Consider the following 72,089-nt stretch of genomic DNA (forward strand, 5'->3'; position numbering starts at 1 on the left):
GTGGAGAAATGCGGAACCGCGCATGCGCGGGTTCCGTCAATGGCGTGATGACATCACCCGCGCATGCGCGGGTTGGAGCCGGCCGCGCGTCATCTTGGCTCGCAGCCTTAACGACGGTCGTTAAGGCCGCAACGCCGTGATTCCCGGGGTCCTGCTCCTAGCCCCGATGAGGGGGGGAGAATCGGGTCCCGGGAACGGGCGTGAAGGCTGCCGTGAAACACGGCCAGTTTCACGGCAGCCTTTACGACTCTCCGCATTTGCGGAGAATCTCGCCCGCACCTTTGGGGAGGCCCGACCCCGGAGTGGTTGGCGCCACTCCGCTACGCGGGACCCCCCGTCCCGCCGGGTAGGGGAGAATCCTGCCCCTGTTTCGAAATGCTGAAGGGCACAGAATTAAGGGGATTAGCAAAAGGAACAGAGGTGACACGAAGAAAAACTTTTTACAAGTGGTCAAGATTTGGAATGCATTAGCTGATCAGATGGTGGATACAAACTCAAAAGAAGCCTTCAAAAGAGCATTAGATAAACACAGGAAGGAGGAAAAAAAATAAAAGGGTGAAATGGAAGGAGGAGAGTGAGGAGCGAGACCAACTGGATTGCTCTTTAAAAGAGCTGACACCCACACGGGGCAGAATGGCCACCTTCTGTGTGGTGCAGTTGGACGATCCTAGAATGTTACCTGTCATATGGAACAGGTTGATCTGACAAGCAATCATCTACATTTTCCTTTGCTACAGCAGGGCCTAGGCAACTGACATCAAGAATTATTTCAAATTCCAATCCTTGCTTTAAGAAAAAGACGGGCCGCAGAATAACCGAATCGGACGAATATGTTCAGAAAATAGATCCACTTCAGCTGAGCCACCTTGAATAAAAGCAGCATTGAAAAGAAAAGTCTGTGAATGCCAGAGAATAAAACACAACCTCAGCAGAAATAGCTGAATCTGTGAAAACTGTAACACATGGCAGTTCAAAGGGTTTCCCAATGTAAAGATAGAGAGACAAAGACATGTTTTTATATATACATATATATATGTATATAGACACACAGGAACAACTTGGTTTTGTACAGCATCTGTCATCCTTCACAGGCAATGAAGCATTTACTCCACTGTTGTTGCTGTTGTCATATAGCAAAGAGCCACTTTGTGTATTGTAAGCTCCCACAAACAGCAATGAAATAAGTGACCAGATCATCTATTTTAGGCGTTACTTGAAGAATAGATGTTGATCTAGAATTGGGTTGCCTCTCGGAATTCTCTGGAGTCTCCTGGAATGGGGCACGAGGTGATCTTGGAGCTTGGCATTTGAATCATGTCAGTGCCCTCCGGAAGCCTGCTCCACAGAGTCACCAGCTGCCATTGCAGAGAAAACTCAGCTGGGGGATGCACAACTTCGGGACCCCACTGTACCCTCAACCCCACCCCGCACAGGGAGCTGGGAAGAATAGAAAAGTCAGGTGAGGAATGTGGGTTGGGAATGTTGCTGGGGAATCGCGGATTGGTGGAAGCTGTCTGAGATTGCAGAATAGGAAATGGAGGTCAAGGAGAGAGGGAGGCCAGGGAATGGGGTGAACTTAACAACCTGCAGTTTGTACAGAGCCTGTAGCAAGAACAATGAGAAGAGTGGGAAATGCAGTGATTGAGGGTGACTGAGAAATAGGGGATCAGGGAGAGGCGACTAGGGTATGAAGGAGGAAGACAGGAAAAGGCATTCTGGGCTTAGTCAGACAGAGGGAGACTGGTGAATGGGGGTGGGAGGGAGGGAGACTGGGTTTCAGAGTCGGAGAGAGGGAGACTAGGTACTGAGGGACAGAGAGGAGAGGAGGAGATTGAGAAATGAGGGTCGTGGAGGAGGGAGATTGGGACTAATGTGGGTGCAAGGACCAACATTTTATGCAAAGCTTGGAGCAGCTGCAATCATGGTGACAGTGGTGCTGAGGGAGGAGCGGCCAGTAAAGGGTGAGTGAAGCAATGGGTGGGGGGGGGGGGGGGGGGGGGAGAGATTACTGTGGGTGAATAGTGAATAACTGTCTTCACTGGGAAGCAAATGGAAAACAAGGGGACAGAGTTTGAAAATTCTCACGGAAAGGATCAATGAGGAAGGGAAAAGGGAAGTTATTTAATAGAGGTTACTAGGCAATATGATGCTTCACCATAAATAGCTGTTGTACACCTTTTTTTCCAGGAAACAGGATAAATGTTAAATAATTGTCCACTACCATTCACGACTGGGTGTGACAGAACTGCAGAGCTGTGAACTAATCCGTTGGCTGGGGGATGGCCTAGCTCTATCACATGTTGTTTCCGCTGTTTGGCACACAAGTAGTCCTGTGTCATAGCTTCACCAGGTTGACACCTAATTTTTCGGTATGCCTGGTGTTGCTCCCAGCATGTTCTCCTGCACTCTTCATTGAACCAGGGTTGATCCCCTGACTTGGTGCTAATGATAGAGTGGGGGATATACGGGCAGACTGTGGTTGAGTACAATTCTGCTGCTGCTAATGGCCCTCAGAGCCTCATGAATGCCCAGTTTTGAGTTGTTGTTCAAAGTCTATCCCACTTAACATGGTGGTAGTGCCACACAACATGATGGGAGGATATGGACGGGACTTTGGCTCCACAAGGACTGTGCAGTGGTCACTCCTACTGGTACTATCATGGACAGATCCATCTGTGGCAGATGGATTGGTGAGGACAAGATTTTTCTCCTCTGTTGGTTCTTTCAACACCTTCCACAGACCCAGTCTAGCAGCTATACTCTTCAGAACTCAGCCAGCTCGGTTAGTAATTACACTCCCAAGCCAGTCTTGATGATGAACCCTGAAATCACCCACCCAGAGTGCATTCTGTGCCCTTGCCACTATCAGTGTCTCATTGGTGTTCAACATGGAGCAGTATTGATTCATCAGCTGAAGGTGAGGAAGGGGCGGTATGTAATAATCAGCAGCAGATTTCATTGACTTGGTGCCATGAGACTTCATGGGTCCAGAGTCAATGTTAAGGACTCACAGGGCAACTCCCTCCTGACTTTATACCACTTTGCCACCTCTGCCGGGTCTGGCCTGTCGATGAGACAAGACGTACCCAGGGATAATACTGGTGGTATCTGGTACATTGTAAGTTATGATTTGTTGTGAATGATTATGTCCAGCTGTTGCCTGACTAACCTGTGAGACAGCTCTCCCAATTTTGGCAGAAGCCTCCAGATGTTGGTCACGAGAACCTTGCCGCACTGAAAAGGCTGGGTTTGCTGTTGTCAGTTCTGGTGTCTAGGGCGATGCCGGACAGTCCATTCAGTTCATTCCTTTCTGAGTTTTCTGTATTGGTTTGGTACAACTGAGGGGCTTACTAAACATTTTCGGGGGCAGTGAAGATTAAACCACATTGCTGTTGCTCTGGGGTCACTTGTAAGTCTGACTGGGTAAGGGTGGCAGATTTCCTTCCTTAAAAGGGGCATTAGTGAACCAGATGGGTTTTTATGACAATCAATACAGGTTTCATGGTCGCCATTACTATGACTAGCTTTTAATTCCAGACGTATTAATTGATTGAACTTAAATTCCACCATCTGCCAAGGTGAGATTTGAACCTGTGTCCCCAGAGAGCAAAGGCTGGATTACTCAGTGAGTGACATCTTTATGCAACCACCTCCCTTTAAATCTTCGACTGTGCCAACTTAGAATATTTGTTTTTACAGTACTTCCGGATTGGGGTTTGAACCTGCAACCTTCTGACTGGATGAGGCATTAAACTGAGGCCTCAGTCCGAGGCAGTACAGGCCCCATGCTTCAGTTGTACTTGTCAGAGATGTTGCTGATCCAGAGGGCTGAATACAGTGAACAAGGTAATCTGGTACCATTTGCTCAGTCAGAAGTCAAGACATCAAACAAAGTTAGCAGCAGGACCTCAAAGGATCCAGACAATCTCCGGTTGACTCCTTCATATATATATATAGTGGATAATTCACCTCGGACTATTGTGAGGTGATGTGCTGTCATTGCTCCCAATTTCACAGGATATGGTGGAGTAGACCCATGGCTTGTTGGCAGTCTGCAAACAGGGTGCCGATTAATGTACATTATTTAGTCGTGCAATGAACAGTCTCTGGATATCAACGTACCTTCAAATAAAGAACCAACATTATTGTTTCACCAGCAGGGGTCAATCTTTCAATTGGGATAAAAAAGAAAGACTTTAATTGATATAGCACCTTTCATGACTTCAGGACATTCCAAAGCCAATGAAGAACGTTTTGACACCTACTCACTGTTGTAATGTAGGAAACGCAGCAGCTAATTAGTGCACAGCAAAATCCCATAAATAGCAATATCACAATGATCAGTTAGCCTGATTTTTTTTAGTTATGTAGATACAGGGATAAATATTGAGCTGAGCATCAGGGGCCGCTTTTGGATCTTTTATGGCTCCTATGTCTTATGGTCTTATCTTGATTTCTCGAGGAATTAAGGGCTATGGGGAGAGAGCGGGTAAATGGAGTTGAAATCAACCATGATTGAATGGTGGAGTGGACTCGATGGGCCGAATGGCCTTACTTCCACTCATATGGTCTTATGGTCTTATGGCCACCTGAGAGAGCAAGTAGTGTCTTGGCTTAACATCGCATCTGAAAGGTGGTACCACCAACATTGCAACACTTCCTCAGTACAGCATTGGAAATTCAGCCTTGGTTTTTGCACTCAAACACTGGATTGGGTCTTGATGAATGGTGTGGTACTATTTGCAGTAAGCCAGTCACTAAACTGTTATATAAGTACATGAACATTGAGGTAGAAATCAGATTTGGGCAGCACTGTGACATGGGAGATCTGATGGAGCAGTGGGTAATGTCCCTGCCTCGGAGCCAGAGGCTCTGTGTTTGAGTCCTAGCCCAGGACTTGATGACCAAGGAAGGTTCATAACATGGCTAACAGTTGATAAAAATGTATCCCAGGACGTTGTGGGAGGCTAGGGAAGAAATTGCAGGTCCCCTAGCTGAAATATTTAAATCATCAACAGGCACAGGAGAGGTGCCTAGAGATTGGAGGGTAGCCCTTGTTTAAGAAGGGCTGTAGGGATAAGCCCAGGAACTACCGACCGGTGAGTCTTACTTCTGTAGTGGGTAAGTTGTTGGAAGATATTCTGAAGGACAGGATGTACAGACACTTAGACAGGCAAGGGCTAATTAGAGAAAGTCAGCATGGCTTTGTAAGGGGAAAGTCATGTTTCACGAATTTGATTGAGTTTTTTGAAGGGGTAACCAAGAAGGTAGATGAGGGCAGTGTGGTCTTCGTTGTCTGCATGCCCTTTAGCAAGGCCTTTGACAAGGTATTGCATGGTAGGTTGTTGCAAAAGGTTACATCTCACAGAATCCAGGGTGAGGTAGGCAATTGGATACAAAATTGGCTTGGCGACTGAAGCTGAAGGGTGGTTGTGGAGGGTTGTTTTTCAAACTGGAGGCCTGTGACTAGCAGTGTGCCTCAGGAATCGGTGCTGGGTCCACTGTTATTTGTGACATATATAAATGATTTGAATGAGAATGTAGGAGGCATGGTTAGTAAGTTTGCAGATGACACCAAGATTGGTGGCATACTAAATAGTGAAGAAGGTTATATAAGATTGCAACAGGGTCTTGACCAATTGGGCCAGTGGGCCGATGAATGGCAGATAGAGTTTAATTTGCATAAATGTGAGGTGATGCATTTTGGTAGATCAAATCAGGGCAGGACCTATTCAGTTAATGGTAGGGAGTTGGGGACATTGGGGAGTTACAGAACAAAGAGATCTAGGAATACAGGTTCATAATTCCTTGAAGTGGTGTCACAGGTGGACAGGGTGATGAAGCAGGCATTCAGCATGCTAGGTTTTATTGGTCAGAATATTGAATACACGAGCTAGGACATCTTGTTGAAGTTCTACAAGACTTTGGTAAGACCACACATGGAATACTGTGTACAGTTCTGGTCACCCTATTATAGAAAGGATATTGTTAAACTAGAAAGAGCGCAGAAGAGATTTACGAGGTTCTATCGAGACTTGAATGCCTGAGTTATTAAGGAAAGGCTGGATAGGCTGGGACCTTTTTCTCTGGAGCATAGGAGGCTTATGGGTGATCTTATCGAGGGCTATAAAATAATGAGGAGCATTGATAAGGTAGATAGTCAACATCTTTTCCCAAAGGTAGAGGAGTCCAGAACTAGAGGGCAGAGGTTTAAAGGTGAGAGGAGAGAGATACAAAAGAGACCAGAGGGGAAATTTCTTCACACAGAGGGTGCTGAGCATCTGGAATGGGCTGCCAAGGGCAGTGGTAAAGGCGGTACAATTTTGCCCTTTAAAATGCAGTTGGACAGTTACATGGGCAGGATGGGATATGGGACAAATGCAGGCTAGTGGGAGTAGCTTAGTGATAGAAACTGGGCGGCATGAACCAGCTGGGCCAAAGGGCCTGTTTCCATGCTGTAAACATCTGTGACTCTCTATAACAGGATGAGCATCAACCTGAAAAATGCTTCCAACATATGTCAAGGGCAGGTGGTAAGAGTGAGGGAGGCCCCTGGTTAGCCATGCTTCAGGCTATAAGCCTCTAGTGACAGATGAGTGACCTATTCCAGGAAAAAAAACTAGTTTATGACATCAGATCAAAGTCCGCCTTGTGCACCACTAAGTATGGGAAGAGAAACAATAACTGTGACATGGATGGTATGTTGAGTCAACAGCCAGTTTAAAATTTGGTCCATTTTATTAAATCCTTGAACGAACAATATATTCACCTGATATTTAAATGTTTATGGGTTGCTTTAAGACATAATCGTTTACATTCTTGAAGTCAATAGTCAAGGTCATTTACAGATAAGACTAACTTTTCTTTTATTAAATATTGAAGAGCACAACATCTAAGTGTTATGTAACCAGGCTAAGATTATTCAAAATTGGGAGAGTATTGTTGGATTGCACTCCCCTTTTCACTGAGATCCAAATAAAATAAGAATACAAACATTTTGTAAACAAAGCGGTGTCTATCTTTAAAACAACACAAATAATTATGTTTGAATATCAGGAAAGCTGGAATTCTGTTGGGGCAGCGACAATGATTACAGACCTTTATTCTGATGGACTTCACATTATCTTTACTTTCAGACAAGGCTCAACAATTGTTAACCCAGTCAGCAATATGGGTGGCACAGTAGCACAGTGGTTGGCACCGTTGCTTCACAGCATCAGGGTCCCAGGTTTGATTCCCGGCTTGGGTGACTGTGCGAAGTCTGTACGTTCTCCTCGTGTCTGCGTGGGTTTCCTCCGGGTTCTTCGGTTTCCTCCCACAGACCAAAGATGTGCTGGTTAGGTGGATTGGCCGTGCTAAATTTCCCTCAGTGTCCAAAAGAAAAAGTGTTCGGTGGGGTTACTGGGCGGTGTGGGCTTATGTTGTGTGCTCTTTCCAAGGACCGGTGTACTTGATGGGCCGGATGGCATCCTTCTGCCCTGTAAATTCTATGATTCAATATTTTCCATCTTGTGTAGCCAACTCAGTGAGTTCAGAGAACCCACTTGCTCCCCCTGTCCTGATGAAGAGCAGGATATTGTACTGATAAAAATCTTCACATTATGTTCTCTCCTTCGTATGGTATCTTCCTGTTCAGCCACCGAGGGAATTATTGCCAAACGGTATCTCAGCTGGAACTGGCTCTCCAGAACAATGAGAAAAACAACCTCTAGGCTTCATGCTCCAACTCTGTGCTTGTAAACTGGTATCTCTCCCAGAACATTTTTTTCAGTTTTGCAAGAATTGATTGCAACTTGCTTAGGCCTATGGCATTTACTGGATGTTTGACATGAAGTTAAAATGAATCCTCTTTACTGATGAGATTTCTACTTTAATGCAATGGGTTTCACTGTGTAAAATCAACCAATTATTAGTTAACCCCAATTCAGGTGGGGTTTGTTTTCAGTGAAATTTCACATCAATGTTTTCTTAGGCTTTGGTTGGTTTTCGTGGATGTACTTTAACAAAGCCTGAGCTCTTTTATTAACTTTGTCCACCAGTTTCAATATTGAACTCAGTCCCTTGCTTTGCCAGTATTCTTGGTCTTCATACAACGAATGTAAGAGCATTTCGGGCAAACACTGTGAAGCAATGGTCTCCATTGTGTTGGGAGGTAACCTAAAGCCAACCAAAGTATATTGCATGCCTTTTAAAATATGTATGTTGATGTACAAAAGCCATTATGATCACAACAACTTGCATTTATAGAGCACCTCAAATGGCCCACAGTATCTCACTATCAGACAAAAAAAAGTCAAAGAAGGACACTCCAGGACAGGTGATCAAAAGCTTCTTCAAAGAGGTAGGATTTAAGTCGAGTGTTAAAGAAGGAGAGGGATTTCCAGAGGGTATGACCCAGTCGCCAGAAGGCACAGTCATCATTGGTGGAGCGAGGGAAGGGGAGGATTCACAAGAGGCCAGAGTTTAGATTTCTCAGAGGGGTGTAGAACTGGGAGGGATCAGCAAAGATAGGAAAGAGTGAGACAATGGAGGGCTTTGAACATGAGGATGAGAATTTTAATATCAACGGGTAAAAATTAGAACAATTGATGGAAATGAATGCAGCTAACTTCTGACAATCAAATTCAACCACCCATAAGGGGAGAAATTCATTCATGTGAAGATTTATCTCAATTCCTCAGGGACAGGCAGCACCCTGGATTCTACCTCCACAGCCCAGCCTGACTCTTCAAATTCTCTTGATGAAGAAGGTCACATGGGGGCCACAGCTCGTGGATTTAAGGTAGACACTGCCTATCTCTGGGGAATCCACAAGCCTCGGCCCCATAGTTCGAAACTTCTTTCCATAAAGTATTAACCTATACAGTATAAACTTATACATATAACACTTTGAGCATGATGAAATACGACTATAAAAATATTATAACCTGAAATCTCCTCAAATGTTATAAACCATTCTGCCAGATATGGAGACCCCGCTTCTCTCACTTCGTTGGGTTCCAAAACTATTGGAGAATGTCTCATTATTGGATGTCAAAGTAACCGGGGTTTATATGAAAGAGGCAAGAGAAACATCTCAGCTCTGCTTAACCATTCTGCTTTCTGTGTCACACATTAACGTCAAAATGCTGTGGTTTCCAATCTAACCCTGCTGAGATAGCTGGGAACACAGGGTAAGATTTCCAATTCTCGTGAGATCAGAGTGGTGAAAAGTTCCTTTTGCAACTCCAATTTTGAGTGCCTTTGATGGCGTAACTCTCATGTGGTATCCTCCATATGAAGGACACACTTCAAAGCAGCATTGTCATCAAACAGACATCATTTTAGTCAAGCTCCTCTCAGGCCCTCATACAAGTGACACTTTTAACCTGGTGTTTGAAAGAGAGAATGCTGGAGGCAGTCAGCAGGTTAGACTGCATCTGTCAGGAGAGGGAGGTAGTTTTGCTGCTTCAGGTCATTCCAGAAACAGAGTTCGAATGATAGATTATCAAGCTGAGACATTCCTTTCTGATCCCCACAGATGATTCCTGACCTGCTGAATAATTCTGGCATTTTCTGATTTCCTTTCCGATTTCCAAAACCTGCAGCATTTCACTTATTACTGCCGGGATTTTCCGCTCTTGTTGGCATCGGGTAGGTTTGGTGACGGGAGCCAAAAATATCGTGAGAAGTCCAAAGTTGGGTTTCAAGTTAACTGAAAGCTTGCCGCGATTGTCTCCTCCCCCGGTCAGTTGGCAGGCCGTATTTCCCGCCATTGAACATCGGAATCTCAGTTGAATACAATAGTATCTCATTATCAGATCCATACAGCGGAATTATAAGCCCCCAGTCGAAAAGTCCATCCACGGCGGCAAGATGTCAGAACGGCCTGAATCACAACCAGCTTAAAAAGGCATGCACCTGGTAAGCAGCCCTCTGAGGGGAGCTCGGAGAGCACCTGGTAAGCAGACCTCTGAGGGGAGCTCGGAGAGCACCTGGTAAGCAGCCCTCTGAGGTGGGCTCGGAGGAGAGCACCTGGTAAGCAGACCTCTGAGGGGGGCTCGGAGGAGAGCACCTGGTAAGCAGACCTCTGAGGGGAGCTCGGAGAGCACCTGGTAAGCAGACCTCTGAGGGGAGCTCGGAGAGCACCTGGTAAGCAGCCCTCTGAGGGGAGCTCGGAGAGCACCTGGTAAGCAGACCTCTGAGGGGAGCTCGGAGGAGAGCACCTGGTAAGCAGCCCTCTGAGGGGAGCTCAGAGAGCACCTGGTAAGCAGACCTCTGAGGGGAGCTCGGAGAGCACCTGGTAAGCAGCCCTCTGAGGGGAGCTCAGAGAGCACCTGGTAAGCAGCCCTCTGAGGGGAGCTCGGAGAGCACCTGGTAAGCAGACCTCTGAGGGGAGCTCGGAGGAGAGCACCTGGTAAGCAGCCCTCTGAGGGGAGCTCGGAGAGCACCTGGTAAGCAGACCTCTGAGGGGAGCTCGGAGAGCACCTGGTAAGCAGACCTCTGAGGGGAGCTCGGAGAGCACCTGGTAAGCAGCCCTCTGAGGGGAGCTCAGAGAGCACCTGGTAAGCAGCCCTCTGAGGGGAGCTCGGAGAGCACCTGGTAAGCAGACCTCTGAGGGGAGCTCGGAGGAGAGCACCTGGTAAGCAGCCCTCTGAGGGGAGCTCGGAGAGCACCTGGTAAGCAGCCCTCTGAGGGGAGCTCGGAGAGCACCTGGTAAGCAGACCTCTGAGGGGAGCTCGGAGAGCACCTGGTAAGCAGACCTCTGAGGGGAGCTCGGAGAGCACCTGGTAAGCAGCCCTCTGAGGGGAGCTCAGAGAGCACCTGGTAAGCAGCCCTCTGAGGGGAGCTCGGAGAGCACCTGGTAAGCAGACCTCTGAGGGGAGCTCGGAGGAGAGCACCTGGTAAGCAGCCCTCTGAGGGGAGCTCGGAGAGCACCTGGTAAGCAGACCTCTGAGGGGAGCTCGGAGAGCACCTGGTAAGCAGACCTCTGAGGGGAGCTCAGAGAGCACCTGGTAAGCAGCCCTCTGAGGGGAGCTCGGAGAGCACCTGGTAAGCAGACCTCTGAGGGGAGCTCGGAGAGCACCTGGTAAGCAGACCTCTGAGGGCTCAGAGAGCACGTGGTAAGCAGCCCTCTGCGGGGAGCTCGGAGGAGAGCACCTGGTAAGCAGCCCTCTGAGGGGAGCTCAGAGAGCACCTGGTAAGCAGCCCTCTGAGGGGAGCTCGGAGAGCACCTGGTAAGCAGCCCTCTGAGGGGAGCTCGGAGAGCACCTGGTAAGCAGACCTCTGAGGGGAGCTCGGAGAGCACCTGGTAAGCAGCCCTCTGAGGGGAGCTCAGAGAGCACCTGGTAAGCAGCCCTCTGAGGGGAGCTCGGAGAGCACCTGGTAAGCAGCCCTCTGAGGGGAGCTCGGAGAGCACCTGGTAAGCAGACCTCTGAGGGGAGCTCGGAGAGCACCTGGTAAGCAGACCTCTGAGGGGAGCTCAGAGAGCACCTGGTAAGCAGCCCTCTGAGGGGAGCTCGGAGAGCACCTGGTAAGCAGACCTCTGAGGGGAGCTCGGAGAGCACCTGGTAAGCAGACCTCTGAGGGCTCAGAGAGCACGTGGTAAGCAGACCTCTGAGGGGAGCTCGGAGGAGAGCACCTGGTAAGCAGCCCTCTGAGGGGAGCTCGGAGAGCACCTGGTAAGCAGCCCTCTGAGGGGAGCTCGGAGAGCACCTGGTAAGCAGACCTCTGAGGGGAGCTCGGAGAGCACCTGGTAAGCAGACCTCTGAGGGGAGCTCAGAGAGCACCTGGTAAGCAGCCCTCTGAGGGGAGCTCGGAGAGCACCTGGTAAGCAGACCTCTGAGGGCTCAGAGAGCACGTGGTAAGCAGACCTCTGAGGGGAGCTCGGAGGAGAGCACCTGGTGAGCAGACCTCTAATTAAAAATGAAAATCGCTTATTATCACGAGTAGGCTTCAATGAAGTTACTGTGAAAAGCCTCTTGTCGCCACATTCCGGTGCCTGTTTGGGGAGGCTGGTACGGGAATTGAACCGTGCTGCTGGCCTGCCTTGGTCTGCTTTAAAAGCCAGCGATTTAGCCCAATGTGCTAAACCAGCCCTCTAGGGGAGCTCGGAGGAGAGCACCTGGTCAGCAGACCTCCGAGGGGAGCTCGGAGGAGAGCACCTGGTCAGCAGACCTCCAGGTCACATCCTGCAGGTATGTGTTTGATTCCCAAGGAGTGTGCACAACTCCTCCATCCCAAGCTACTCTAAAATCCATGATATGTTTCAGGGTCCACAGAGGCTGCAGGCTTAGCGGTTGACTGAGGACGTGGCTGATGTTGCCTGTGCGGAGACCAGAGAATGAAACTGAGAATAGGGCCGGAATTTAACTGAAACATTTCTAAATTCATTTGTGGGGGATTTTGCTGGAAGTTTCCCGCCTGCTCTGCTGGCGAGTACCCCACTGCTATCAAACAACACTTAGAGGGCGGGATTTACTCATTGACGGAAATCCCGTTGACAATGACAGGATTGGTAGATCCCACTCCAGGCCCCCTCCCCTACCAAAAACACGCAGTGGGGTGGTGGGAAAATCCCACCCGTAGTCACTTTTTTGGGCCCTAGGGGAGTTTCTCTCTGGTTTAGTCCACACTTAGAGAACAGGTTTTACCGGCTGATCAAGCCAGCAGGAAATTCCGGTCCCACATCGGTGCATGGGTTCCCGACGACGAGGAGTGCTGTCGTGGTGGCCAGTAAACCCTGCCCAGAATTTTGTTCAGCACTGGGGCGCTGAACACAGAGATCAGGCCGCTATTTTGAAAGGGTGCCCCGATCTCTAAATGAGATTCCCCCCACACACGGGCAATGTCACCCCCCACACACATGGGCATTAGCCTGCCCCCTCTGCAAGTGAGGATACCCTGCTATGGACTCACTGGCGGACCATCCCTATTCAGACCCCCCATGCCACCTTACAGGCCCCCATTTCAGGACCCTCATCCATCACCCCCCTAACATCCCAGAGGCACCTACTTACCTGCCCTGCAACACCCCACCCTTCAAACCCTCCTCCACCCTCCTTTCATGGGCATGACCCCCCTCAGGCCCTGACCCATGGCAGTGCCAGCTGGCACCTGGGTACTCTTACACTGTAACCCTGACACCCTGGCATTGCTCCCGCCAGCTTGGCATTGCCACTGGGGCACCTTCATAGTGCCAGGTGGCAGTGCCAAGGTGCCCACATTCCAGCGGGAGGACCAGGAGGCCACCCTGCACTATCCCTGGCCACCAAAGGGCCTTCAATGGCCTGGGAGACCCTTGGGTTTCCGTTCCGACTGGTTCCATGTTTGTGTGGACTAGTACTGAACGATGTCCAGCTGCGGCCTCACTGGGGAGGCTAGTAGATCCCTGGAGGCTGGTAGATTCCAGGTTAGCTCGCCTAAGTAGGTTTAAAGCCTACTTAGGCATGTGCCGTTTGGTCATGTCCCCTTTGAGCAGGGTTCTGATTCAGATGTCTCGTGGGACTTGGGTATATCCCGCGAGGCGTAAAGGCTGCTGGGAAGCCCGAGGGAGGCCTCGCCCAAGATCTACCAGTCATGTTGCGCTGTCGCCCGAGCGCTAAGCGGCTGGTAGATCTCATCCAAAATACAATGGGGGTCATGCTACAACTTGCCCATCGGCGGAACAGATAATTGGAATGCTGAAGATGAGGTTCTAGTGTAGGACCAGTCTGGTGGTACCCTGCAATGCAATCCACACAGGGTAGCATGTGTTGTGGTCATCTGCTGCACCCTGCACAGCATGGCTCTGCAACAGGGGGAGGAACTGAGGAGAAGATGGAGCATGTTTCCTCCAATGAGGAGAACTTTAAAGGAGGTGAAACTGAGGAGGTCCTTGAGGGTGAAGATGTGGACCATGAGGCAATAGCGATGTCCAGACGAGGCAGATGAGTTTGGGATGTGCTCACTGATGCTTGATTCATGGAGAGTGATGAGGACATCCAGTTAAGACATCCCGTAATCTCCGCATGACCTCTGTGAGCACTGCTGTCCCGTCTGACTGATGTCAGTGCACACTCTCCATGATAAAGCTCCTGTCATTGAATGCAAGTGGTTGTCCATAGATCTTACATTCCAGGGGGATGAAGACAGCTTGTAGCGGGGACAGTGCATCTGTGAATGTCTGACTCCTGTCTGGCTGATGGTAGTTCACTTGCTCTCAAGGACTAGGGTCATCACATGGCGATGCAGCGAGGAAGATTTTACGTCTCCTGATCCTGTGGCATCCTTCGTGAGCTGCACTCTTGAGGTTTACATTCACCGGAGGCTGAGGAATATGAGATGGGAGGCCAGACACACCTTAAAGGTGCAGAGAGCACATATTGACAATGACTGGAATGAGTGATGCCAAACTTGTGCATTGTGGGAAACATCCTCATTCCACTATGAAGAGACACCATCAATGTGCTGGCAAACTTGCACAAAGCACAGGGAGAGAGCCCTGGACTGAGCACCGTGCCGTTATCTTGTGCTGGTTTGCAGGTTGGAATTACAGGAACACAACTCATCAGAACGAGGAGCCATGGAAAGGGTGCAATTAGTGGGAGTTTATTTACAGAGTTGAACAATGTGTACAAATGCTTAACATCTGGGGTGGTTTAGCTCACAGGGCTAAATCGCTGGCTTTGAAAGCAGACCAAGGCAGGCCAGCAGCATGGTTCGATTCCCGTACCAGCCTCCCCGGACAGGCGCCGGAATGTGGCGACTAGGGGCTTTTCATAGTAACTTCATGGAAGCCTACTCGGGACAATAAGCGATTTTCATTTCATTTCATTTCATGCCCAGGCTGTGCAGCTTGAGCTTCTTAATCTTTGTAACCCTGAAAATACATCGTGATGCATCCCCAGGATCCATATTGGAAGTGGAGGTTTGCTGCCGTCCATCATATCCTGTTATCTATAATGACGTTGGTGGGTGTCCTCTGGGGGGCTGAGCCCAGAGGGGACCCAACCTGCTTTCGGGGGCCTGCTATGTGGCAATGCCACCTTCTTCAGCCTGTGGAGCTGGAGCTGAAACAATCATAAGAAGAGGGGATTCAGATGGGCGGGACACTCCCAGAGTCACCTGGGTGGATGGCTCTGGGATGTGTACAAGCTGATCAATCTCCTTATGGGTGCCTGAGGATCCCACCTTCCGCCTTAGGATAGTGGGGCATCTGGAGTAAGCTTGAGAAGTCCTGCCTCCTTCTGGTATTTGCACTGATGGATACCAGCATGTCCTGCAGCAGTGCACAACAAAATTCTTGCACCAAGGTTCTCCACCACCCTAGCTGTGTTGACCTCGTTACGCTACAGTGTCGGCACAATCACCTCAGACAGACGGTGGACAGACTGCTCTATGCAGCCTTTCAATCCAAGCAGTGTATCGAACATTCCTTCCTGGTTTTCCCAAGTTTGCCTTTGGAGTTCCAGTAACTGAGGCATGACCACATCGTCATCTGACTAGGCCTCAGCAGATTCCTGGACTCCAGCAATCCTCCGAGTGCCGGCACGCTTGGATATCCCTGCCTCTGCCTACTATGGATCTGAAAGTGAAATGTGCTCTCCAGATTGTGACCTCAAGGCTAATCTAAAACTAGGTCCCACTGAAGTGTGCGCCTCTGCACTGGTATGTTTCTTCTACACTGTGCTTGGGGCTAGAGGCAGAGGACCAGGCTGGTGGACTCCCGAGGCTGCTTCCCAGATGGACCTGCAACAGAAAACAGAGATCATTTAGTGCATGGCAGAGGTCTTTAGAAACAGGAGACATGACTCACGGCGTTGTTGTCTGATGGATGATGCAGTGCTGGACCCTTATTTGGTTTATGCCAACGACTTCACCATCAGCACAGGAACAGTCAACATCCTCCCTCGCCAGCTAGATGGCTCTCTCCTCAAAGTCCATGAGGACCTTCAGCTCGGGTATCCGTCCACCCGTCTCTCCCTCTTGTTGTGAGCTAGCTTTTCCTGCATGAAAACAAATAGAGAGTGTCAGCAGGATGCGTGCCGGGGCACGTGACAAGGATGCCTGGCATGTGTGAATGGTGAGTGAGACCAGTGAGGTGACGAGATCAAGACCCTCATGGGGGATGAAGATGTGTGAGGGAGAGCAAGTGGCAGTGTCCCTTGAGCTGGCAGTGAGTGAGATACCTGTGGATGTGTGATTGGTGTGTAAGTGTGTGAGGTGAGAGTGACGGGAAGAGTGACTTATCCTGGCAGAATGAAGGAGATTGTTCATCCTCTTGCAGCACTGGTTCGCTGTTCTCTTCTGCAAGACGTTAGTGCTGACCACCACACTGCTGCCCATGCTGGGTTGGTGATCTTGCTGGCAGTTCTTCGCCCAGGGCACGGGTGCAGCACATCGCGGTGTGCCTCCACTGTGTACAGTAAGTGTTCCGGGGAGGCGTCACTGAATTTCAGAGCAGAATACGTCTTCGCCGTAACCTCCCAGTGGCAAGTGTGCTCGCTGGGTGCAGGGCGGCCTTTTAATGTGATGCCCTGATAATTGAAGCGCTGAAATGATGGCAGGGTGGGCGAACAGAGGCCATCCACTAGCGATATGGCATGGAACCCCTGACAGCAATTGTTTTCTTTTATGTGCCGCAGACTACGGCAAAAAAAGCCACCATTGCTGTTGGCGTACTCGACTCCACGTTTCCCACCCAACATCGGCCTTTGCCAAGATCAGAGAAAGTCTCACCCCCTTGTCTTTATGGACAGATTTTAAATTCCACCAGCTGCCGTGGTGGGAGTTGAACCCTTGACTCCAGAGCATTAACCTGGGTCTCTGGAGTATTAGCAGTATAAAATGGGGGTTAAAGAATCAGCAACCCATTTTACAACTCTCTTCATTGACTTTAACGGAAATAGAGATTGGGACTGCGAATTTACTGTCACCCATTTTACACTGCCGGATAAAGTCAAGGTCTACTCCTTGTAGTGGTGTGGGAGCAGCTCTGGGTTCCTTTGAACCAATCTCTTCAACACCAACCCTCAAGGAACCTCCCACGCAGGAAGTGACAGGCACAAACTCTGCCACCTTTCTGCAACAACAATGGACCCATGCCACCGAGTATGAACTGGTTGGGCTGAATGGCCTGTTTCTCTGCTGTATCTTCTATGTATTATTTGACATTTGACATTTGCACAGGCGTTCTGTACACTTACCAATCTAAATCATTGAAATTTATTGTACGTCGATTCCTGTCCCTGCCAAAGCTGGCCAAATTTATCTGCACGTCCCCCTGGAAAAAGACAAAAGTTTCAAAAATAACTGAATTAATATAAATCAATACTAAAAGCACCAGGGCTCTGACCGAACAGATATGAATCCAAAGCACAAAATACATGACCACACTGTGGTATAGTATTAAAAACAGAGGCAGTCAGCAGAACAGGCGACAACTGTGGAGAAAAAGAGAAAGCATTTCAGCTTGATAAGCATACACGTGGCCTGAGCTACAGGTGTTGTTTAATCTTCCTCTGTGTCAAATGCTTTTCTATGTAGAGTCAGAGATGCTGCATCCAAATATAGAAGTGGGACCATTATCTCTTCTAGGTCGATTCAATCTTCCTCGGATTGCAGTCACAATGGGTCGTACAGGACCATTTCACTGTTGAATACAGACGTGAAAGTACTGGCTAAGGTGTTGGAGGGGAGGATGGAGGGGTGTGTGCCAGGGGTGGTTTCTGAGGATCAAACAGGTTTTGTAAAGGACAGACAGCTCTCGTAATATCAGGAGGCTGTTAAATGTGGTCATGACTCCGTCGGGGGGGGAAGATATTGTTTCTATGGATGTGGAGAAGGCCTTTGATCGGGTAGAGTGGATGTACTTAATTGAAAGGCACTGTGGTCATCATCCGTGATCCAGCTGCTGTTCAACACACGTGGAAGCAATGTTTCAGAATTGCTATTTTAGAAAACAGATGGAGTTTTACAGCTGTGTTCTTTGTTAAATTGGTCTATGGGATTCATTGCAAGTGATTTGGCTCAAGACCACTTTGCTGAGAACAGACCAGTTTCTGTAATGTAGCTGTGATGAGATATAGTCCTCATAAGCATTCAAACTGACTTTTATGCCACAACAGCTAAGATAATGACCCAACAGGGAGTAGAAACCAGTTTAATGCCAACCATTGGGATTAAGGCCAACACTTTTGTTATTGATGTTTTCAAAAGATGATGTGAAGACTTTATATTTTGTTACATCTTTTTTTTAAAAAAAATGTCACTGTTGCGAGCACTGTTCACAAGAACGGAAGCTCATACAGTGAAGCTTGAAACGCTATAATGTATAAAATATCCTGTGTGGTTTCTTTGCGTGTAAACTCTGACATTATCAAGTGCTAAAATGTGCTTATCTCAATAAATATCCTCCGGTCTCAGTTTCATCCCTCACAACCTCAGCATTGCCTACCAGCAGCGGCGGGCTGAGGGCTGTGGGCCTTCTTCAAGGGCAACATCAGTGCTGCATCCTATCAGCTGACAGGATCAGTCTCGTACTGACTGACAATCCAAGATTTCATTGTGAGAACGTGATTAATGTCTGCATGCACCAGTCTGAACAACACAGAGGTCACCCATTCAACGTATTGAACTAAAATTGGAGATTTCCTTCCCCTCCATCAATCAAACAATGTTTTAAGTAAACATCTTTAACTGTTTCATTGCTTAAGATGAATAAAGATGGCTTGAGAGAAGCACGGGTTTCCCTCTGACTATCTGCGTTGATTTTCTGCAATGCGGGATTTTGAGATTCAAGTGGACTTTTCCTTCATTCCTTCACTGCCAGGGTATCAGGTCCGTAGGTCAGCCCTTGGCCCTTTCCAACAGAGTCAGTCTGCATTGCAGGATGATTGCACAACTTGTTCAAACTAAATGGTGCGCTCGTGTGATTGGAGCAAAGTCTACAGATGACCTATATTTTAGCCTCAAGGCAGAGATGTTTTCCTCTACTATAAATTCTTCTTCTTGGGATAATTTACTCAGAAAATCTCCTGGGGGGATGATGATCTAGTGGGGCTATCACTGGGCTAATAATCCGGAGACCCAGGTTAATGTTCGAAGACACACTTCTACAAAAGATTTGGCCCCGCACCTGAGGGAGATGTTTGCGACTCGCAAATGAGATGCACCATGACTCCAACGCTAACACAGATGATCATATTGCTGATACTGAAAAAGGACAAAGAGCCAACGGAATGCGGATCATACAGACCTATTTCGCTGCTCAATGTGGACGCGAAAAGTCCTGCCTAAGGGGCTGGAGAACTGTGTACCAGAGGTGGTCATAGAAGAACATACAGGTTTTGTTAAGGGTAGACAATGAACTGGAAACATCAGACGACTGCTGAATGTGACCAGAGGTATTGTTTCCCTGGATGCAGAAAAGGCCTTCACCAGAGTTGAGTGGAAATACCTCTTTGAGGTACTAGAGGGGTTTGGGCTGGGAACAGGATTCACATCATGGGTGAAACTCCTGTACAATGCTCCCGGAGTTTGTAAGAGGGTGATCACCCCCCCCCCCCCCCCCCCCCCTCCCCTTTCGCTTTTTGTTGTGTCTTTCTTTTGGGCAGGAGGTGATTTGTGATTTTGAATGCTTTTCTTTATGGGTAAGGGGTGTGAATGGTGGGACCCGTTAGGTGGGGTTGTCGGCTGGGTGGGTATTCAAGTGGGCAAGAGGCCGATTGCACAGGCTAAGGAGGGACCAATGGGGGGAGGGTTGGGCCTTCGAGCGGGAGTGAGGCATTGGAGAGGGGGGAGTTGCCACAGACGCTGACACAGGCGTTGATTACACTGATCCTGAAGAAGGGGCAGGATCTGCTGGAGTGTGGGTCGTACAGGCCTATTTCACTGTTGAATACAGACGTGAAAGTACTGGCTAAGCTGTTGGAGGGGAGGATGGAGGGGTGTGTGCCAGGGGTGGTTTCTGAGGATCAAACGGGTTTTGTAAAGGACAGAGAGCTCTCGTAATATCAGGAGGCTATTAAATGTGGTCATGACTCCATCGGGGGGGTTATTGTTTCCATGGATGTGGAGAAGGCCTTTGATCGGGTAGAGTGGAGGTACTTAGTTGAAATTATGGGAAGGTTTGGGTTTGGGCCGAAGTTTATGGCACGGGTGCGTCTGTTGTATGTATCCCAGATTGCAAGTGAACGTACAAATGAGATGAGTTTACCAAGTTTTGGACTGCACAGGGGACCGAGACGGGGTGTCCATTATCGCCGCTGCTGTTTGCGATCATTGAGCCCTTGGCCTTCGGGAGTCTGTGGAGTGGCAGGGGATTGTGAAGGGGAGCAGGGAGCACCAAGTATCAGATGATCTGTTGTTGTTTGTGTCAGACCCGCTGGAGCACATGGGCAGGATCAGGAGAGGTTTGGGGCCTTCTCCAGGTAAAAGCTAAATGTCTGGAATAGTGAGGTGCTTCCAGTGAATGCGGAGGGGCGGCGGCCTTTTTGGAGGTGTTGCCGTTCAAGGTAGCTAGGGAGAGGTTCAGGTAGTTGGGCATTCAGGTGATGTGAGAATTGGCTACAATGCACAGGTGGAATTTGACAACATTCGTGGAGGAGAGTAGGGGGAATTTTGAGAGGTCGAATACATTACACGTTACACTGGCAGGGAGAGTGCAGGTGATAAAGATGTATGTGCTGCCAAGGTTCTGTTTTTTCTCCCGGTGCTCCCGATCTTTCTCCCGAGGGCCTTCTTCCGGAGGTTGGAGACAGTGATCTCAGAGTTCGTATGGGCAGGGAAGGGCCGAGGATAAAGAGGGTTCTGTTGCAGAAACAGAGACAAACATGCTGCACTATTATAGGGCAGCGAATGTGGAGAGGTAAGGCGATGGTGGGGGAGATGACCAGGGTGTGAAATCAGCTGAGAAGACATTTCAAGTCGAAGAGGATGTCGATGCTGACTCCACTGTGTGGGAACCACAGGTTCAAGCCGGGGGAGATGGATGCGATGTATGGGAAGCGGAAGGAGGTGGGGCTGGAGAGGGTTAGGAACTTGTTCCTAGATGGGAGGTTTGCGGATCTGGACAAGTTACTGGAGATGTTTGAGTTATCGAGAGGCAGTGAATTTAGATATATGCAGGTGTGGGACTTTGCGCAGAAAGAGTAGAGGGAGTTTCCCAAGCTGCCGGAGTACCCACACTGTTAGAGCAACTGCTGCTCCCGTATGAGTTGGGGGAGCGTTGCATTGGAGACATATACGGGTGGTGGGGGAGCAGGATGGGGGTAAAGTGGTGAAGATCAAGAACAAAGGGGGGGAGGAGTTGGAGGGGAAATAGGTTAGGGGCAGTGCTGTGAGGCGATGTGGTGGGTGAACTCAACCTCCTCCTGCGTGAGGATGAGCTTGATTCAGTTCAAGGTGGTGCATAGGGTATACGTGACTCGGGTGAGGATGAGTGGATTCTTCCAAGAGGTGGCCGATGAGTATGGGCAGTGTGGACGAATCATGGACACATGTTCTGGGATTGCGAGAAGCTGGAGAGGTACTGGGAGGCCGTGTTTGGGACGTTATTTATGATTGCAGAGGTGGAGGTCAAGCCGGACCCAATGGTGGTGATCTTTGGGGTATCGGAGATGCCGGAGCTTCTGGAGGAGAAGGGGGCCAATGTCGTGGCCTTCACCTCTCTAATTGCCCAATGAAGGATCCTGTTGAATTGGAGGACGGATACACCGCCGGGGGTGGAAGCCTGGCTGGGGGATTTGTACAACATTCTCTGGTTGGAGAAGATTGAGTTTGAGTTGAGGGGGTCAGCGGAGGGCTTCGAGATGTGGTGAGGATTGTTCATGATGCTGTTTGAGGAATTTTTCGTCATTGGGGGAGGGGGGTGTGGAGGGAGAGGGGATAAAAGTGGAAAATTGTACAAACTGGACTGATTTTGTGGAGTGTGTATTTTATTTGTTTATGTTTTGCATATGTTTTTAATAAAGTACTTTAAACAAAAAGAAAATCCTCCTGTGAATACATGGCCCCCTACTGTATTAGGACCTGGACGGATAATTGTCTTGCGTCAGAGACTATTGGAGATGAGCCATTTCACATTGTTTAAAAGCCTGATTACTTTTCTCTTCCATAAACATTTTGTTTTGATGAACATTTGCAAATCAGCACCAGGACCTTTGCATTTAAAGTCACAGCAATCTGTACCTGTGCTCCCCATATGTAAATCTGACATCAATGTTTTCGACAGACTGTCTAATATTTCCCAACATTTCCTGATCTTTGCCAAGCAAAATGCAAAAGCTGCTGCTTTTCCCATCATGCAATTCAGCAGGCCTACCCTTAATCTTGCATAACTGAGCAAACAGTCAAAAGCAGGGAGGATCCCAATAGCATTATTTAAAAGGGAGCATCTGATAGATTTTTGCTGCGAATCAGGAAGTTGCTGGCAATGCGTGGTGTTATAGTTGGTGACGTCTCAAAGGCAGTAGTATGGCACATGGTGAAGGCCATGGTTTGCACTGCAAGGAACTTGCTCCTGACACCTGCTGGCAGTCATGGGTACTGTAGTTACCTTTCCCCTTGGCCTGCAACCTGAGAATGACCAGAGCCAGCACAGAGCAGGACATGCTGCTCAAAGAAGGGGGAGGAAGAAGAGGGGGAGAAAGGCTCTTAATCCAAGGACCTAATTCACCATACCTCAATCTAAGCCAGGAATGGCACGTGATGCCGCCAGTTCACTGATGAGGTGTCCCAGAAATTGGACACCTCTTGCAGGCAGACCTGCTACCTCAGAGCAGGGGGAAGGATGGCACTGCCAGTTGTGGAGAATGACCATTGCTTTGAACTTCCTCACACTGGGCTTCTTCCAGGCTGGAGCAAGCAACATTTTCAACATCTTGCAGTTCACCACCGACTGTTGTATAAGGAAGGTGACTGGCAGACTGTATGCAAATAAAGGGGAACACACCTCACTTACTTGTAAAAAGGGAAGTAGGCAGGGTGAATATGCAACTTAACCAGGATAACTGATTTCCCCGTGGTGTAGAGTGGCATTGACTGCACACATGTGGCTTTGTACATCTAAATTCTGAGATGTACCACAACTGTTAAATAATTCCACTCCCTCAACACCGAGCTGGTGTGAAAATATCCTTAATACATTATGGAGGCCAATGCCCAGTATCCAGGCTGCTGCCTTGATGCTGGCATTCTGTCAGTCCAGTGTACCATCAGCATTTCCACCAACATGACAGACTAGAGGGTGACATCTGGGCAACGGGGTGGGGGGGGGGGGGGTGACGGGGGGACAGGCCAAGGGCGCCGGGGTGACCCTCCACGGGACTGGGGCGGTGACCAGTCACAGACCATCATTGCCGCGGCCTGCAAGGCAATTGCCTTGCTGCGCACACCACTGACCACCCACCTTGGCCCCTGGTTCTGCAGAGTGACATCGGCTGCATGGGTGCCCCCACCCCCAGACCCCACTCTCCCACCCCACCAGACCCGTACTCCAGCCCCTACCCTTCACCCCACCATCCCCGCACCCCACCCTCCGCCATACCACTGCCCCGCACCCCCAACCAGCCGTCACCCACCGGTGGGGCATAACGGAGCCCATCCAAGGGCAACGGCCACATTAGCCCTGACATGGGAGCGCTGGACGGGGCCGCGGAGCATACCGCTGGCAATGGTAGAGTCAACCAATGGTACTCCTGGCAGCAGGGATGGGCGCCAGGGCCAGAGGAACATGTGATGGTTGAGTCTACAGTGCCACCAGGCACCATGTAGCCCGATGGACCTGATTGAGCACATCAGTACACACCATGCTAACATGTCTGCCTGTCACCCCCTGCAGATTGGAATATAACCAGCAATAGCGGCCTTACTCCTAGTCATCATAGCTTTGGGGGTGCACTGCAGCTCTATAAGCGGGAGCTGCTCGAGGAGGAGGAAGCTGCAGCAACGAAGCTTGCCCCAGAGGAACCGGAGGAAGCTGCTGAGGATGGAGAGCTGGCCGCCCAACAGGCCAACTTCATGTTATGATTCTATGATTGGTGGCTCTGATGTGAGAACGAGAACGAGTGACGGTGTTTCTTCTTCATCGCTGTCTCTCTCTGCATTTCCAACGTTTTCACTTCCACCATAACCTCGCCAGCTTTCAGATCTTGAGCAGCTGAAATGAGAAAGGCATGAGGGTGGGGTTGTTGTGAGGGGTAGGGAGGGGAATAAATACGTGATGCTTACACCGTCTGCAGATTGTAAATCAGAAGAGATTGTGGGATGCACAGAAAGTGGGATGTGAGAAGGTGGATTCATTAGGAACATACTGTCACCTTCAGTGCTTTCATCTATGCCTCTGACCACAGCCGCAGTTGTGGAGGGAGACGGTGGTAGAGCGATAATGTCATGAGACAATCCAAAGGCCCTTGCTAATGCTCGGGGGTGGTGGGCAGGGGAATTTAAAATTCAATGAATGAGGAATGAAATGTTAGTCTCAGTACTGATGACCATGAAACCATTGTTGATTGTCATAAAAATCCATCTGATTCACGAATGCCCTTTGCCGATGGAAATTGGGACTCCAGGCCAACAGCAGTTGTATCAAACCGCTACAGCAAAGTGAAAAAAGGGATTAAACTGGACTGATCACCAAGCATTGATTTAGGCACCAGAAATAGCATCAGCCAGCATCCTGGTGATTCACTCCCTCCTCCAAAATGTATGGTCGCAGCAGTGTGTAACCATCTACAAGATGCACTGCAGGAACTCACCAAAGCTCCTTCAACAGCACCTTCCAACCCACGATCTCCATAATCCACAAGGAAAAGGCCAACAGACACATTGGAAAACTACCACCTACAAATTCTCCTCCAAGTCCCCTCCATAGAATAAAAGGGGCAATAACAACGTGGACACAAAATTGGCTGAATAATAGGAAGCAGAGAACAATAGTCAATGGGTATTTTCCAGACTGGAGGAAGGTTTGCAGTGCTGTTCACCAGGGGTCGATGTTAGGACACGTGCTCTTCCTGGTATATATTAATGATCTAGATTTTGGTGTATGGGGACAGTTTCAAAGTTTGCAAAATTATACAAAACTTGGAAGTATTGTAAACTGTGACGAGGACAGTGTAGAACCTGAAAAGAACACAGACAAGTTGGTGGAGTGGGAAGACAGATAGCAAATGAAGTTCAATGTGGAGAAATGTGAGGTGATGAAAGAACATGGGGAGACAATATAAAATAAGGGATGAGACTCTCAAGGAGCTGCAGGAGCAGAGGGACCTGGGTGTATATGTGCATAGATCATTAACGGTGGTGGGACAGGTGGAGAGAACAGTTAATAAAGCATATAGTATTCTGGGCTTTATTAATATGGGCATAGAGTACAAGAACAAGGAGGTTATACTGAACCTATACAAGACACTAGATTAATTCTCAGCTGGATTATTGTGCGCAGTTTGGGGCACCACACTATAGGAAGGATATGAACTCAATGCTGAGAGTGTAGAAGAGTTTTACAAGAATGGTTCCAGGGATGTGAAACTTTAGTTATGAGGATAGACTGGAGAGCTTGGGACTGTTCTCCTTGGAGAGAAGTAGGCTTTGAGGAGATTTGATAGAGATGTTGAAAATCAGGAGGTGGGTGGACAGAGTAAATGGGGAGAAACTGTTCCTGCTCGTGAAGGAATCAAGAATGAGGGCACAATTTAAAAGAAGCAAATGTGATTTGAGAAACCACAATTAGTGCTTCGGGTCTGGAAAGCACTGCCTGGAAGTGTGGTGGAGGTAGGTTCAATTAAGGCATTCAAAGGGGCATTAGATGATAACTTGAATTGAAACAATGTGCAGGAGTATGGGGAAAAGGCAGGGGAATGGCACTAAGCCATAATGCCTGTTTGGAGAGCTGGTGCAGAGTACATGCAGCTACACGTGACACCTGTTGGTTAGGTACTGCTGCTTTTGGTTGTATGCCACCTTGCCTTTCAAGAGAGAGGGAAGTGTGTCACTGAGCATGCTGCAATGTGTTTGGCGGATGTGGCTCTGGGGGTTGAATAGCTGACAGGGTGTGCAAGCTGTGAGATGTGACGTGAGGCTCACAGCTGTGCAAAGTGTGTGAGGCTGAGGTGAAGCTATGAATGCCAGGTATGAACCATGCTTGGCAGAGATCGTTAGTAGGTGAGTGATGGGGATTTGTAGCAAATGAATGGTGTGTGTAGCTCTTTGTGCATTTATGAGGGATGCATCATTTGAAGATCCATTCACTCGCCTTGACCACTGATCTCATTGATAAACATATCATTCTCACAGGGCTCTGTATGCGGTGGATGCAGGGAGGATGTTTCTCCTGGCTGTGGGGATTGCCGAGGATCGTGGAGGGGAGGGGTTGAAGGGGGAGGTGGGGTTGTGGTCTTAGACCAGGAGCACAGTTTCAGAGTAAATGGTAGGCCAATTCTGATTACGATGAGGAGGAACTTCTTAGGTCAGAGTGTGGTGAATCTTTGCAATTGGAATTCTTTACCCCAGTGAGCATGTGGAAGCTCAGTTATTGAGGACATTAAAAGAGATTTATAGATTACTGGATATAAATATATTGAGGGTTATGAGGTTGTGCAGGAAAATGGCATTAAAGTAGAAGGGACATTAAAGTAGAAGGGGCAGGGTCCCAGGTTCAATTCCCCGCTGGGTCACTGTCTGTGAGGAGTCTGCACATTCTCCCCATGTCTGCATGTGTTTCCTCCGGGTGCTCCGGTTTCCTCCCACGGTCAAAAGTTGTGCAGGTTAGGTGGATTGGCCACGAAAAACTGCCCTTCGTGTCGAAAAAGGGTAGGTGGGGTTATTGGGTTATGGGGATAGGGTGGAAGTGAGGGCTTAAGTGGGTCGGTGCAGACTTGATGGGCCGAATGGCCTCCTTCTGCACTGTATTTTTTTTTTAAAATTCAGAGTACCCAATTAATTTCTTCCAATTAAGGGGCAATTTAGCGTGGCCAATCCACCTAGCCTGCACATCTTTGGGTTGTGGGGGCGAAACCCACGCAAACACGGGGAGAATGTGCAAACTCCACACAGATAGTGACCCGGAGCCGGGATCGAACCTGGGACCTCGGCGCTGTAAGGCAACAGGGCTAACCCACTGCACCACCGTGCTGCCCCTCCTTCTGCACTGTATGTATGTTCTATCTCTATTGGCCATGATTTAGTTGAATGGCGGAGTAGACTCAATGGGCTGAGTGACCTCCTTGTATGTTCCTCAAGCCATTGAATCTCTTGCTGCACTGAATGCCGATCCTTGGGGCTCGACGTCTGGCATTGACTGTGATGGATTTATGCTCCATTGCCTTCCCAGTGTCCATCTGAAGGAGTTACTGGTACCCACATGGCTCTAGTACCTAATTTCTCCGACACCAAGTACTGCATTGGAGAACCATCAAGACCTTTCTGTCCCTGTTTCACCATATTCATTTTTTCTGAACGCCAGACACTCTTGCCTAGCTTTATGCAATAGTACATACTCCATACAAAATGGATCTCCCCTTTAAGAGCTCGCTTTAGGCATCATATTCTGGCTTCAACTCATGTTCTCCGTGCTCAGACATGCAGTCACTTGTTCTGGCTGTGTATTACAATCAGGTAAATGAACAGGCAGCTTGAAATTTGCACCAGAAGGAATAGGCGCAGGTTAATCACACACAACGATTCCCGGACTCATTATGGGGGCTTATCAAATTCGGCACCAAGAAGATATTATTTTTAAAAACGTCAACCTTCATTTCCATAAAGGTCATGATTAATCAAAATTTCGACTTTTGTTTGGATAAGTAACAGAAATAGACAAGGTTTATGCGGTGGATGGGATATACATGGATCAGAAGACCTTCCATCAGCTGACATGTGAGAAACCCATGATAAAGATCATGCTGGACAGAGTCAGGGAGCAGAATGAATTGAAGAAATGGGAAACGTGAAATTCAGTAAGTACAACACAACAGTGTAATGTCCTGACACAATGTCAATCAAACTGCCAATTGAAGAGATGTTGCCATCAGCAAGCAGTGGTATGAAGGTAGTAACATGTAAGTAGTAGCAAGTAGCTAGGACCATGTAAGTAGTAACATGTAATATGTAAGCAGTGACATGTAATTAGTACCATGTAAGTAGTACCATGCAAGCAATGGCATGTAACTATTAGCATGTAAGTAGTAACATGTAATGAGTAACATGTTATTAACATGTAAGCCAATATGATTACAATCAAGTGCTTTGAGGTTATTAAATCTGTGTGAAGGTGATCTGTAAGAAATTATGTTTCCTCCGGTGTAATAGATGGATTCTGACATCCATAATTTATTGATAACCACAGACTAATATACAGTGTGGTTGTGTTTAGCAATTTGTGGGTGATATATTTACTAAACTGAAGTCAAGGTACTCCCTCCACAATCCCTGGTGTCCCTGTTAATGCATAGGGATGACACAATACAATGTGAAGGGACACAGCTAAATCTAAATGAAAATACGGGTATGTGACTGGTGGCCATTGGCTTTGCCTCCTGCCAACTCACTGGAGTGTGGAATGATTTACATTGGAGTTTCAAAAGATGTGCAGAAAGAGTGCTACTCAGGAAGTCCTGATATAAGCCCAAGATAGAGTTGACAGGACCTCATTTGCTTCAAACAGCTGCACCTCCTGTTCAGCAGACCTAGGAACAGTCAATCCCTTCAGTAGCTTTGCGTGTTAATATTGTTGCACAGGATCTTAGAAGTCCAAACCCTTATTGCTTGCTGAGCACTAATGTGTATGAGTCAGGTGAAGCAGCTGAGGGGTGAGACTAAATGAGGCTACATTCAGGAGAGTTGGGACAGATACAAGGGGCTGAATGGGCTGATGTTCATAACATTTTACAGTTCTATGACTTTACTTTCCATCAATGTTACGTTTCCATAAAAGAGAACAAAATGCATGATCGAAATATGGTCCAGAATTTGATCTGGAATGTGATCGGTATATGTTCGGAAATGTGATCTGTATGTGAAATGGGATGTGATCTAGGATGTGAAATGGAATGTTATCTGGAATGTGATCCGGAATGTGACCCGGAATGTGATCCGAAATGTGATCTAGAATGTGATTTATAATGTGATCTGGAATGTGACCCAGAATGTGACCCAGAATGTGATCTGGAATGTGACCCAGAATATGATATAAAATATGACCGGGAATGAGATCTGGGAAGTGATCAGGAATGTGACACAGAATGTGACCTGGAATGAGCCCTGGAATGTGATATGGAATATGATCTAGAATGTGACCCGGAATATGATCTGGAATGTGACCTGGAATGTGATATAAAATATGATCTAGAATGTGAAATGGAATGTTACCCAGAATGTGATCTGGAATGTGATCCAGAATGTGATTGGGAATGTGATCTGGAATGTGATCCAGAATGTGACTGGGAATGTGATCTGGGAAGTGATCAGGAATGTGACCCAGAATGTGACCTGGAATGCGCCCTGGAATGTGATATGGAATATGATCTAGAATATGACCCGGAATGTGATCTGGAATGTTACCCGGAATATGATCTGGAATGTTACCCGGAATCACTAGGTCGATTCCGGAGTTGTGAAGATTAGTTTATGAGGAAAGACGAAGTAGATTGAGACTATACTCATTGGAATTTAGAAGAATGAGGGGGGATCTTATAGAAACATAAAATTATGAAGGGAATAGATAGGATAGAAGTAGGGAGTTTGTTTCCACTGGCGGGTGAAACTAGAACTAGGGGGCGTAGCCTCATAATAAGAGGGAGCAGATTTAGGACTGAGTTGAGGAGGAACTTCTTAACCCAATAGTCGTGAACCTGTGGGATTCCCTGCCTGGTGAAGCAGTTGAGGCTATCTCACTAAATGTTTTTAAGGCAAAGATAGGTAGATTTTTGAACAGTAAAGGAATAAAAGATTCCGGTGAGCAGGTGGCTAAGTGGATCTGAGTCCACAAAAAGATCAGCCATGATCATTATTGAATGGCAGAGTAGGCCCGAGGGGCCAGATGGCCAACTCCTTGTTCCTGGTTCTTATGTTCTTATGTGATCTGGATTGTGATCCAGAATATGATGCAGAATGTGACCCAGAATGTGATCTGGAATGTGACCTGGAATGTGATATGGAATGTGATCTAGAATGTGACCCAGAATATGATCCAGAATCTGTCCTGGAATGTGATCCGAGATGTGATCTGAAATGTGACCTGGAATGTGAGCCGGAATATGATCTGGGATAATATCTGGAATGTGACCTGGAATGTGATCTGGAATGTGATCTGGATCTGTAGGAGTGGTGGAGTTAAATTCAACAACAACTTTCAAAAAAGAATTAGAAAAGAAACTTGAAAAGGAAAAATTAGCAGGGCTGATTAACGGGGAACAGAATTAATTGGAACTCTATTTCAAAGAGCCAACATGGGTACTGTGGACTGAATGGTGTGTTGTAGGATTCTATGAAGGGAGTGAGCACAGAGCAATTGAGCTCGACACAAATCTGTTTAATCATCTAAGCATATTGAAAAGAAATGCTGAATGGCTGGGCTTGGGGAAGAGATGAGGAAGTTTTACCATTTCATCGTTACACAATAAGAATTTGATTTGTGCTGTTTTCATTCAACTTCAGATTGCTGGGTTAAAATGTTCTCCAGTAAAGTTACTAAACTGCATGTGGATATTAATCTCCTGATTTTAGCAGAGGAACAGTTTACAAAATTCTGCAACACTCACTAGAATATGGTTCACCTTCAAAGCCAGTTTTAGATAGACCTTCAGCAAGCGCCAAATATTATCCTCATCTTCACAGGTTCAGGTTCAGAGCTCATAGAATCATAGAATTTACAGCGCAGAAGGAGGCCATTCGACCCATCGAGTCTGCACCATCCCTCCACCTATTCCCGTAACCCAGTAACCCCACTTAACCTTTTTGGACACTAAGGGCAATTTACCATGACCAATCCACCTATCCCTGCACATCCTTGGACTGTGGGAGGAAACCGGAACACCCGGAGGAAGCCCACGGAGACACGGGGAGGACGTGCAGTCTCTGCACGGACAGTGACCCAAGCCGGAAATCAAATCCGGGACCCTGGAGCTGTGAAGCAACTGTGCTAACAACTGCGCTACCATGCTGCCCTTATATGCCTCAGATATCATATTCAAATCATTTGATACAGACACCAAAAGATGAAGCAAATGCCATTTCCAGTGTTTTGGTCTGACTTAAGGGGCCTCACGGTAGCATGGTGGTTAGCATCAATGCTTCACAGCTCCAGGGTCCCAGGTTCGATTCCCGGCTGGGTCACTGTCTGTGTGGAGTCTGCACGTCCTCCCCGTGTGTGCGTGGGTTTCCTCCGGGTGCTCCGGTTTCCTCCCACAGTCCAAAGATGTGCGGGTTAGGTGGATTGGCCATGCTAAATTGCCCGTAGTGTAAGGTTAATGGGGGGATTGTTGGGTTACGGGTATACGGGTTACGTGGGTTTAAGTGGGGTGATCATTGTTCGGCACAACATCGAGGGCCGAAGGGCCTGTTCTGTGCTGTACTGTTCTATGTTCTATGTTAATGATACATTCACAAAATAGAATTTGCAAGCTTGATGGTGAAATTCCTGTTTGTCAGAGAGACCCGTGCCTTGAAAACACATCAGGTATGTAAAGGGAAAAGACAGATTGAAGTTTTTGATGTGCTGTGGTTCTGATGAAGGGCCGTCCCCCTAAATTTAACCTGGCTTTTCTCTTCATAGGTGTCAGATCTGCTGTGTTTCGTTTGCTGGTGGGTTGTTGGGCTGGTGAGTCACCATCCCACAGCAGAATGAGGCCTGGTTGATTTTAAATCCCATCGGCCTGTGAATGGTGTGATAGGCAGGAGATGGAGGAAAATAGCTTGGATCAAAGCATGGTTCACGCTCCTGAGCTGAGATCACAGCAGGGGAGGCGGAACCATTCTCACTCCAACGTCCTGCTCGTAACACCTGGTGAAAAAAGCGATCAGTGGCTTCAGGCCCTGATATGGTGGATTTTAATACACCCAGCCTGCACCCACAGATATAGATTTCAAAACATTCCCTTGTGCTTCAAATTTGCACATTATTGATATCACAAAATGTCAATGGAGTCTCACCATGTCACTGGATGCGCTAAACCTGGGCGCGATCATCGACAATACTAAAGGTCAAAGGGTAGAGGTGGGAATGTGGAAAAGGTCATGTTCCAAAGCCACATCCTGATGTGGACAGAAATATCTCTCGTATGAGTTAAATAAATTGTAATAGATGAGGTTTGACAGTGATCGAGCCATTCGCATATGAATCCCAACCCTAATGAAGTTGATAGCCTAACCAGCCGCTGGAATGGAGAGGAGTTGATGGTCACAGATCCCATTAATCACCTGCCCCGGAATCACTGACCTTGGAATCAGTCACCACAGAACCACTGAGCCCAGAATCACTGGCCCCAGAATCACAGAACCCAGATCAGTGACCTCAGAATCACTGACCATGGAGTCAGTGACCCTGGAAACAGAGACCCCAAAAACAACGATTACGGAATCAGTGACCCTGAAATCAGTGAGCCCAGAATCATTGACCCCGGAATCAGTGATCCCAGAATCCCTGGCCCCAGAATCAATGACTTGGGAATCAGTGACCCTGGAATAACAGACCCCAGAAACACTGACCCGAGAATAAGTGACCCCCGAATCTCAGAACCTGAATCAGTGACTTGGGAATCACGGAACCCGGATCAGCGATCCCAGAATCAGTGACTCTGAAATCACGGACCCCTGAATCACAGACCGCAGAATCAGTGGCCCCAGAATTGCTGACCCTGGAATCAGTGAGCCTAGAATCAGTGACTCCAGAATCAGTGACCCCGGAATCAATGACTCCAGAATCACTGACCACGGAATCATTGACCATGGAATCTGTGAAATGGGAATTACTTACCTCAGAATCAATGACCCTGGATTCAGTGACCCCTGATACATCATCTCCGTGAATCAGTGACACCTGATACACCAACCCTGGGAATCAGTGACCCTTGAATCAGTGACCCTGGAATCACTGACCCCAGAATCACTGACCACGGAATCACTGACCCTAGAATAGTGAACCCGGATCAGTAACCCCGGATCAGTGACCCCCGAATCAGTGACCCCAGAATCAATTACCCCAGAATCGCTGATCTCGGAATCAGTGACCCGAGAATTAGTGACCCAGAATCAGTGACTCTCAAATCAGTGACCCTCAAATCATGAACTAGGAATCACTGACCTCGGAATCACTGACCCCGGAATCACTGCCCCAGAATTGACCCTGGAATCACTGACTCCTGGATTGCTGACCTCGGAATCACTGACACCAGAATCAGTGATGCTGGGAATCACTGACCCCGGAAATCTCTGACTCATAAATCAATGGCCTAGGAATCACTGACCCTGGGAATCACTGACCCCGGGAATCACTGATTTGGGAATGATGATCCCGGGAATAGATGAACCCGAAATCACTGACCCCGGGATCGCTGATTCCAGAAACAGGTGACCGTGAAATCACTGACCCTGGAATCACTGACCCCTGGAATCACTGACCCAGGAATCAATGGCACCGGAATCAATGACCTGGAAATCATTGACCCAGGAATCAGTGAGCATGGAATCAATGAACCTGGAATCACTGACCGCAGAATCATTGACCCAGGAATCAGTGCCACTGGGAATCAATGACCGTGGAGTCACTGACCCTGGGAATCAGTGATCCCAGAATTAGTGCCTGGAATCACTGACCCCAGAGTAAATGACCCGGAATCATTGACACCATAATCACTGTCCAGGGAATCAGTGACCTGAGAATCAGTGATCGCGGAAGCACTGACCCTGGAATCAGTGACGCTAGAATCATTGACCTCAGAGTCACTAACCCTGGAAATCAGTGACCTCAGAATCAATGACCCCGGGAACCAGTGAGCCCGGGAAACAGTGACCCCAGGAATCAGTGACCTCGGGAATCAGTGACCCTGGAAATCAGTGACCCCAGGAATCAATAACCCTCGGAATCAGTGACCCTGGGAATCACTGACCCCGGGAATCACTGACCACAGAATCAGTGATCCTGGGAATCAGTGACCCTGAATCATTGACCCCAGAGTCACTAACCCTGGGAATCAGTGACCCTGGAAATCAGACCTCATAATCAATAACCCCCAGAATTAGTGACCCTGGGAATCAGTGACCCCGGGAGTCACTGACTGCAGAATCAGTGACCCTGGGACTCAGTGACCCTGGAATCAGTGGTCACTCTATTTTACACGATTGTTACTTTCCTACATTTGTGAAGTGATTCTCTCCAACTGCTTATGGCAGTCATCTCAACCTCTCTTTTTTTAAAAACTGTACAAAAATGCCCTAAAAATAGTCAAATTTAAAATGTTGGGTGCCGACCCTTCTGGGCTCACCATATAGTTTGTGGGACATTGGAGGAATCAGACATGAAAGCCAAAGTATGTTAAAGATTTTTATTAATCTGGGAAACGTCTGAACATTCAGCTCCACTTCAGCCAGACTGAAGATCGACTGAATACTGACTAAAATAAATTGGATCATGTGTCTGAAATATCTGACAACTCTCTGGAAATAGTTGTACCACTGTCTTTATTACTGAGCTCTGAAACATTTCAAAGAACAAAGAACAAAGAAAATTACAGCACAGGAACAAGCCCTTCGGCCCTCCCAGCCTTCGCCGATCCAGATCCTTTATCTAAACCTGCCGCCTATTTTCCAAGGATCCCTCTGCTCCCCACCCGTTTATATATCTGTCTAGATGCATCTTAAATGATGCTATCGTGCCCGCCTCTACCACCTCCGCTGGCAAAGCGTTCCAGGCACCCACCACCCTCTGCGTAAAAAACTTTCCACGCACATCTCCCTTAAACTTTCCCCCTCTCACCTTGAAATCGTGACCCCTTGTAATTGACACCCCCACTCTTGGAAAAAGTTTGTTGCTATCCACCCTGTCCATACCTCTCATAATTTTGTAGACCTCAATCAGGTCCCCCCTCAACCTCCCTCTTTCCAACGAAAACAATCCTAATCTACTCAACCTTTCTTCATAGCTAGCACCCTCCATACCAGGCAACATCCTGGTGAACCTCCTCTGCACCCTCTCTAAAGCATCCACATCCTTCTGGTAATGTGGCGACCAGAACTGCATGCAGTATTCCAAATGTGGCCTAACCAAAGTCCTATACAACTGTAACATGACCTGCCGACTCTTGTACTCAAAATCCCATCCAAGCATACTGTATGCCTTCTTGACCACTCTATCAACCTGCGTTGCCACCTTCAGGGTACAATTTCAGAAAGGTATATTTAATTGGCAAACCCTGGGCTGTCCAACCAGGCACATGGCCCAAGATGCACACAGCCAGACCGAGGAAAAACCAGGAGAGACTCCTAGTAAGTTTGGAAGAAGCATTTTGTTGAGTTAACAAGTGTGGGGCCTCTCTAACAATATACATTCAGTCTGAAATTCTCCAACCGTCTCATACTAACATTCCTCAAATAGGGGTGTGGGGAATGTAAAGAGAGAGATGGAGACAAAAGAGTAAAAGAGAGAGGGGGAGGGTGAAAATAAAGAGAAATAGTATGATGCAGATTTGGGATTAAGAGCAAGGAGGAGGGGGATCCAGATAGCCAGAGACTGGACACAGATCCACAAGTGGAATCTGACCAGCCTGGTGGAGGAAGTAAGAAAAGACCTTCAAAGGTGGGGCTCACTCTCACTCTCCCTGGTGGAGAGATCAAGATGGACGTACTGCCAAAGTTCCTCTTCCTGTTTAGATCCATTCCAATCTTCATCCCGAGGGCTTTTTCCAAAATGTAGACAGTCTAATCATGGTGATTGTGTGTGTGTGGTGGAGGGAAGGAGGGGTGGGGGGGGGGGGGGGGGGGGGGGGGAGAACCTGAGAATTCCCAAGCAGACACTGCAAAGAAGGGAAATCAAAGGGGGCTTGGCCTTACCGAACGTACAATACTACCACTGGGCAGCAACGGCAGAAAGAGTGAGGGGATGGGTACAAGAACCCGACACAGATTGGGAACAAATGGAGAAGGCATCCTGTAAAGGAACAACCCTCCGTGCTCTGGCCACAGCAGCACTCCCATCCCCCTCAACCATCCCCTTCAATGAGCCCAGTGGTAGCGGCCACGCTGAGAACGTGGACCCAGTTGACACAGCACTTCGGGATAACCAAAATGTCCCTTATGGCCCCCATCTGAGGCAATCACAGGTCCCCCCCCCCCCCCCCCAACCAATACTAGATACCACCTTCAAAAGATGGAGGCGGCACGGAGGCACATTGACGGTCGGGAACTTCTACATAGAGCACAGACTGGCGACACTGGACAAACTGACGAGTAAGTGGAAACTAGCAAAAGGACAGGAAATGAGGCACCTCCAAATAAAACACTTCCTCCGTAAAGAGACAGTGGGGTACCCCGGGGCCCCAGAAAGCACACTACTAGAGGACCTGATAGGCACAAGCAACGAGGTGGGGGGGGGGGGGGGGGGGGGGGGGGGGGGGGGCCTATGTGGGAAAACATGCGGACAGCTACTGGACAGAGCCCGAACACCACTGGACGGGACCAGACGAAAATGGGAGGGCAAACTGGGGACAGAGGCAGGATGGGGGACTCTGGAACGAAGCACTGAGCAGGGCCAACTCCACCTCCTCCTGCGCAAGGCTCAGCCTAATGCAGCTCAAAGTGGTGCACAGAGCGCACCTGACCAGAACCCGAATGAGCAGGTTCTTCCCGGAGGTGGAGGTTAAATGTGAGCGGTGCCAGAGGGGCCCGGCCAACCACACCCACATGTTTTGGGCTTGCCCCAAACTTGCTGGGTTCTGGGCAGCCTTCTCCGAGGCAATGTCCAAGGTTGTGGGGTGAGGGTGAAGCCTTGCCCAATAGTGGCAATCTTTGGAATATCGGAGCAGCCAGAGTTACACATGGGGAAGGAGGCCAACTTTCTCTTCCCTAATCGCATGCCGGAGAATCCTGCTCGGCTGGCGATCGGCAGCACCGCCCAAAGCTGCAGACTGGCTCGCTGACCTTTCGGAATTTCTCCACCCGGAGAAGATTAAGTATGCAATTCGAAGGTCAGAGGAAGGCTTCCTGGATACTTGGGGGCAGTTTGTCGGCCTGTTCCAAAACCTATTTGAGGCCAGCAACAAGAAGTAACCTAATGAGAATTTCTTTTAAAAACACCAAGATTTCATAGAATTTCATAGAATTTACAGTGCAGAAGGAGGCCATTCGGCCCATCAAGTCTGCACCGGCTCCTGGAAAGAGCACCTTACCCCCTACCCAAGGTTAACACCTCCACCCTATCCCCATAACCCAGTAACCCCACCCAACACTCAGGGCAATTTTGGACACTAAGGGCAATTTATCATGGCCAATCCACCTAACCTGCAAATCTTTGGACTGTGGGAGGAAACCGGAGCACCCGGAGGAAACCCACGCACACAGGGGGAGGATGTGCAGACTCCGCACAGACAGTGACCATGGAGCTGTGAAGCGATTGTGCTATCCACAATGCTACCGTGCTGCCTAGATAGATGAGGTACCAAAAGACAGCGCAACTCCGGGGGGGGGGGGGGGGGGGGGGGGGGGGGTTATATACGACTGTTTATAAATATGGGAAATGCCAATGAAAGATTTTTTAAAAAGAGCAAGGAGGAGAGACAGAGAATGAGAGGTGCGGGAGGAGAATGAGTAGAGAGAGAGCATGGGGTGGGAGGGTTGAGAGAGAAGGGAGAAAGAAAGAAGAGCATGGGAGAAGGAGGAACACAAGCAATGGACAGAATGCCAGAAGTGTAGGGAAGATTTTATTTCGCCATGTGGCGTGTATTTGTAACCATTTCTCACCTGACATTCGAAAGTGAAGCAAAATGGATTTCTCCACACAATGATAACTCTTCAAACATTATCTCGGTGTACCCCCTTTCACTACCCTGTTCCCCTGAAAGCAATGCCACATGCTGCTGGTCAGTTTGAAGGGCCTGTAGCACTTTGTCCAACTTAAAACTGGACTATAAGTGCTAACAAGCTATTCGGCCACAGAGGCATCATGGTCAAATGTTGCTCCATCCCAAGCTGCTCTTATACAAATGCACTGGCTGGCTGCAGGCACTGGACTGGGGTCTGGGGTGTGAACTCTGCCAGATTCATCCATCATAGGCCCTGACTGTGGTGTCAGATCTTGCTTCACTCAGCACAAAGCGAGTATTGAACCTCTCCCCTTTGAAGATGGAACATAGAACATAGAACATAGAATAGTGCAGCACAGAACAGGCCCTTCGGCCCTCGATGTTGTGCCGAGCATTGTCCGAGGAGGTGGACTGTCTCTGCAAGGAATAGGAAAGGGATAGAGTTGAGGACTGGAAAAATGGGAGGAATGTCTGAATTGCAATGAATATGATAATAGAGAGATCTAGAAGAGAACATTGCAGTGAACCAGTGGTTGAGAAATAATGGCCTGGATTCTTGCATATCTGGAACATTGGATCACATTGTGGTTTTGCAAAAGACATGGATCCAGCTCTTGGTTTGTAACAGTATAGGTAGCAGAGGAGGAACATATCAGCCATGATAGAATGGTGGATCATACTCAATGGGCCAAATGACCCAATTCTGCTTCTATATCTTATGAATTTATGAACTCACACAGGACCTTCCCTGTTTGTTATGGAATGTCAGGATAAGGGAGGGAAAGACAGGAAGAAAACCAAAAAAAAGACATTTGAGTTGGCCATTCAGCCCCTCGAGCCATTCCCAGCAATCAATTACAGCTGTAGTTAATTTCAAATTGCTGCCTTTGCTCCCTTTCCCTTGCTGACTGTCCCTAACACCAATCCATCAATCCCAGTCTTAAAACCTCCCATTATATCAGAACCCACAGTTTTCCGAGGGAGTGAGTTCTAAATTTCTGATATCCTTTGGTTGGAAAAATGCCTCCTGATATTGATCCTCAAGGCTCTTGTTCAGATTTATGATGATTTACCCCTCATCCTGGTTCCCCCTTGTGTGGTTGTAGTTTCTCCCCAGCTACCCACTCAAACCCTTTTAACATTATAAACACCTCGATCGTCTCACCTCTTCCTCCCTCAATCATAAAATCCCTACAGTGCAGAAGGAGGCCATTTGGCCCATCAAATCTGCACCGATCCGCCAATTTAGCATGGCCGATTCACCTGACTCAATACTCAAGAGGTCGTGAGCAGCTTGTGCTCATAATTCAACCCTCTTTTTTCAATAATTTGACAAATAAATAAATAATGACAAATAAGGCCAGCATTTATCTTCCATCCCTAAGTCAGAAGGGGGTGGTGAGCCACTTCTCAGATCTGGTGTCATCCTGAGAATGGACTGTGGCACAGTGGTTAGCACTGCTACCTCACTGCGACTGGGATTCGGGTTCAATTCTGGCCTTGGGTGACTGTGTGCAGTCTGCACGTTCACCCCGTGTCTGCGTGGGTTCCCTCCGGGTGCTCCGGTTTCCTCCCACAGTCCAAAGATGTGCAGGTTAGATGGATTGGCCATGCTAAATTGCCCTTAATGTCCAACGGTTAGATTGGGTTACGGGGATGGGGCGGGGGAGTGGGTCCTGGTAGGTGGCTCTTTCAGAGGGTCAGTGCAGGCTCGATGGGCCGAATGGCCTCCTTGTGCACTATAGAGATTCTCTGATTCTAAATCTGCATCGCGCCCACTTCAAACTCAATGGGCGGCGCACCAGATTTCTGGTGTGGCACAACATTGGGATTCTCCGTTTCGCCAGCTGGTCATTGGGGTTTCCCATTGTGGGGCAGCCCCACGCCATCTGGAAACCCTGGACTGCCGGCAAAATGGAGAATCCCGACGGCAGAGAATTCAGCCCAATATATCCTACCTGAGGTGCAGTCATTAATACTCAGAACAAATCTCCCGATGTGGTACAAACCAAGGGTGCAGAAATTTACAAGTGCCCTTCTCCCGAAATTACCTGGAAGAAATAATCCAACAATTTCAGCTTTTCCAGCTCTGGGCTGTTGTCCCGGAAACACACTTCAGCCTTATCTTCACTGCATTGCCTGAAGACAGATGGGAACTGAGCCACGTGGAAGAGATAGGTGTCCAGGTACTGGTTGGCACTTTGGGAAAGAGAGATCTGCGGATCCCACCACACGACAGGCCTTGCCAATCTGTCCCTGTATCTGGATGGCAGCAGGAGGGAATGTAGTTTCCGCGCGACTACAGGCTGACTGACATGAAGGCCCAGAATTCTGTCCAAGTGGAAAGCAGCGACCTCCTTCAGGTCACCGAGCTCCTTCACAACTCCACAAACTCCAGCTCTGCACTGGTCTCTGCTGCCCTCTCCAGGAAGTGTACGGTTAATGCCCAAGACGACACGGACCATCTGCTTCCCCTTGGTCAGGCGGTCAACCTTCTGAACAAATCCTTCAGCAAGGAACTTTACCAGCTGCGCATCTCTCTGACTGAACCACGTGCTGGGTTTGTTTGAGGGTGACCCCCCAAGGAAATCCATCGAGTGGAAAGTGCCAAACTGGGAACATTGCAAGTTGTTTTTTGCTGGTTTCTTTACATCTTTCCTCTTCTTCACTTCTTGTCTTACTGGGGAATCCGCATTATTCTTCCTGCCTGATTTCTGAGTGGTGACCTTATCCATAGCGTCTTGTGGAGCACCCACTATTTCATTGTCCTCTCCCAACCACTTCACACCACTTTTGCTTTTTGTCTTTCTGACTTTGTAGGCCTTTTCATTTAGGTTTGACTCTATAATCTGCACAGAATTCGGAACAAAAAACTCCTTCCATTTGTATTTACTCTTCGGTTGTAAAACACTCTGGCGAACACCTCTGCCTTTGACTCCATTTGCTCTTGCATAAGGCTGCTCAGCTCCCCGGCTATGGGGCTCCCTCTCCATTGCCATTGAGGTGACATCCAATGTTTGCATTCTGCAAAGCAGGAGATACACAGATCCAAGCAGGCTGGCACATAGAAGCATTTTCTTCCGGTTCAGTCTCATACTTGACCGTCGCAGAGAAACCACAGGTGCCAAGAAAACGGTGAAGTTTTAAAATTCCGGTACAGTTTAAAGAACCGTTCAAGAATCAAGATTCACTTCAATTCTGCCTGTCGCTCCATCGCACTCTTTATTGGTTAAGCGTAGCCCCCGCATCCAAGGCAGAGCAATGAATATTTGGGAATTCTTAGAAGACGATGACGCATTGAAGAAGCTGAGATATTTTTATATATAGAATAATGAATGGTTGGGAGCTTCATGCAGATGAAATGTCACCAAGGGGTTCAGAGGATGATGAAAACTGCAAAGATAAAATCCACATGATATATATTCAAGTCCCAAAAGTAGATTACAGCCTTGATTTAATTGTGGGTAAATCTGCAACTCCAGGCAGCATAAGGCAATTCAACTTTAGGCAATAATTTACTCTTTCATGAAGATATTTTACGGAATTTTAAACCAGTGAAATTTATACCATGTACACAGTATGTTATATCAGTGTGGTGTATCTACTGTTTGAAGGTATTTTATATCAGTGTAGCATATACACTGTTTTATGGTATTTTGTATCAGTGTGGTGTATATACTGTTTTATGGTATTTTATATCAATGTGGTGTATACAATGTTACACGGTATTTTATATCAATGTGGTGTATACACTGTTACATGGTATTTTATATCAGTGTGGTGTATACACTGTTTTATGATATTTTATATCAGTTAGGTGTATATACTGTTACATGGTATTTTATATCAATGTGGTGTATACACTGTTACATGGTATTTTATATCAGTGTCGTGTATACACTGTATCATGGTATTTTATATCAGTGTGGTGTATACACTGTTTTATGGTATTTTATATCAGTTAGGTGTATATACTGTTACATGGTATTTTATATCAATGTGGTGTATACACTGTTACATGGTATTTTATATCAATGTGGTGTATACACTGTTACATGGTATTTTATATCAGTGTGGTGTATACACTGTTTTATGGTATTTTATATCAGTTAGGTGTATATACTGTTACATGGTATTTTATATTAATGTGGTGTATACACTGTTACATGGTATTTTATATCAGTGTGGAGTATACACTGTTACATGGTACTTTATATTAATGTGGTGTATACACTGTTACATGGTATTTTATATCAGTATGGTGTATACACTGTTACATGGTACTTTATATCAGTGTGCAGTAAACACTGTTACATGGTACTTTATATCAGTGTGGTGTATACACTGTTACATGGTATTTTATATCAGTGTGGTGTATACACTGTTTGATGGTATTTTAAATCAGTGCAGTGTATACACTGTTACATGGTATTTTATATCAATGTGGTGTATACACTGTTACATGGTATTTTATATCAATGTGGTGTATACACTGTTACATGGTATTTTATATCAGTGTGGTGTATACACTGTTACATGGTATTTTATATCAGTATGGTGTACACACTGTTTGAAGGTATTTTATATCAGTATGGTGTACACACTGTTTGAAGGTATTTTATATCAGTATGGTGTACACACTGTTTGAAGGTATTTTATATCAATGTGGTGTACACACTGTTTGAAGGTATTTTATATCAGTGTGGTGTACACACTGTTTGAAGGTATTTTATATCAATGTGGTGTACACACTGTTTGAAGGTATTTTATATCAGTGTGGTGTACACACTGTTTGAAGGTATTTTATATCAGTGTGGTGTACACACTGTTTGAAGGTATTTTATATCAATGTGGTGTACACACTGTTTGAAGGTATTTTATATCAATGTGGTGTACACACTGTTTGAAGGTATTTTATATCAGAGTGGTGTACACACTGTTTGAAGGTATTTTATATCAGTGTGGTGTACACACTGTTTGAAGGTATTTTATATCAGTGTGGTGTACACACTGTTTGAAGGTATTTTATATCAGTGTGGTGTACACACTGAAGGTATTTTATATCAGTGTGGTGTACACACTGTTTGAAGGTATTTTATATCAGTGTGGTGTACACACTGTTTGAAGGTATTTTATATCAGTGTGGTGTACACACTGAAGGTATTTTATATCAGTATGGTGTACACACTGTTTGAAGGTATTTTATACCAATGTGGTGTACACACTGTTTGAAGGTATTTTATATCAGTGTGGTGTACACACTGTTTGAAGGTATTTTATATCAGTGTGGTGTACACACTGAAGGTATTTTATATCAGTGTGGTGTACACACTGTTTGAAGGTATTTTATATCAGTGTGGTGTACACACTGAAGGTATTTTATATCAGTGTGGTGTACACACTGTTTGAAGGTATTTTATATCAGTGTGGTGTACACACTGAAGGTATTTTATATCAGTGTGGTGTACACACTGTTTGAAGGTATTTTATATCAGTGTGGTGTACACACTGTTTGAAGGTATTTTATATCAATGTGGTGTACACACTGTTTGAAGGTATTTTATATCAGTGTGGTGTACACACTGTTTGAAGGTATTTTATATCAGTGTGGTATACACACTGTTTGAAGGTATTTTATATCAATGTGGTGTACACACTGTTTGAAGGTATTTTATATCAGAGTGGTGTACACACTGTTTGAAGGTATTTTATATCAGTGTGGTGTACACACTGTTTGAAGGTATTTTATATCAGTGTGGTGTACACACTGTTTGAAGGTATTTTATATCAGTGTGGTGTACACACTGAAGGTATTTTATATCAGTGTGGTGTACACACTGTTTGAAGGTATTTTATATCAGTGTGGTGTACACACTGTTTGAAGGTATTTTATATCAGTGTGGTGTACACACTGAAGGTATTTTATATCAGTATGGTGTACACACTGTTTGAAGGTATTTTATACCAATGTGGTGTACACACTGTTTGAAGGTATTTTATATCAGTGTGGTGTACACACTGTTTGATGGTATTTTATATCAGTGTGGTGTACACACTGAAGGTATTTTATATCAGTGTGGTGTACACACTGTTTGAAGGTATTTTATATCAGTGTGGTGTACACACTGAAGGTATTTTATATCAGTGTGGTGTACACACTGTTTGAAGGTATTTTATATCAGTGTGGTGTACACACTGAAGGTATTTTATATCAGTGTGGTGTACACACTGTTTGAAGGTATTTTATATCAGTGTGGTGTACACACTGTTTGAAGGTATTTTATATCAGTGTGGTGTACACACTGAAGGTATTTTATATCAGTATGGTGTACACACTGTTTGAAGGTATTTTATATCAGTGTGGTGTACACACTGTTTGAAGGTATTTTATATCAATGTGGTGTACACACTGTTTGAAGGTATTTTATATCAGTGTGGTGTACACACTGTTTGAAGGTATTTTATATCAGTGTGGTATACACACTGTTTGAAGGTATTTTATATCAGTGTGGTGTACACACTGAAGGTATTTTATATCAGAGTGGTGTACACACTGTTTGAAGGTATTTTATATCAGTGTGGTATACACACTGTTTGAAGGTATTTTATATCAGTGTGGTGTACACACTGTTTGAAGGTATTTTATATCAGTGTGGTGTACACACTATTTGAAGGTATTTTATATCAGTGTGGAGTATACACTGGGCAGGATTCTCCGTTTGGGAGACGAAGGGCGCAGTTCACCCGAAATATGTCTATGTCCGGTTTCGGGCATGTTTAGCGGGGTGTTTGTCGGCACTTGTAGCTCATTTAAATATGTGCAATAAGGGACACATCCAGATCACAAATTTACTCAAGGCTCCGTTAAATCCCATGAGAGGTTTTGAGTGTCGTGAACCTCACGAAAGCCCTCTCTCGAGATTCACTGGCTGCCATGTCCTGACACCAAGTCAATTGTGATGGGATTGTTGAATTGCATCCCAAGGGCATGATTCTCCGGAAATATATAAGCCGGCAATTCAACATTAATTGGCCCATTTAATGAGGCCTCAAGGGCTTCTCACCGCAAATAACGCCTCGCCAGCTGATTGTCCGTGACCGCGCTAGCCAGTCGCCTGCTATTTCACAGTTACTTCATTGCAGTGTTAATGTAAACCTACTTGTAACAATAAAGATTATTATTATGCAAGGTCGAGCAGCACTTAAATTGCACTTGCTCAGCCAAACCCAGCCAGTTTGCAATAATGGCGCCGAGGAGATCAACCCCAAGATTCAGGGACTCTGACCTGGGAAGGCTCCTGGATGTAGTGGGGGCCAGGAGGGATGTCCTGGAGGGTCCCAGAGGGTGAGCAACAAGGCAGCCGGTGCTGCCTGGGATGAGGTGGTGGCAGCCGTTAGTTCAAACAGCATTACCAAGAGGACTGGCCTCCAGTGCAGGAAGAAGGTGAACAACCGACTCACACGGGCAGCACGCGTGAGTACACACTAACACCCCCCCCCCCCAATGGTGCACCCACCCCCAACTCTTCAAGTGACCAGCCCTCCCTCCCCCTGCCACAACCCCGCCTTCATACACTCTCTCCCACCATTGTGAGCCACGTGTGTTACTAACGATGCCCTCTCTGTGTCTCCTCAGGAAAAGCTCTCCCACAATTGGTGGGAGAGGGCCCAAACTAACGGAGGGGTGCCAGAGATAAGAATCCTCATCTTCTTCAAGGAACGGGCCCTAGAGGTGACAGGTGTGGCCGAGGACAGATCGGTCACCCATGCAGGGGATGGTGGATGCTGCAGAGGTGAGGAACAACCGGGCCTTACAGAATGACCCATCCCTCTCACTGACCACATGTCCATTCTCCTGCAGATCCTGCAGCCGATGGTGCTGGTCCATCTCGGGCGGCCCCTTCTCCTGAATCCGAGGAGAACATCATGGAGGAGAGCTCCCAGGATGTCACCATGGTCACGGCACAGTTGTCATCCCACCCCACCAGCACAGATGCACATACCTCAGTGGGAAATGTTGGTAGTCAGGCATCTGGTGAGCACCCACACTACTGATGATGTACATCAGGTGGAGTCAGGAACCCTCAGGCGAGCTGGCAGCTGGAGGTCTGCTGGATCCCAGGACCTAGCTGGGTCCTGGCCAGATGCCGAGCTTGTGTAAGTGGGTTCCCCAGAGCTGATGAAGACGATAGGGAGTGGCCAGGATGTTCAGAGGGAGATGCCTGCGCCGGTCCAGCAGATCCATAGCAGCTTGGAGGAGTTACAGAGGCTACAGGTGCAGGCGATGGGGCTGGCAATTAGTGGCCCTGAGGCCAACACTAGTAGTGTGGCGACCACAGTGGATTGTCTGGTGCACAACGTCGGTACCATTAGTGAAGATGTCCAAGGCGTCGCGCAGTCGGTGACGGCCTTGCTTAAGGCCTCGGCAGAATGTCTGCCTCACTGGGGAATGTCACCCAGCATTAGGCTGGCCTTGATGAGGTTCTGCAGGACATGTCCCTCTCTCAGGTGGGCATTGCCAAGGCGCTGCGGAGCTTGTCCCAGTCACTGAGGAGCATCGCCAAGGGCATCAACACCATGGTGCGGACCATGGAATACCGCGAGGGCAGGCAGAGCCAGATGATGCACGGGCAGCTGGGGCTTGAACCAGCTCCACCTCCATTCCCAGGCAAACCCCAGGGCTCTATGGGCACCGACCGGGAGGAGAGGACGCTTCGTGCCAGGCTGGACCAGTCCTATAGAGTGGCGATGGTGGGCACCAGTTCCCCCGAGTTCCATTCTTCTGATGAGGCCACGCCTCGAGGTCAGCACACGGGACAGGGCGGCACAGATGTGCATGTGCCACCGACAAGTGAGCTGGGGCCTTTCGGCCCAAGAGCCCCCAAAGGATGCCCGCCAGGGGCATCGAACGCCACGGGACAAAGTAAGCGGCTGGCTGCCTTCACCTCTGATGTGCATCCTGAGGAGACACAAAGACATAGTGGTTGAGCTAGGAGGGCGGCACGTTGTGAATCACTGAGGGCACCGGTGTAGGAGGAGGAGGCGGTGGGAGGGAGGATTCTTGGGGGTGGGGAGGGGATTAAGGGTCTGGGTGTTTGGGGGGTGTGGCACCATTTGGAGTGAGGTATTGTACAGCACATTAAACACCTTTTTTGCACAACGATTACGATGACTCTGTAACTTTCTTCCTTAATATGGGATGAACCCCCCAGACCCTTTGCCAATATCTCCAGACATTCCCCCCACCCCCCGTGGCGCCCACCCATCCTCCGGCCGTGGACATATCCCCGGAGTTGTGTTCCCTCCCCTGGGTGTTCAGATATTGCTTGTGTGGTGTTGCCCCCGACAGTGTTCAAGCACAGTGTCCAGGCATCAAGGTGTGATTGGGATGCTAGGCAATGACTCCCACATGCTACATGGCCCACCCACCCACGGGAATCCACTTGGCATGTGTGAAGTGTTCACTTAATCACGATTATGCTTTATAAATTGGTGAGATGTTTATGTTGTTTTAAAGTAGTTTATATATTGGTGAGATGCATATGGGGCGGAATTCTCCGCTCCTGGGAAAAATTGGGAGGGCTGTCGTGAACTCGGCCGAGTTTCACAACGGCCTCGGAGGCCGCTCCTCGCCCCCTATTCTCCCCTCCCGGCGGGGCTAGGAGCAGCGCTCCATAACTCTTGGCCGCGGGGGCATCGCGCCAAGAATGACACGGCCGGCGCACCTAATGACGTCAGCCGCGCATGCGCAGGTTGGCCGGCTCCAACCCACGCATGCGCGGCTGACGTCATGACGGCTGACAGCTCGAACCCGTGCATGCGCGGTGGCCGTCTTTCCCCTCAGCCGCCCCGCAAGACGTGGCGGCTTGATCTTGCGGGGCGGCGGAGGGGAAATAATGCGTCCGATTTGGACGCCGCACCTGGTGATCGGTGGGCACCGATCGCGGGCCTGTCCCCTCCCGAGCACAGTCGTGGTGCCTTTTCCTTGCTAGGCCACCTACAAGCCCCAAACGGGCTTCTCATTCCCGTTTCATGACGGCAGCGACCAGGTGTGTTTGCCGCCGTCGTGAAACAGCCGCGAACGGCAGGCCGTTTGGCCCATCTGGATCGGAGAATCGGCGTTCGCCGTGAAAAACGGCAAGCGGTGATTCTTCCAAGCCGGTGGGGGGGAGGGATTGCAGGGGGCCCCAGAGGGGCGTGAAATTTGTCGGAGGGCCCTCCCGCGATTCTCCCAGCCGGCGTGGGGACCGGAGAATCACGCCCATTATGTTTATAGTAGTTTATATATTGGTGAGATGTATATGCTGTTCTATAGTCGTTTATATATTGGTGAGATGTATATGCTGTTCTATAGTCGTTTATATATTGGTGAGATGTATATGTTCTTTTGTAGTAGTTTATATATTGGTGAGATGTATATGCTGTTTATAGTAGTTTATATATTAGTGAGATATAGATGTTGTTTTATAGTAGTTTATATATTGGTGAGATGTATATGCTGTTTTATAGTCGTTTATATATTGGTGAGATGTATATGCTGTTTTATAGTCGTTTATATATTGGTGAGATGCATATGTTCTTTTGTAGTAGTTTATATATTGGTGAGATGTATATGCTGTTTTATAGTCGTTTATATATTGGTGAGATGCATATGTTCTTTTGTAGTAGTTTATATATTGGTGAGATGTATATGCTGTTTTATAGTTGTTTATATATTGGTGAGATGTATATGCTGTTTATAATAGTTTATATAGTGGTGATATGTATATGTTCTTTTGTAGTAGTTTATATATTGGTCAGATGTGTATGTAGTTTATATATTGGGGAGGGGAGGGGAGGTTGAAGATGGCGGGGGTCTGCCAACAGGGAATGACTTGAAGTGCAGCCTCGACAGAGAAAACCGAGGCCAAACAAACGACAAAGTGCCGTTAAATAGCGGGGTGTTGCTCAACGCTGCAGCCATCGGGAAACATCCCACTAAACACGTCCAGAACCGCACATGAATATTCCAATTAAATTACGCCTGAAAATGCTGTTTTATGATATTTAGTATATTGGTGTTATGTATAATCTGTTTTATGATATTATATATATTGATGAGATATATATACTGTTTTATTGGCATGGTTATTCATAACGGTCCGCCTTCTCAACCTTTCCCCTCACCTGAAGTGTGATGACCTTAAATCACCACCAGTCAGTTCTCCCCCTTAATGGGGAAAGCAGCCTATGGTCATTTGGGACGATGGCAACTTTACCTTTTATGGTCACTTATATAGCAGTGAGATCTATATGCTGTTCTATGCTTTATATATGTGGTTAAATATGTGTTTTTTCAACGGTATCTTGTGTATTGGTGAGATGTATATGCTGTTTTGTGGTATTTATATATTGGTGAATTCATTCAGCCCAACCACATTTTGCCAGTATTAAGCCCCCTTCAGCCTCCCCCTATCTGTCTCCATGAATCAACTGTCATACGTATCTATTACCTTCCCCCTCAAATGCTTGCCTAGTTTCTCCGAAAATAAATTAAAACGATTTGCTTCAACCATTCCCTGAGGAAGCGAGTGCCACATTCTCACCACTCTTTGTACAAAGTGAAGTTTCTTCTGAATTCCCTCTTGGATTTCTTGGTGACTGTCTGATATTGATGGCCGCTAGGTATCCCCACCACCACAAGGGGGCGCAACTCTCTGTACCCACTAAGCAAATGTTTTCATAATTAAAAGCCTCGTTTTTCAAGAGGAGAGAGACCAGCCTCTTAATCCTTTCCTGATATGTTTATCCAAATATTCCTGGAATCATCTTCGGATATCTCCTCTGCAGTCTCTCCAGAGGCTTTATATCTTTTTTTTATAAAATGGCAACCGGACTACAGTACTCCTAGCCTGGTGTAAGCAAGGTCCAATATAGGTTCAGCATAATTTCCCACTTTTTAATTCCAGCCTCTGAAAATAAAACCTAGGGCATGATTTTACAGTCGCGATGTACCCAGCTATTCTTGTTGAATAGTGGGAGAGCCCAAAAATGGGAATCACGGCACGGCCAAACCGATCACAATGCTTCTGACCCGCAGTGCCCAACGAAATCTGGATTAGGCCCTCGCTGGGCAGGCGGGAGGCAAATCAACATATTTAAATGAGTCTCAAACTTAATTTAAATATGAACCCTTTCAAGGCCAGAGTCTCCCGGCTCCTGGGATTCACCAGCCGCAGCGACATAGCCTGAGACCGGCACCGATCAGTACTGGAGACAAGACTTGATGTCCATGCCGGGGGACTCAGAGGCCATTGGAGCCCCCAGGTGGTCGGGGACAGGGCAGGGCACTGCCAGGTTGGCATCGCAGATGTCTCAGGTTGGCACTGCCTTAAAGCGAGGAACAGTGCAAGGGTGCCATTGGAGCACTGCCAAGGGTTGAGGCCTGAGGGGGGGGGGGGGCATGCCCATGAAATGGGGGGGGGGGCGGTGAAGGGAGACATGAAGGGGTTGCATAAAGGGGGGACTTGAAGGGAGGAGGCCTGAGAGTTGTACGACAAATGGGGCATGAAGGCTGTATGAAGAGTGGGGAATAAGATGGGTGGGGGTTATGAAGGGTGGGGGATGAAGGAGAGACCTGAAGCGGATGCACAGGTGGTGCTGAAAGTAGGGGGGGACTGAAAGGGGGAGTTGGCCATAAAGGTGGGGGCATCCTCAGCAACCCCATAACTGGGTATACTCACTTGGGAGGGGTGGCGTAAATGCCCTGATGCTGATGAGGATGGATGGGGATGGGGCTGATTCACCTTTATGTCTGCATGATGTTGGGAGTAGGTTAACCCTCGAGAGTCGAAGCTTGAGAGTGTTGCCCATATCCACGAGGGGTTGTGATGTCTATGAGTGGGTTGTTTGGAGGACCCTCAACATAACTTTGAGATCTGGGTACCTTTAAAAAGAGTGCCCTGATCTCTGAGGAGTCGGTCTTGCTGGCGATGTTAGTTCCCCACTCCAGAAAAAAAAAATTTTAAATGGGATTTTCAGTGAAAATCTCCCCTAATTCCAAATATATGACTTAAGTGTCGGTGAATTGTGATCTGTATACACTGTTTCAGGTTAGTGTGTATTGGAGTGATGTATAGACTGTTTCAGGGTAGTGCATATTGGTATGATGTATACACTGTTTCAGGTTAGTGTGTATTGGAGTGATGTATAGACTGTTTCAGGGTAGTGCATATTGGTGTGATGTATACACTGGTTCAGGGGAATGATGTATACACAGTTACAGGTTAGTGTGTATTGGTGTGATGTATACACTGGTTCAGGGGAATGATGTATACACAGTTACAGGTTAGTGTGTATTGGTGTGATGTATACACAGTTTCAGGTCAGTGCATTTGGTATGATGCCTGCACTCTTTCAGGTTAGTGTGTATTGGTATGATGTCTACACTGTTATTGGGTAGTACATAGCTTTTTTTTCATAAACATTTTATTGAGGTATGTATGGTTTTATAACAATAACAGAAGAAACAGTGTATGTACAAATATAAACATAGTGCAAACGCCATCTTCCTCCCTCACAGGTCCCACCTTTTCTAACACCCTACTCTAAACTGAACTGTTTCAGGTTAGTGCGTATTGGTAGGATGTATATATAGTTTCAGGTTAGTGATTATTTGTCTGATGTATACACTGTTACAGGTTAGTGTGTATTGGTGTGATGTATACACTGGTTCAGGTTAGTGCGTATTGGTAGGATGTATAGTTTCAGGTTAGTGATTATTTGTCTGATGTATACACTGTTACAGGTTAGTGTGTATTAGTGTGATGTATACACTGGTTCAGGGGAGTGATGTATACACTGTTTCAGAGACTGGCTGAGACGGCAGCGGGCCTCCAGGTCTGGCAGTGGCAGGTCGCGAGGGAGCCCAAGGGGTTAGCTCCATTCGCACCTTCGTCCCATGGAGTAGCTCGGGGGCTATCGGGCACCGCAATGGGACCCATGCATGACTCCCGTAGGGGAGGAACCGGAACACCGCAGCACCTCGTACTCCACCCCCCCCCCCCCCCCCCTCCTGATCCTGGCGCATCTGGTGGGCAGCGGGCAGAAAAGTGCAGCACGACCCCACCTGCGACACCTGAGCATCAGCCGGGCACATCCAGGCCTGGTCACCCCAGAAGACTCCCGCCAATGGACCGAGCTCTGTGAGATCCCAGATAGGTCCCCACTCAGCGCCTGGAAGGACCTCGTTACGTAAACGTTCAGGGCGGCCGTCACCTTGATGGCCACCAGGAGTGGGTGTCCTCCCCCATTCCCCCGTGGTGCCAGGTGGCCATAATCGGGCAGATATGTCGCACTGTCTCTCTGTTCAGCCGGAGTATTCGACAGCGTGCCCAGTCCAACAGGTTCTCAAACGACAGGCGGTGTCAATACACACGAGGCCTCATGCGGCCCCTCCTTTGCATCTCCTCCTCCTCGGCCTGTTGGGTGGCCGACTCTCCATCCTCAGCAGCTGCCTCCTATTCAACTGCTGCATGCTCCGCTGCTGCAGCTTCCCCCTCCTCGAGCAGCGCTCGCTCGTACAAGGCTGCAGTGACCAGCAGGAAGGTTGAATTCCAATATCCATTGCAGGGGATGAAAGGCCAAAAGTTAAAATTCTAAATTTGGGCAAGGCCAATTTTGATAGTATTAGACAGGAACTTTCAAAAGTTGATTGCGGGAGTCTGTCGGTAGGCAAAGGGACGTCTGGTCAGTGGAAAGCTTTCAAAAGTGTGTTAACCAGAGTTCAGAGTAAGCACATTTCCTTTTCCAACAGTATTTACTGTTGAGAATGGATGTTAGGAAAGTTGGGGAAATAAATAGTGATGTGATGAGGAGGTGCAAAAGAACAAAGAACAAAGAAAAGTACAGCACAGAAACAGGCCCTTCAGCCCTCTAAGCCTGTGCTGACCATGCTGCCCGTCTAAACTAAAATCTTCTGCACTTCCGGGGTCCGTATCCCTCTATTCCCATCTTATTCATGTATTTGTCAAGATGCCCCTTAAACGTCACTATCGTCCTTGCTTCCACCACCTCCTCCGGCAGTGAGTTCCAGGCACCCACTACTCTCTGTGTAAAAAACTTGCCTCGTACATCTCCTCTAAAACTTGCCCCTCGCACCTTAAATCTATGCCCCCCGAGTAAAGAGTGCGGAAAAGATTGATTAGGATGCTATTGGGACTTGATGTTATGAGGAGAGGCTGGATAGACTAGGACTTTTTTCCCTGGAGTGTAGGAGGCTTAGGGATGATCTTATACAGGTCAATAAAATAATGAAGGGCATTGATAAGGGAGATAGTCAACATCTTTTCTCAAAGGTAGGGGAGTCTAAAACGAGAGGGCATAGGTTTAAGGTGAGAGCAGAGAGATACAAAAGAGACCAAAGGGGCAGTTATTTCAGAGAGGGTGGTGAGTGTCTGAAACGAGCAGCCAGAGACAGTAGTAGAGGCGGGTACAATTCTGTCTTTTAAAAAGCATTTAGACAGTTATAAGGTGAAGCTGGGTAGAGAGGGATATGGGCCAAATGCAAGCACTTGGGACTAGTTTAGTGGTAAAAACTGGGCAGCATTGACGAGTTGGACCGAAGAGCCAGTTTCCATTCTGTAAACCTCGATGACTATGACTATGTTAGCATGGTGCGTGCCCCCATGCCCAACCAGGTCCAACGGTGGCCCCGGTTGGCATTGCAGACTCTGCCCCGGCATGTCCTTTTTCCCCTCTGGTAGTGGCCAGAAGTGTAGGATCCTCTGGCGGATGGCCAGTCCTGCAGCCAGGGGTAACTGTTGGCTGTCACTGCCTTGCCAGCAGTACATTTCGCAGCACCCATCCGGCAACCCCCACTGTCGGGGCTACTGTGAGTGTTGCCCTTGGGTGGGCCGCGTGATGCCCCGCCGGTGGGTGCCGGCCAGTTGGGGGGGGGGGGGGGGCGGTAGTATGGTGGAGGGTGGGGTGCAGGGGTGGAGGGTGGGGGGTTGGGTGGGGGCACCCATACGGCTGGTGTCACCCTGCAGAACCAGGGGCCAGGGTGGGTAGTCAGTGGGGTCTGCAGCAAGATGGCTGTCTTGCAGGTGCGGCAATGGCAATCTGTGCCTGGACACTGCCTCAGTCCCATGGGGGGTTCCCCAGGCCCCACGGCCTGTTCCCCTGTCAACAACAACCCCCGGCCATGGCAGGACCCCCTCCCCACCCCCAGCCAGCCGGGCCAGTGTCCTGTCCAGCAGCCCATGGTCGCGCCTCTCCTTGTCCTACATTCTCTCCCTCCCTCATCAGTCATGGTGCCAGTTTCACGATTTTTAAAAGCACAAATGAACCTCACCGTCGGGAATTCACCCCAGTGGAGGCGGAGAATCACGGAGGCCCCGGAGAATACTGGGTCAGGCCCGCTAATGATATGCCAATGGATTTTATTATAGGTGCGTTCTGGAATGCATTGACACCACTGTTGAGGCATCGGAGAATTGTGATTTGGCATGAAACCGGCGCCCGCCACCATTTCAGCATCTGAGCGATTCTCCGGCCAAACGTGTTTCCCGATTCCGGCGTCAACCGACTGAGAATCCCACCCACAATGTTTTGCAACAGTTTATATTGCTTTGATGTAGATGCTGTTTCACAGTATTTTATACTGGTGTGCTGTTTAATGGCTGTTATATTGGTGTGATATATACACAGTTTTACCAATCTCTTAAGTGCTCACTGCAATGAAATGGGAAATATAATCATGATGTGCTAAGTACAAAACCAAATCAACCAGATGCTGGCTGCAGTTTGCGATATTAATTAAGTGTGTGTACTGCCCATTTGTTTAAAACCACAATTGTCCTGGATCCACTTATGGTGAGAGGTAGCTTCAGAAGCCATAAAGTATCATTCAGATCCAAAGTAAATTCATTCACATGTGTTCAAAATAAAACCTTCTAAAATAACAAATTGCAATCATGCAACTTAAGCTGAGCATCCTTGTGTTTATCCAGACTGATTCAGTCTCACTGGCTCATTCTCAGGACAGGCTTTTTTCCCTGCGTCATCTTACTCACAAGTATTCTGAATAAAACTATTGGCATCTTTGGACTGTCTGTTGAATGGTTTGAAGCTGACTTGTTTCTAACAGTTCCTTTATTTAAACTTAAGTGAAACTTGCTGCACTATTTGAGCTTCAAAAGCTAGCACAGACACACGGGACCAAATGGCCTTCTGTGCTTTAAATTACTCAATTGCCCTCGACAATCTCACTAAGGCTGGTGGTAACATTCCCTTTCACACCAAACACCACACCAACAACTCAAAACTAAACTGAGAGGGAGGTTTATCTCACCTGTGAAAGTATAATCAGTTACATCTTCTTCGGGTTTCTGAATTGATCTCCATATTCTTTCTGACACAGTGAGTTGTACTCAGCTTGCTGACAGTAATGAGCTCTCTGGTTGTCATCTCTTGAGAGTTGAGCTTGAAGTGTTCGGTAATCAGCTATGGGTAATCATGTTCCTACCTTGTATCATTCCATTGCATCTGACAGTGCAGTGTGCTTCAGAAAGTGTGTGAAAGCTCCTGCGACTGAAACAGTTTCGAGGATTAGGGGTGGGGGGGGGAGGAGTGGCTCACTTTCTTTTTATACATTTGAACCCTGTCCAATTGCACAGATTCATTAGAAATAACACAACATGTTTGAACTTGAGACTATAATGGAGAAACACTGGGAGGGATTAAACGCTTGTTAGATATTCCAAGGGGGCATCAAATTAACAATATTAAGAATCAGCACCGCAGCTCTTTCGAGTAAAGTAAAATTATTTCTTGAATCTATTGATGGCATGCTTCAAGGAGTTGTGAAAAATGCAGGGGAAAAAGAGAGTATTGGTAGATATCAACTCCCTGAATATCAACTGTGATAAAATCAATGTTAAAGGTGCTCTGGGCTCAAAATTCTTTAAATTAATTCAGGAGACTTTCAGCCATAAGGTAGCAAGCCCAACAAGAGACTGAGCAGTTCTGGATGTAGTTTTTGAGCTTAAATCTGGGCAGGTGGAAGGGTTATCAGCAGGAAAGCATTTTTGTGGTCATGATCATAATTAGGATAGACTTTGAGTAAAAAATTTTAATTGAGGTTAGGCCAATTTTACGAAACCAAAATGTGGTTTTGGCAATAAGTGGACTGGAAGCAGCTATTTGGAAATAAGTCTGTGTCAGGACACTGGGAGGAGCTAAAGAGGGTGCAGAACAAAGTTCCCACAAAGGAAAAGGGTGGGACTATCACAAAGCAAGACTCTCCCGAGTGTCAAGGAGCATATGGATTAGGATAACATTAAAAACAAAAGCTTTTGTCAAATACCAAAAGCTCAATTCTACAGAAAGGCCAGAGGAGTATAGAAAATGCAGGGGTAAAATTATAAAGAACATTAGGGGAGCAAAGGCAGGTATTAAAAGCAATATTGGCAAGTTAAAATCAAGGGAACCCCAAATACATTTTATTCATACATAAAGAGCAAGAGAAAAACTAAGGAAAAAGCACCAGCTCGAGACCAAAAAGGTAACTTGTGTGTGGAGGTGTGAAAGACATGGGCACGGTTCTTAATGACTACTTTGCATCTTTCTTCACGTAAGAGAGGAACAAAATAGACAATTGATTGAACAGGAGGAGTTTAAAATATTGAATGGAGGAATAAGGGTGTTTAACACGCTTAAAAGGGTTAAAAAGGACTTCCGGTGGCGGCGATGTCCGAGTGAGCCGCACATTCGGTGGGCTCTCACTCCGGCGGGACTGAACAGCTGTTTCCCCGCGATAGCGGGACCACGGAGGCGGCAGAAAGGCTGCCGGGAACAGAAGAGGAGAGCGGGCTGCAGAAAATGAAAGTGTGGGAGGCCAGCAGGTGAGGAAGAAAGAGAGAGAGACGGAGGCAAGGAGGAAGCTGACCTGCAGGGTAAGATGGCGGACCCACGGACCTTCCTTCCTCCAGGACAAAGGGAAAAAAAAGTTTGGAGTTGCTGAGGAGGGACAGCTTGGACCCACTTCAGATGCCCAGGAGGGGGTAAAAATTTAAGGTGCTGGGCAAAGGAAAGCGGCAGCGAAGGCGCTGAGGAGCGGGCTGCGGCATATGGAACAGCGGGATTCCAGAAGGCAGAAGAAGAAGGAGAAAAAGGGACAGAGACAAGGACCTGAAGAAAATTACCTGGGACCTAAGATGGCGGACACACGGACCCCGGACTCAGCAATCCAGTTGGCGCTGGATAACATGCTCCAGGTAATGAAGTCCAGTTTTGAAGCGCTGAAGCGGGACAGCTTGGACCCAATCCAGAAAGCGGTGGATCAGCTGAACCAGAGGATGGACGCCCAGGATGTGAAAGTTAAGGAGCTGGGAGAGGCGGTGGAGGAGCAGGCGGATGCGCAAACGGTTGCAGCGGTAGAAGTGGACGGCCTGAAAGAGCGGCAGAGAAGACTGCTGGACAGAGTGGAGGAGCTGGAGAATAGAATCCGCAGGAACAATCTGAGGATGGTCGGCCTCCCGGAGGGGGCGGAGGGAGCTGATGCTGCAGCGTTTGTAGCAGACCTGCTGAAGCAGCTGATGGGAGCCGAAGCCTTTCCACGACCGTTGGAGCTGGAGGGGGCACACAGAGTGCAGGCAAGGCAGGGGCGGCCGGGCGGACCCCCCCGCCCGATGGTGATTAGGTTCCACAGGTTCGTGGACAAGGAGCGGGTGCTGCAGTGGGCAAAGAGCGCCAGGAGCAGCACGTGGAACAACAGTGTTCTCCGCATTTATCAGGATCTAAGCCAGGAGGTGGCTCGGCGGCGAGCAGCCTTTAAGAATGTCAAGGAGGTGCTGTTCAAGAAGCACGTGAAGTTTGGTCTGCTGTTCCCAGCCCGGTTATGGGTCACGCACCAGGGTCAACACCACTACTTCTCCGAGCCCGAAGAAGCGATGGATTTTGTGAGGGACCTGGGGCTGGTCCCGAAAGGAGGCCCCAAGGACGCGAGTTAGGGCCCGAGGATTTCTGTGGGAAGGAACGCCGAATGTGCCTGGACCGCTGCTCAACGGTTTGCTGGGCCAAAGGGGCCAAGCGGAACATTTGAGACTCTTTCCTTTGTTCATGGACATTTATGTGCTTTTTCTCTTTTTTCTGTGGTTTTTTTCCCTTTTTATGGGGGTTTTTTTTAATTTTTTTTTTTTATTTTTATTTCTTCCTGTTTGGGCTTTTTGTGCAGCTCGTGGAAGACACTGGAACCGGCTTGCCCCAGTGGGTGGGGAGGAGGACGGGGAAACAAGGGGAATGGGACAGGAAGGCGCCGGAGTGTTGAGTCACCGGGCTAGCAGATTGGCTAGTCAAGGAAGTCAGATGGGGGGGGAAGTAACAGCCAGTAGATGGCGGGGGTGGGGGTATCGGGGGATGGGGTTAGGGGAGGGGGGGGGTTGTTCTGCTGACGGGAGAGGGACTTGAAATAGGCACTGGAAAGGAGGTCGAGGGTGGAGGCAGCCGAAGGGCGGGCCAGGAATGGCGCGACGCACGGGTCAGGGGCCGGCCCGAGAAAGGCTATGGCTGACCGGCGGGGTGGGGGGGGTGGGATGTGCCCCCCGACCAGGCTGATCACCTGGAACGTCAAGGGACTGAATGGGCCGGTTAAGAGGGCGCGGGTGTTCGCGCACTTGCGGGCCCTGAGGGCGGACGTAATTATGTTGCAGGAGACACATCTGAAAGTGTCAGACCAGACCAGGCTAAGGAAGGGCTGGATTAGCCAGGTCTTCCACTCGGACTTGGACTCGAAGTCCAGAGGGGTGGCAATCATGATCAACAAGCGCGTGCAATTTGAGGCAGAGGGCATATCTGCAGACAGGGGGGGCAGATACCTGATGGTACGGGGCAGACTGGAGGGGAGAAGGGTGGTGCTGGTGAATATATATGCCCCGAACTGGGATGACGTGGACTTTATTAAAAGAGTGCTGGGGAAGATCCCGGACTTGGATTCTCGCATGCTAATAATGGGAGGGGACTTTAACATGGTCCTTGACCCGACTTTGGATCGGTCGGGTCCCAGAACGGGTAGACTCTCAGCAATGGCAAGGGAGCTGAAAGGGTTTATGGGGCAAATGGGGGCAGTGGACCCCTGGAGAGAGGGACAGCCAACAGGAAGGGGCTACTCATTTTACTCGCACGTCCATAAAGTATATTCCAGGATAGATTTTTTTGTAATAAGCAGGGACTGTATGGGGGAGGTAAAGAACACGGAATACTCAGCAATTACCATTTCAGACCATGCCCCGCATTGGGTGGACCTGCAGTTCGGGGGAGCGAGTTATCAACGCCCGCAATGGAGGCTAGATGTGGGACTGCTGTCGGAGGAGGGGATCTGCGAGAGGCTTCGGAAATGTATAAAAAATTACCTGCAGGTGAATGACACTGGGGAGGTCTCAGCGGCGACCGTGTGGGAGGCGCTAAAGGCAGTAGTTCGGGGGGAGCTGATTTCAATTGGGGCCCACAAAGCCAAGGCAGACCGGGCAGAGATGGATAGATTGGTCAGGGAAATGGGCCGGATAGATGAAGAGCACGCGGAGTCCCCGGGGGAGGTTTTACTCAGGGAAAGGCGGAGGCTACAGGCGGAACTGGGGGCACTATCCACGAGCAGGGCCGTGGAACAGCTTAGGAAGGCGAGGGGAGTGGTGTACGAGTATGGGGAAAAGGCTAGCAGGCTGTTAGCGCAGCAACTCAGGAGGAGGGAGGCGGCCAGGGAAATAGGTAGAGTGAGGGACGAGGGGGGGCGCAAAGTGGAGGATCCGGCAGAATTGAATAGGGTATTCCGGGACTTCTATCGTAAGCTGTATACTTCGGAGCCGCCGGAAGAACCGGAGGGGATGAAAAGGTTTCTGGACGGGTTAACATTCCCAACAGTTGGGGGGGGGCAAGTGGAAGAGCTGGGCGCCCCGATTAGAGTAGAGGAGGTATTGGGGGGCCTAAAGGCCATGCAATCGGGGAAGTCCCCGGGGCCGGATGGATACCCAGTAGAGTTTTATAGGAAGTTCTCTGAGCTGGTGGGCCCGGTCTTGGCGAGGGTTTTCAATGAGGCAAGGGACAGAGGGACCCTGCCGCCGACAATGTCACAAGCCACCATATCTCTGATATTGAAGCGGGGTAAAGACCCGGAGGTGTGCGGGTCCTACAGGCCAATCTCCCTGATTAATGTAGACGCCAAGCTCCTGGCAAAGGTACTGGCGGGGAGAATGGAGGACTGTGTACCGGAGGTGATTGGGGAGGATCAAACTGGGTTCGTTAAAGGTCGGCAGCTGGCGGCCAATCTGAGGAGATTGCTCAACGTGATAATGATGCCCCCGGCGGGTAGAGATGTGGAGGTAGTGGTGGCAATGGACGCCGAGAAGGCCTTTGACCGGGTAGAGTGGGACTATCTATGGGAGGTGCTCGGACGGTTTGGGTTCGGGGAGGGATTGGTGGATTGGATCAAATTATTATATCAGGCCCCGAGGGCCAGCGTCAGGACTAACAGAGAAGTGTCGGAGTACTTTAGGTTGTACCGAGGGACCAGGCAGGGCTGCCCGCTCTCCCCGCTGCTGTTTGCGCTGGCCATAGAGCCGCTGGCGATGGCGCTGAGAGCCGCAGAGGGTTGGAGGGGGATGGTGAGGGGCGGGGTTGAACACAGGGTTTCTCTTTATGCAGACGACCTGCTCCTGTACGTGTCGGACCCAGTGGCCGGGATGGGAACTATACTGGGAATGCTGAGGGAGTTCGGCCAGTTCTCAGGATACAAATTAAATATGGTCAAGAGTGAAATGTTTGTGGTCCAGGCAAGGGGCCAGGAGAATAGATTGAGAGGGCTACCGTTTAGGCTGGTTGAGGAAAATTTCCGGTATTTGGGAATCCAGGTGGCACGAGACTGGGGCAGGCTGCATAAGTTAAATTTGGCCAGGGTGGTGGAGCAAATGAAGGGAGAGTTTCGGAGATGGGATGCACTCCCGCTGTCGCTGGCAGGGAGGGTGCAGACTGTAAAGATGACAATCCTCCCTCGATTTTTGTTTATTTTTCAGTGCCTCCCGATCTTTATCCCACAGTCCTTCTTCAAAAGAGTTAACGGGCTGATCATGAGCTTTGTCTGGGCGGGAAAGTCTCCGCGGGTAAAGAAGGCGATGTTGGAGAGGAACCGCAGCGAGGGAGGGCTGGCTTTGCCGAGTCTGGTCAATTATTACTGGGCGGCCAACATCGCTATGATAAGGAAGTGGATGGTGGGTACGGGGTCTATTTGGGAGCGGGTGGAGGCGGCTTCGTGCAGGGGCTCCAGTTTGGAAGCCCTGGTCACGGCTCCTCTACCGCTGCCGCCGGCCAAGTACACCACCAGCCCGGTAGTGGTGGCGACCCTGCGGATATGGGGCCAGTGGAGGAGGCATGTGGGGGAGATGGGGGCGTCTGTCTGGGCGCCAATCTGCGACAACCATCGGTTTGCCCCCGGCAGTATGGATGGGGGGTTCCGAGTATGGCGGCGAGCAGGGGCGGGAAGGGTGGGTGATATGTTCCTGGAAGGGAGCTTCGCGAGTTTGAGGAGCTTGGAGGAGAAATTTGGGGTGGTAAGGGGAAATGATTTTAGATACCTACAGTTGCGGGACTTTGTTCGTAGACAGGTCCCATCTTTCCCGCGCCTCCCGCCAATGGGGATCCTAGACAGAATAGTCTCTGGGAGGGATGAAGGGGAGGGTAGAGTCTCGGGTATTTATAAGGTGCTCATGAGGGAGGAAGGGTCCCAGACAGAGGAACTGAAACTTAAATGGGAGGAGGAGCTAGGCGGGGAAATGGAGGATGGGCTGTGGGCAGAGGCCCTGAGTAGGGTAAACTCGACCGCGACATGTGCTAGGCTCGGGCTGATCCAATTTAAGGTCGTTCACCGGGCTCATATGACGGTGGCTCGGATGAGCAAATTTTTCGGGATAGAGGACAAATGCGCTAGAGTGTGCGGGAGGACCAGCGAACCATGTTCACATGTTTTGGGCATGCCCTGAGCTGAGGGGGTACTGGGAGGGATTTGCGGGGGTCATGTCCCAGGTGCTAAAAACAAGGGTGGTGATGAGCCCAGGGGTGGCAATTTTTGGGGTTTCGGAAGACCCGGGCGTCCAGGGGGAGAAAGAGGCCGATGTGCTGGCCTTTGCTTCCCTGATAGCCCGGCGACGAATACTATTGGCGTGGAGGGACTCAAAGCCCCCGAAGACGGAGTGGTGGCTAGCGGACATGTCGAGTTTCCTGGGGATGGAAAAAATCAAGTTCGCCTTGAGGGGTTCTGTGCAGGGGTTCACCCGGAGGTGGCAACCATTTATTGACTTCTTTGCGGGAGAGTGAGCGTCAGCAGGGGGGGGGGGGGGGGGGGGGGGGGTTAGAGTAGAGTAGGAGGGAAAATATGGCGGGTAGTACCGATGGGAGGGGAGCGGGCTTGTGCAATATGTTACGGTGGAAGTATTGAAAGAACGTGGATGTTTGCACATTTTTGCCTTTTTTGCTTCCTTTCTGATGATGTCTGTAACTGTTTATAAAGCCAAAAACTACCTCAATAAAATTGTTTATTAAAAAAAAAGGGTTAAAAAGATCTTAAAAAGATCACCATGCCCAAATGAAATGTATTCCACCCAGAACGCGAAGATTCAGACCACCTTTTCCCAGTTCCTTCTGACTGCGGGCATGGTGTCAGAGGACTGGAGGAGCGCCAATGTGTACTAGTGATTAAAAAGAAAGGGATAGTCTGAGTAATTACAGGCCCGTCATCCTAACCTCAGTGGCAGACAAATCTGAGAGGCAGCAGAAATCATCATTTAGAGAGGCACGGATTAACCATGTACAGATTTGTGAAGGGACAGCCATGTCGTAATAACAATTGAGGAGGTAACAGGGAAGGTCAATGAGGGTAGTGTGTTTGATTGAAATGCATGGATTTTAGCAAAGCTTCCAATGAGGTGCGGCGTGGCAGGCTGGTCAGAAATGTAAAGCTCATGAATACAAGGGAAGGTGGCAAGCTGGATCCAAAATTGGTTCAGTGACAGGAAGTAAAAGGATGACGATCAATGGATATATTTGTGACTGGAAGGCAGTTTCCAGTGGAGCTTTGCAGGGCTCAGTACTGGGCTTTTTTGTGGTTTATATCAATGATGTATGGGCCGATTTAACAAAAAAAAAGTCCCATTTTGGACATGAATAGCAGAGTAGTAGGCGCCTGCAGGTTTGAGATTGACCCTGTTATCCAATAGGATTTTATGTTTTGGGGCCTCAGCGAGGAACGCCCCATCAAGGCCACACTTCCCTCACTTCCTACACTGACGAGCAATTTTTAAATGCCGCCCCAATCTCTCGACCCCCTCAGCCACCCCACAGCGTCCTCCAGCCATCCCATAACTTACCTTTTCGGGGGTCCTCGAACCCCCCTCACTCCACCTTTTGAGGGCAGGGCCCTCCTACCTGATACCTGGCATGGGAAAACCTGGAACCTGGGCACATTGACAATGCCAACCTGACAGTGCCCCTGCCAGCCTGACAGTGCCAGGGTGGCACTACCAGGGTGCCTGGATGGCACTGCCATGATGCCAGGCTGGCAGTGCTAAGATAACCGGGTGAAGCCACGGGTGGTGCACACGTTGTGCCTACTGATCTGTGAGCTCGGGGAGGGTGACCAGGAGGACTGGCATCCAGTGTCACAAGAAGGTCAATGACCTACACTGGGCAACACGGGTGAGTTGACAGCAACGTAAGCATCCATCCCACCAACCCTCCATGCGGCCCCAAACCCTCCTTCACCCCTCCTCTCCCAACAACCCCCCAACTCCTCCTTCATACACAGCCTCCCACCACAGTGACCCATGCATGTGGCTGACAATGCTGTCTCTGTGTCTCCGCAGGAGAAGCGCTCTCACAATCCGCGGGGCTCTCTAGCCCCAGATCCCGCAGAGGATGCCCGCCACGGGTATTGAAGACCATGGGACATGGTAAGCAGCTGACTTTCTCCACCTCAGATGCGCATCCTGGAGACACACCTCGACGTAGTAGTAAGTAACCAAGGAAGGTTAAGCCTGTTGAGGATCACTGAGGGCACCATGGACGGGGAGAGAGGACATGGGGGGGTGAGCGAGGGGGTGGTGGAGAGAGTGGGGCAGCACCATCGCGAGAGTGGGGCAATGTTGGATACCTGGTGACACGTAAAAACCCCTGACCACAAGCAGTATGATGCCTCTGTCACTTTCCTCCGCAATGCGGCCGACCTCCAAACCCTTGGCCCATCTCTCCAGGCATCCCCCCTCCCCGTAGCACTCACGCACCTTCTGGCCATGGACATGTCCCTGGAGCTGTGTTCCATCCTCTGGATGTTTAGATGTTAGCTGCTGCATGCATGTTGTTGCCTCCTGCAGCATTCAAGCACAGTGTCCATGCATTGAGGTCTGATTGGGATGCTAGGCATTGACTCCCACATGAAAAATGGCCCTTCCACCCACGGGAATACTCTTGGGGTATGTGAAGTGCTTACTTAACCACGATTGCTAATTCCCTATTAGCCTTCAGCCACATGGCCAGGAGCCTCGGCAGTCAGTGTGGGTTTGGGTGGTTGGTGGGGCAGACGGGCAGGGGCTAGGTTGCCCCCGGAATGGATACACATGATCCAGGGGTTGGCATGCCGGTGCCATGTGCAGTTGCCCCACCCCAGCACCTCCTCTTCCTCCCCCTTCCCATAGTGGCCCACCACTGTGGAGGGTGCCCCCCCACCCCCCTGCAGAGGGTGCCCCCCCCCACCGCCGAGCACTGGATTGGCAAGCCCAGCGCCCCCGGGCTCTTTGCCTGTGTGCAAAGGTGGCTACTCACCACCTCGCCTCCCCACAGAAACCCTTCCGTCAGGTTCACGTTTTTCAGGAGTACTAATTGGCGCCAACGTGACCACTTGCTGGCGAGACTGATGAATCACAAGAGGCCGTTGGATTTGGCGTAGCTCCCATTAATTGTATGGAAACAGGGCTTAAGTGGTGATAATTAGTTTCTCGTCACACTACAGTGAGATCTCCATTTTACCTATGGGAGCGAGTTGTTGCTTCGCCAACTGGTGCCTGGTGTGGTTCTCGTTTTTGGCCTCTCCCGCTATTCACCAGCCTAGTTTCACTCAAGCGAGAACGCAATGAGGCATGGGAATCGCGCCCTAATCATCAATGTGGGCACTTTGGCAGGGTGTTTCCCACTGGCCTTTTGGGTGAGATCCACGCCGGTATTCATCCAGACCTATTCATTGGGCATGATTCGACTAATTGGGAACAAAGCCCCATAGCCAGCACGTTTAGCCATGTATTTCCCGGCTCTCGCAGCGCTGAGGCCACACATAACCCTGTTTTAAATGGCGTCCCCATCTCCAAGGCCCTCAGGAGTGACCCCCACACCCGAGAGCACTATGGGAGGCTCCCTGGTTACCAACCCCGCCCCCCCCCCCGCCCCGCCCACGCACCCCCCCTCCCAAAATCCAGAGCACCTCCGGCCCAACCGCGCGAATGCATAAAATGCTAGCGTGGCACCTCGGCAGTGTGAACCTATCACCCAGGCAGTGCCCATGTCAGCTGGCAGTGCCACCTGGGCGCTTTGGCAGTGCCAGGCTGGAACCCAGGTTGCACTGCCAGGGTGTCCAGGTGGCATCAGCAGTGCCAGGGGGCACCACCCTGCCCAAAAGGCATGCAGCTGGAGACCTCTGATCTCTTGGGAGACCCCCACCTCTGGGCCCCATTTGTGGAGACCAGTACTCAATGGCCCTCACCCGTGGTCTCCGAGGCAAAGGGGATAAATCCCAAAGCCTCAGGTACCTCTGGAATTTTCACCTTACAGTCTCCCAGCTTTTATCGGCCACACTGCGCTGCAGTGAGCTGCTTTTCCAGCACAGTGTGGCCATTGGATCGCACACATTGCTTTGCTCCTTGGGGAGTTTCTCCCTGGTCTAGCCCACACTTCGAAATTATTTCATCACTGGGGAGCTAAACTTCTCAGCAAAATCCAAGATGTTCTTCACTGATTGGTCCACCATTTTGAAAGGGTGCACCAATCTCTAAGTGAACTTGAGGGTCACCCACGCCCCCCCACCCATGGGCAGTGTCACCCCCCCACACACATGGGCATTACCTTCCCCCCCCCCCCCCCCCCCCCCCCAATTATGAAGCGCCACCCCATTTCAGGCCTACAAACTTCCCCTTTCAGGCCCTCCCTTTCAGGAGACCCACCCTTCTCCACCATCCCCCCTTTCATCATGGGCATGGCCCCCCCCTTAGACCTCGACATTTGGCAGTGCCATCCTGGCCCCCGGGCACCCCAGCACTGCCACTCTGGCAGTCCCCCAACAGCCTGGCAATGCCACCACGGCATCCTGACAGTGCCAGGGTGGCAGTGCCATGCCACCACGCTGGAAGTGCCACGGTGCCCATGTGTCAAAGGGAGAGCTAGGCTACCACCTTGCCCTACCCCTGACCACAAAGTGGTCTCCAAACATTTGTGTGGACCAGTACTAAACAGCGCCTGGCAGAGGCCTCATTGGCGACGCTGTCATTTCCCGGGAGCTTAATGGCTCATTTAAATATGCAGATCGAGATCTCTCCCAGCGTGAGCAAGATCCAAATCATGCCGACTCGCGAGAGGTCTTGAGCATTGCGAATCTCACAAAGTTCAATGGCCTTGTGACGACACCAAGTCGGGTACTACGAGGCCGGTAAATCACGTCCATGGTTCTTGCTCTCCTCAGGCTCTGTTCCTGGGTGCCAGAATGGGATTATGAACCATTTTTTCAAGGGATTGCTCTTCTCACCCAGGAGCCATCCATCCAGTTGTGCAGGAGCCACGAGCAGCCTTGTTACCTCGGAATGCCGCAAGATGGAAGCATTGTGTGAGCTGCCAGGGTAACGGCACACATTTGGAGAATCTGTGTCCTATGGCCACAGATGAGCTGAACATTTATTGAGTGGAAACCCCTTCAGTTGATAAAGGCTCCCAGCTCACCTGCTGGCGCCTTGACGGCTACATGAGTGCAATCTATTATACCCTGGATGTGGGGGAACCCAACCATCATCGCAAAGCCTCTGGTTCTCTCCAACTGGCTGGTCTTGTCTGTGCAGTCGTGGATAAATGTGAGCTGAAGAGAGTGTCAGTGATGAGCTTGATGCAAGGGTGTGCAGCTGATTGACACGCACCACACAGACCCCTTCCCACTGAGCCCTGGAAAGAAGCAGATGACTGGAGGTTGAGAGCCATTGTGACCTCCAATGCTGGTGGCATGGCGTGCCTGCCTACGGAGTTGGGGCTGATTTCCAGCCCAATCATCTGGCATATTACTATCACAGTGTCCCGAGAGAGGCAAAGCCTCCTGCAGCACTGGGCTTTGGATATTTGGGGGTAATTGGAGCACTGCTTGTAGATTCTAGCCACTGGTTAATAGTATCTTCTCCAGACCCTATACCATCCTGACCTCCCTGCTGGCTATGCACCAACTAAGTCCATGCCTATTCCCTCAAAAGTCTCTCCCTGGGACACTGCCCACACACCCCTCTCCTTCCTGCCCATCTCTTCATCTTCAGAGGAGGCCCCACCAGTTGAGTGCACTATTCCGATTAGATGTGATGCACAAGGACCTGTGCCTTGCGACTAAGGATGCATTGTACTGCAGTCCTCAAACAAATATTCCAGGGTTGATGAGGCCCTCAAATACGGCTCGGCGGGCTTAAAAAGCAACAGAAATCGACAGGAAGTCTGGCACAACCTGAACCCAGACAGCAACAAACTCACAAATGAACTGAAAGTGCTTGTGCCCCGAGGGCCTTTTATCCCACCCTTGGATGACAAATTGATGAAAATGTGCTGGTTGCTTACACATTTTAACTATGTGTTGAGCAAAAAATTGCTCGGGCCATGTCAACATTGAATCAATAATAGGCTTCTTAATGGCCTTAGTTGGCCCTTTAATTGTTGGTGGGCAGGGATCTGATTCTTGCATGTGCCCACCGACCTCCATATCGCACACATGTGTGATAACATCAGGACGCCCGCCCGATGTCACTTTGCACAATTTTGCATGTGTTCATTAGAGGGCGCGGCCAACCACGGAAAGTAAAATTCAGGCCGTTTGTGTATTTATTGAGAGATTATCTTCACCGGAGCTCCAGGAGTCCTATATCAGAAATGTACAGCAAAGATTACTCTTCTAGATTAGTGGTGGCTGAATAGGTAGCACTATCCCCATTAAATCAAAAGGTTGTGGGTTCAAGTCCCACTTGGAGACAGGTATTTAAGCTGTCATTCCAGTGCTATAGGTGCCTGTCTTTCAGAAATAGCTTTAAAGTGATGTCCTCTTGTGGACACAAGTTCCCAGGGCATCATTTTAAAGGCAGTTGTCCTGGTCTCCTGGAATTATCTGTCCCTCAGCCACCATTGCTACAGCAGGTGCGGTCATTTACACATTGCTGTTTTTGGTATCTTGCTGTGTGTAAATTAGCTGCTGCATTTCCTTTTTTTAAAAAATAATTTTTATTGAAAAATGTTGTATTTATATAACAACAACAGACCGCAATAAAATACCAACAATAACAATAATGATGACAGTCATAAACATTCGCCCATCCTCAACAAACAACAAAACATATTAACAACAACTTAAATTTACACAATATTAAGTTAAATAACCAGAGAAAAAGAAAATAGAAACAATAAAGAACACCCCCCCCCCCCCCCCCCCCCCCCCGGGGTTGCTGCTGCCATTGACCAAGATACCTATCTTTGAGCCAGAAAGTCCAGAAAAGGCTGCCACCGTTTATAGAACCCTTGTACTGATCCTCTCAGGGCAAATTTGACCCTTTCCAATTTTATAAATCCCGCCATGTCACTGATCCAGGTCTCCACACTTGGGGGCCTCGCATCTTTCCACTGCATCAAGATCCTCCGCCGGGCTACTAGGGACGCAAAGGCCTCTTTCGCCTCCTGCACTCCCAGCTCCGCCGCAACTCCAAAAATCGCTAGTCCCCAACCTGGTTTGACCCTGGATCCAACCACCCTCGACACTGTCCCCGCCACCCCCTTCCAGAATTCTTCCAGTGCCGGGCATGCCCAGAACATATGGGCGTGGTTCGCTGGACTCCCCGAGCACCTGGTGCACCTGTTCTCACCCCCAAAGAACCTACTCATCCTAGTCCCGGACATGTGGGCCCGGTGCAGCACCTTAAATTGGATGAGACTAAGCCTCGCACAGGAAGAGGAAGAGTTGACTCTCTCCAAGGCATCCGCCCAAGTCCCATCCTCTATCTGCTCCCCTAGTTCCCCCTCCCATTTAGCCTTCAGCTCCTCCACTGACGACTCCTCCACCTCCTACATTACCTTATAAATGTCAGACACCTTCCCCTCTCCGACCCACCCCCCCGAAAGCACTCTGTCCATCGCCCCCCGCGAGGGCAGCAAAGGAAATTCCTCCACCTGTCGCCTAGCAAACGCCTTTACCTGCAAGTATCTGAACATGTTCCCTTGGGGGGGCCCAAATTTATCTTCCAGTTCCCCCAGGCCCGCAAACCTCCCGCTAATAAACAGGTCCCTCAATTTACCGATGCCCACCCTTTGCCACCCCCTAAATCCCCCATCAGTGTTCCCCGGGATGAACCGATGATTTCCACCTAATGAAGCCTCCATCGAGCCCCTTGTTTCCCCCCATGCCGTCTCCACTGTCCCCAGATTCTTAGGGTCGCCGCCACCACCGGGCTCGTGGTATACCTCTTAGGAGAGAGCGGCAACGGCGCCGTTACCAGGGCACCCAGGCTCGTACCTCTACAAGACGCCATCTCCATTCTTTTCCACACCGCCCCCCCCTCCCCTCCCCATCACCCATTTACGCACCATTGGCACATTGGCCGCCCAATTGTACCCCAAAAGGTTGTGCAGCGCCAGCCCGCCTCTATCCCTCCCTCGCTCCAGGAAAACCCTCCTCACTCTCGGAGTCCCATGTGCCCACACGAAGCTCAAAATACTGCTAGTCACCCTCCTAAAGAAGGCCCTGGGGAAGCTGCTACATTTCCTGCATTACAACAGTGACCACACTTCAAAAGATTGACTGTAAAGTGCTTTAAGATGTCCTACGTTGTGAAATGTGCTGTGCATTAGCGAATCTTACTTTCCTCTGTGCTGTTTTTCCACATGACTAACATTGAGTTAATAAGACAAACTAAGATGAACTATTTCTCACACACTAACGGTGCGGTACCCTGCTAATCTGCAAACTGGTAAAACAATGCAAGGCAGGTTCACTCGGTTACATATCCCCTCATACTGTGCCGCCTTGTGACTTGGTTAGTGTGCCAACATACTGATCAAAGGCAGATTCCTACCTGCACAATTTTGGCGGTTGCTCTGAATTAATTTACTCACATCAATTTTCACACAGAATGTAGATCACACACAATGGGGCAAGTTTAAACAAGTAAAATCAGTACTATCAAAATTATAGCATGATTTACTCCTCGACTAATGATATTCCTTTACTCTGTAATACTCATTCTAACATTAACCAATGTTGTATTTGTTATAGCTTTAAATGTGGGGTAAACATCATTTGAAGAAGAACTGTCGCATAACCCTCAATTTTCTCCAAATGGAATGTACTCGTACATCTTCTGGTGCCTCAATCATACCCAGGCCTCAATGATTAAATTTTAACTTGCTACAATCACTCATCATTCCAGAAGCACAATTTGGTGTTGAGAATGCCTCTGTGCATATCTAAAGGGATGTATTATATTACACTGCAATGTTATATTGTTAAGCAATTCTCTAGTTCAAACTTCAAAGCGTCAAAATTTTGTTCAATGCTGACATTCGTAACTCATGTCTGCAGACAATTGCCTTAAATGGGTTGTTTCCTGTCAATTTCCCAGTCTTCCCAATGATATCTGTGATGGATGCCATACAAAGGTGAGGTGGACAGCCTTGCCTCCAGTGAAAAAATAGATTTATAATACTAACTTTGGGCCCGAAGGTGGCCTACTCAACGCAATAGTGATTGAAATCTGTTTTTCCAATTTAAAAATTATTGTTGTTCTATCTTTAGATCTGCTGACATCATGGAGCAGATGGGCGACCTTCTTCTGTGTCTCTGTTGAGAGAGCAGATGGACATGCACATTTCATGCCCCTGCCAAGAAGGGCAGATGAACCAGCTGTTTCCAGATCCTTGCCCAGGCTCCAGCTGCTGGAGGCAGCTCCTGGCATGGCAGTGATTGGGAATTCCCTTATGAAAAGAGTACAGGCGGTCTCGCACCTTGCCTCCTTGCTTGACTGATAGAAGTGCTTTCAATAAGTACAGGCACACACGCACGCGCACGCACACATGCGCACACACAGAAAAGATTTAGCAATTACCTCCTGGCTAAAATGGGCTTCTTCATAGATAAAATTTAACCTACATTATAGTGCAAATGCTTTCCTTTCACATTCTGGAGCATATAGCATTAATCAGCCTGTACTTTGGCTTTTTACACAATTAGGCCTTTGAAGTTCCACAATAAAATCCCGAGAGGTGGGCATGCCTGGACTTCAACCCATAATTGGGATGAAACTCCAATACAGCAACTTTGGACTGCTTATCTTACATTTTCTATTGCACAATTGAATAACAAAAGATTATTTCACCGGAAAATGAAACATTTCCTCTTTTCAATCACTCTGTTTTCACTCGTTACTCTCTCAAAACCTCTGCTGGATCCCTTTCAACTGTGAGAAGAAAACAATTTTCCTGAACTTTGCTTCATAACTGTGTCCTCCAGTTCCTTGAAATTTACTGAGTCATTGCTTCTTGGCTTGATTAACCCTCCTATAATTGGTTGGTCAGAACCACAAACAATCTGGCGTATTTCCACTTCAACCACCAGATTTAAAACAATCAGTAGGGGTTTGGTCACCCTTTACTGTACATACCATGCCTAATTCCCTTTTGTATTTCTGTCAATGTGAAATAAAATGGGGGTGGGGTGGGGTGAGGTGGGGGTTTGTTAAATGGGAGACAGATCAGATGCTGCCTGAAGGTAACAGTGAAGATTCATACCAATATTTCAATTTAAAATGAACCAATGTCTTCTGCAACTGTAATCTCACC

General features: G+C 48.6%; 1 protein-coding gene across 1 annotated transcript; it reads right to left on the reverse strand.

Moving 5' to 3' along the window:
- Positions 1 to 6,735: 6,735 nt before the first annotated feature.
- Positions 6,736 to 55,551, reverse strand: LOC119971412 (Golgi-associated kinase 1A-like). The gene is made up of 4 exons (XM_038806897.1): positions 55,303 to 55,551; positions 40,022 to 41,363; positions 17,166 to 17,242; positions 6,736 to 8,157 (listed from the first exon to the last, which is right to left on the reverse strand). Exons 2-4 carry the CDS (start codon positions 41,063 to 41,065, stop codon positions 7,953 to 7,955), a joined length of 1,326 nt encoding a protein of 441 aa, XP_038662825.1. The 5' UTR covers positions 41,066 to 41,363; positions 55,303 to 55,551; the 3' UTR covers positions 6,736 to 7,952.
- Positions 55,552 to 72,089: the final 16,538 nt, after the last annotated feature.

Source organism: Scyliorhinus canicula, chromosome 9, assembly GCF_902713615.1.
Source record: "Scyliorhinus canicula chromosome 9, sScyCan1.1, whole genome shotgun sequence".
In the NCBI taxonomy this organism is placed as follows: Eukaryota; Metazoa; Chordata; class Chondrichthyes; order Carcharhiniformes; family Scyliorhinidae; genus Scyliorhinus; species Scyliorhinus canicula.

Bases quoted from the DNA above. Each gene is read 5' to 3' on its own strand.
- LOC119971412 (XM_038806897.1), bottom strand. From the start codon at position 41,065: ATGAGACTGAACCGGAAGAAAATGCTTCTATGTGCCAGCCTGCTTGGA. The intron at 17,243-40,021 runs GTAATTTCGGGA...GTCTTTTTCCAG, and splicing joins TGTTGGATTATTTCTTCCAG to GGGGACGTGCAGATAAATTT. The intron at 8,158-17,165 runs GTAAGTGTACAG...GGTTGGCTTTAG, and splicing joins AATTTCAATGATTTAGATTG to GTTACCTCCCAACACAATGG.